This window comes from Anas acuta, chromosome Z (assembly GCF_963932015.1).
Source record: "Anas acuta chromosome Z, bAnaAcu1.1, whole genome shotgun sequence".
In the NCBI taxonomy this organism is placed as follows: domain Eukaryota; kingdom Metazoa; phylum Chordata; class Aves; order Anseriformes; family Anatidae; genus Anas; species Anas acuta.
The window spans coordinates 19310338-19381404 of record NC_089017.1 but is presented as its reverse complement, the minus strand read 5'-3'; the positions used below and the strand labels follow the sequence as shown (position 1 = coordinate 19381404).

General features: G+C 42.6%; 2 protein-coding genes across 7 annotated transcripts; one reads left to right on the top strand and one right to left on the bottom strand.

Annotated features, from left to right (window-relative positions):
• Positions 1 to 15933: 15933 nt before the first annotated feature.
• Positions 15934 to 26153, bottom strand: MTX3 (metaxin 3). Of its 5 annotated transcripts, none has more exons than XM_068666978.1 (9): positions 25883 to 26057; positions 25309 to 25378; positions 23695 to 23771; positions 22046 to 22138; positions 21149 to 21331; positions 20919 to 20995; positions 19875 to 20032; positions 19369 to 19457; positions 15934 to 17891 (listed from the first exon to the last, which is right to left on the bottom strand). In XM_068666978.1, the coding sequence occupies exons 1-9, from the start codon at positions 25961 to 25963 to the stop codon at positions 17817 to 17819; spliced, it is 903 nt and encodes a 300-aa protein (XP_068523079.1). In that variant the 5' UTR covers positions 25964 to 26057; the 3' UTR covers positions 15934 to 17816. The 5 variants fall into 5 exon arrangements, with proteins under 5 accessions (XP_068523079.1, XP_068523078.1, XP_068523082.1 ...); XM_068666977.1 differs by having other exon boundaries at positions 15934 to 17865; positions 25883 to 26055; XM_068666981.1 differs by lacking the exon at positions 25309 to 25378 and having other exon boundaries at positions 15934 to 17865; positions 25883 to 26153.
• Positions 26154 to 31393: 5240 nt separating this feature from the next.
• On the top strand, positions 31394 to 70229 carry THBS4 (thrombospondin 4). Of its 2 annotated transcripts, none has more exons than XM_068667076.1 (22): positions 31394 to 31612; positions 36065 to 36268; positions 40505 to 40752; positions 41758 to 41863; positions 46834 to 46916; positions 47359 to 47410; positions 48784 to 48956; positions 51958 to 52095; positions 52713 to 52790; positions 55554 to 55706; positions 57116 to 57220; positions 57426 to 57533; positions 59055 to 59214; positions 59936 to 60054; positions 60838 to 60890; positions 63085 to 63278; positions 63574 to 63752; positions 64663 to 64711; positions 64813 to 65009; positions 65503 to 65675; positions 67769 to 67908; positions 68029 to 69367. In XM_068667076.1, the coding sequence occupies exons 1-22, from the start codon at positions 31525 to 31527 to the stop codon at positions 68046 to 68048; spliced, it is 2820 nt and encodes a 939-aa protein (XP_068523177.1). In that variant the 5' UTR covers positions 31394 to 31524; the 3' UTR covers positions 68049 to 69367. The 2 variants fall into 2 exon arrangements, with proteins under 2 accessions (XP_068523177.1, XP_068523176.1); XM_068667075.1 differs by lacking the exon at positions 68029 to 69367 and adding an exon at positions 70007 to 70229 and having other exon boundaries at positions 31395 to 31612.
• The last annotated feature ends 838 nt before the right edge of the window (positions 70230 to 71067 follow it).

Genomic DNA, 71067 nt, shown 5'->3' with positions numbered 1-71067 from the left:
GTATATGTTTGTCTTCTTATTATAGCGATTGCCAAACTGTGGGGTCATGGAGCAGCTGTTTAACTCAAGAGGTGATAATCATTAAATGCTGAGGTAGATGGAAATGATTGTCATATAGCCATGTTGATTAAGGAGGCTCTTTGTGCCTTGTAAGATCTAAAACCTCTTGTTTCTCACCATCTCTTCTAATTTAGTTTTCTATGCAGGGTTTTAACAATGTGAGAAGTAATTAGAAGTAAATATGGAGGTTTTCTCCATCTGCTCATATTTTAAATCCACACTCGGTCAAACCAAGCATGCTGAATTTGCAATAGGTTTTACTCTCTGCTAGGCACAGTACAATTCAGCTAGAGCCCTTGGAAAAAGGTTTGCAGGAGGAGGCAGTGAGATTGGAATAGCACTGTTCCCCAAACCCCAGCACTCCCTGCAGAGTGATGAATGCCAGGGCAAATGCTGCCATTTTCAGTGTGTTTTCTGGCAATGGAAACTGCATCTCTGCTGTAGGAGGGGATGGGGAGCTGGGGATGAGTACATGCATGGGGTGCAGCAAGAGGATTACTGTGGATCTCTGCAGCTGCAGTCCCGGCAGGACATTGTCAGGAGATCTGCCACCCCACCTTCCTCTAGTGCTGGAGGACTTGGCTGCCTCCACACTTTATAAACTCTCTGCAATGGAGTTTAAAGCAATCCATACCTGAAGAAGAGTATTTCCCTTTCCTGAGTTCAGTACTCCATTATATTAACTAGACTGAAAAGACAAGCTTGTCCTAATGAATAATGACCTGCATTTCTGTCAGAGAAATGATAAGGGCTTATAATGTGAAGACATATAGTTATGTTAACCTCATGAAAACACTTTGGTTGCCTTTCCAGTTACTGTTAACTTTCCAAAATTTTGAAAATTGCTTATGTTTGAGAAGCATAATGTTCTTGCCCGCAGCAGGGACACAGCTGAATAGTTTTATTTAGGCAGAGGCAAAGGGTGTTTTTGTCAGAAAATGCTGAGTGTTTATACAACAATCAGCCCTGCTCAGATGGCACATCTGCTTTTTCAGAGACTGGCAGAAATGCTGTCATAACAGCAAAATTTTGTCCCCAGAACCTCTTAAAAAAAAAAAAAAAAAAAAAAAAAAAAAAAAAGACCAGCTCCAAAACTGGTCACTGTCCCCATCTGGAGGGAAATGGCTGCCCATCATATCCACTCTGGTCCAGGACTGCCCACTGCAAACACAAGAGACTCTGGAGCATGAAGAAGTGACTAGGCAGATAACACAACATTGAAAATGTTGGCCAGGAGCACCTGGAGAGCCAGAGACTGTCAGATTCAGATGTGATGTCAGTTGTGCCTTTTTCTTAACCAGATAACATGAGTGTCAGCAAGGCAAATGTAAGTTCTAATTGCTCTGAAAGATCTCTGGTTTCCAAAGGATTTTGGCAGGAATAAATCTTACATGTTCCCCAATCAGATGTCTTTCTACTTGATGATAAATTAACTATTTCTTTATTTCTTTCCTTAACCATTCTTTGATTCTTTTTTTTTTTCTCTCTTTTTAAATCTACATGCTGGCATATCAGTAGCATTTGTCATTTCCCATCAAGGCACAGCTGCCCTCAAGGGAGTTTGAGCCTAGGATCCAATCCTGCAAGCATGTGCCAAGAATGTGATTTTTTTGCTGGTGTTGTGGACCAGAAGTGCCTTCAAAAACAGCATCACAAGGTCTACAAATTAGTGTTAAACGCTTATTTTCCAACCAGGTGTTTCTTAGTTCATTTCAAAAAAGGTGGCTGGGGATCCCATTTTGTATCCTTTCAGAGGCCTGGTCTGGGGAGGATGGAGATCCTGCTCAGTCAGTCAGAACAGCAACTGCTGAAGAGAGTCAAGGGAAGCAAAACTCCTGAACTCCCAATCTAACAACCCATGAAATGCATCCTCCTATAATTCACTGTGTTATTCAAAACACTCTGACACCACAGGGACATCCAAATGATGGAGCAGAGCCCTGTAGTGAGCAGTGCGTGCTCTGGACACAAATCAGCCAAGCTCATTAGGCAGCTAGGTCAGTCCATGGGTGAACTGGGGCTTTTCTAGAAACGGCTCAGAAAAAGATCCATCCCTTAATCTAATTTCCAACTGGGGTGACACACTGTCCCCAAGGAGAACATGTTGCAGCACTTCATGGGCTCTCAGAGGCCCTCACCAGGGTTCCTCATCACAGCTGCACAGAAGGCCGCACTACAGAGCGGAGCATGAACCTTGCTATTTTTTGCCCCTGTGCAAAGGAGAAGGATCTAAGAGGTCATCTCTCTTTTCCATTTGCCTGGAGTGAACATTTTCAGAGGCTGGGAGGCAAACTGGTAAGCTGGTGGATTGGAGCAGGGACAAGTGTCAGAGCTGCTACATTTATTCCCTAGAAGGAATTCTACAGAGCTGTGTAAAAGTGAGTGAAGCCAGCAGATTTTAGCCACCTCCTTGTGAGAGCTTGTCATTCATGCTGTTTTGAAATGCTGTGAGGCAAGGCAGGCTGGCCACATCTCTGGGGGATCAACTGTGCAAACAGGAGGCTTGGTCTTACAGACATACACTGGCATGCAGTGGCTGGGTGGCCTGAACTCCCGCAGGAGGACTCCAATGTCTCACGGCCTGGGATGCAGCCATGTGCACAGCACCAGCCTATAATTAAGCAGCAGTGAGCTTTGGCCTTGCTCTCCCTGCAAGCCATCTGCAGAGCTCACCCATATCTCAGCTCCCCCATGCTGGTGGTGTGTGTCTTGTGGCTTTCAACCACACAGAGAGTATGGGGTTCCCAAGGCTGTGCATGCTGGTTGTGATTGCTGTCATGGGTATCATTGAGGTTTATCCACTGCTAGTTGGGGAATAAAATTAGAATAGAGATTAGATACAGCTGAGACAATATCTGAGAGGCAAAGCAAGAGCTTCTAAAACCCCGTACTGCCAAAGATTTTAGCTGTGCACTCAGTACCTCCCCACATAGTTGACAGGCTGGATGTGGACATGCTGGCCCAGAAGTTTCATGGTGTGGGAGTCCCACTGCTGTCAGTGCTTCAGTGTGAGGAAAGCCCTGGTTTGTCCCAGTCCTTGTGGTTTCCAGGGGGTAATGTGATCACCGGGGTGTAATGTAAGTAGCCCCATGGAAAGAGATCTGGGGGTTCTGGCCAACAGCAAGTTGAACATGAGTCCACAGTGTGCCCTGGCAGCCAAAAGGGCCAACCATATCCCATGGTACGTCTAGCATGGCTTTGCTAGCCCATCAAGGGAAGTGATTGCTGCGCTGGTGCAGCTTCACCTTGAGCACTGTATGCAGTCTTGGGCACCACAATATAAGAAGGACATAAAACTATTAGAGAGTGTCCAAAGGAGGGCTACAAAGGCGTTGAAGGGTCTAGAGGGAAAGATGTCTGAGGAGCAGCTGAGGTCCCTTGGTTTGCTCAGCCCCGAGCAGAGCAGGCTGAGGGGAGGCCTCATGGCGGCCTGCAGCTCCCTCACGAGGGGAGCGGAGGGGCAGGCGCTGAGCTCTGCTCTCTGGGGACAGCGACAGGACCCGAGGGAATGGCATGGAGCTGGGACAGGGGAGGGTCAGGCTGGGGGTTAGGGAAAGGGTCTGCACCCAGAGGGTGCTCGGGCACTGGGACAGGCTGCCCAGGGCAGTGATCATGGCACTGAGCCTGCTGGAATTCAGGAAATGTTTGAACAACATCCTCAAACGTATTCTTTAACTTTTAGGTAGTACTGTGTAGAGCTAGGAATTGGACTCAATGATCATTGTGGGTCCCTTCCAACGCAGTATATTCTGTGATTTTATGATTCACCATTATGTGAAAGGATGCCCAAGGTGGCCTGCTGAGCCTTCAGGAGGCTTCACAATTTGAAATGGTTCTATGACAGGTTCACGCCGATGCCACAGAGCAAAAGGAGAGGCTCAGTGTTAGTAAACAGCCAAGCATGGCTGCCTGAGGAGCTTTGTGTTGGCTTTTGGCCAATGTGTTGCATACCAGCACAACCATATCTGAATTAGAGAATGGTTGAGGCTGGAAGAAACTGCTGGAGGTCATCTGGTTCATGTGCACTGTTCAAGCAAGAACACCTACAGCACATTGCCCAGGTTGCCTGCCACACACACATTTCCTCAGGCAGTACTGTTGCAGGGGTAGCACCTCCTCCTAGCCTCCATCCAGACAGGGATCTGTAAGAGATTCAAACAATTTCAGCTGCTTTGTATCTATGCAAAATAGTAATATTTACTTATATCAACAACATCCACACCCCAGTGCTTGTCTTCTCCTGCATAAGAAGCAGGATAGTATTTGGATGAGGCCTCTGAGGGTTACTTGCATGCTGCAGGTTGTGGTGGCACTACCTGGCAAAGCAAAGGCAGCTTTGAAGGAGCACAATGAGAGTATGCTGCAAGTGATGCAGTCTTTGACACAAAGTGTGAAAGAGAAGCCCTCACTGCTTATAGCTGTTCCTCTTTCAGCGGTGCCTTTCTCTCTATGGGAGTGAAAATCTAGTAAAGGTTTTGCATTAGGGTGTTAGCTTGGATTTACTGGGTAGATTTCAGCTCAGGCGGTTACCATCTACCTCTGCAGATTTTCCATGCTGCTTCAATTGGCTACAGAATGATTTTTCATTTCATGTTCAGAACTGATTAAAATAGTTACTTCATACACTTGAACAATTCCTTTATTTAAAACCCAGTGGTGAGTGAAAGAAAGTTATGTAGCATATACTTGGATCAACTTCAGTGGAAACTATTACCATCACAACTGGGGTTGCAACACTGAACAAATCCATGCTGAGGGGAACAAGACAGAAAAAAATGGAAAATGCTTCATTTATAAAATGCAGTGTAGAGCTTACTGTGTCCTACTCAATATACCACCAAACCATGACAGAAATCTGTAACAACACTTTATTAATAGTAAATGTTTAGTTATTGAAAAAGTTACTTGTGCTTATGCTAACTGTAAGAAATTAGGTATCTCTTTGCTGAAAATAAGCCAATGAAACACACCACTTGGTCTCTATAACAGTGGCCAGAACCCATTCTAGATGTCCCCTTTTTTTTGTGATACCCCAAGTGGAGAGACTCCTCAGCTACTCAAGTTCCCTCATTTCACCGAGTAAACTTTTTCCTTCTCTTATACTCCAGTTGTTGAAATTCATTCACCACCCTCTGCTCGAAACTATTTATCCTTTTCCTCCCACTTTTCAGAACTGTCATGGTTATCAGCTCAGCAATGTGTAATACAGATTCTTGAGATCTGATGTCATCTTGCTTGGCATATGTTACACCCTCAAATAAGCTGTTGTGCTGAATAATGTACCATATGTATATTTCTAAGGTCCTCCCAGAATTGTAAAGCCGTATCAGTGCTCTGATGGTGTGCTGCTTGAACCAGGATTTTCGTCCTTGTTGTGTAGAGCTTCCAAATCTGGTGCTACCAACTGAAATATAATCCTCAGTTTGAGGGTGAACTCTCTTCTATGCAGCATACTGCTCTGCCTATCAAGCCCTGAAAATAGGTACTGGGAAAAGCCTACTGTGATGATCTGTTGAAGAAATAAATTGCACTTGCTTGCACAAGCACACTTGTCCTGTAATGCTTGAGGTGCTTCTTTGGCTGGGGTTTTTGTTTACATGTGGTCCATGGGGGTGTAGGACAGGTTGGGAAGTGGAGTGGAAAGACAATAGAGCAGTGAATTTCATCCTTCCACGGGAAACTCATCACGGAGAGATTAAAACCCCAAATGGTCTTCCTGTAGGGTTTCAAAAGGCACTCTAGGAAAACCTCCTCTTTCAGATTACAGTGTAGAATCAGGTCACATCACCAGAAAAGATGTGGAGCCACTTCCTTTGAGATGTTTTGAGATTCGGCTGGACACAACCCTGTCTGACCTCACCTGCTGTCAGCAAAAGGCCTGTTTAGAGTGAAGAGACAGATGTGAGACTTTCAGTAGCCACTTCTAACCAAAACCATGATGATGCTACATGCTCGAGGAGTCTGATCCCCTGGCCTACAAGGCTTCAGCCCATGGCCTCAAGTCAGGGAGGAGAGAAGGAAAGAGAGTGGCCAGGGCATGCAGGGTGCTCCTGCTCCAGCTTTAATCAATGATCTCTTTAGAACATCCCATTCTCAAAGAAACTTCCATAACGTCTTTTCTTGAAGGAACACAATAATGATGGCAAGTTGAGCAGCAAGCTCAGGTTGTTGCTCATGAACAGAAGGATCAGCTTTAATGAACCTGCTTAACTTCTCAGCCCTAATGCTTTTTGCATGAATTTTACTGGCATCATGTGTTTAACTGATTCAAATGTAAAGACTTCAAAGCCATTAAAATAAGCAGAAGTCTGATTACCATTGTGGTTTCTGGTTTAGAGTTAGCAAAACATTTTTTTTCCTTTTTTTTTTTTTTTTTTTTTTCTGGATTCCATTTGCACCCTGTGAAAACACTAGAAACAGATGGTTTACTATCCAAGTTTTACAAGCAGTTCAAACAGGAGCAGGCACCCTGCATGCTGCAAATGTTTATAGAGGTTAAGCGTAATTAGCCCCTGCAAGTCCCTGCCAGCTGCATTAAGTTAGTGGTGAATATGGGGAAAGAGCCTAAGGAAATACAGCTTTATGAACATATTACTTTATTCTATGCAGTATTTAAGATTAAAGCTAAAAGAGCTGACTTAGATGAAAAAGTCCCATGTCTAGAATAGAGACTTTAATTTTCAAGTTAGGTTATTTTCTGTTACTTCTGACCATCGAAATAAATCTTTAGTTTCATTTCACTCTGCAGAAGGGAAAGGCTCTCACAACAGTTGCTGGTGAGAGGTACTCTAGTTTGGAGTACTTTCGGTTAATTCTGATCTATTACTGCAAGGAGAAACAATGGGAAGATTTTATTTGCATAGCAGTTCTTTGGGGCAACTGAAAAAGTATCTTTAGTGTTCTTGCATCAGTTAACCTTTACGTATTTAAACTTTCCTTGAGCAAGACTGAGAGAGGTACTGTTCGAGACTTATAAAGCACAAAGCTTTATGCTGATAAGGAAACTTAGGACCACAGCTTTAATTATACAGGGGGTGAAAGGCAACAAGCAGGTCTTTCTTTGTTAGTTGATTACTAGATGTATTTGACTTCCTGGTATATTTTTCAAGCTCAGCAAGAGCTGTATATCAGTAGAAACCATCAGTCAGTAGAACGTGCAGCCTGTTAGTTTTCTTTCTTGTTTGTCTAAATGAAAGATCTAATGAGTAGCATGCTCTCCCTTGCAGAGGAAATATTTCCATCACTTTCTCTCAATATCTGAAAATGTGAAAGAGCTTCATTCTCAATCTGTTAAAACCAGTATAATGACTCATTTAATAGCCCAAACAGATCTGCTCAGAAATCATTACTACTCTTGAACATTTAAGGTATATGCTCTATTTCATTAGTGTGTAGGAAAATTGACCTGCAGGAAAAGCTTTCATATTAAATAAATGCCAGTAACTAAGAGCACCCATGATACAAATGGAGTTATAAATTGGTATAATGGGCTCTAGGTTGCAAACAGGCTTTGTCACACAACCTTTGCATTGCATTTTTTAAACTAAGCTATGTGTGTTAGTGCCTATAATATGTCCTATGGACAGTATACTGGTTATTTATAGAGTTAGTGATTCAAGAGGAAAGAATTTTTTAATTTTTTTTCTGAGACAGAACTGAAACAATGTGACACTCTGGTCTACTTTTAGGACACAAAACCTAGGGGCTGATCAGCTGGCCTCACTTATATACAATGGATCTTTGTTTAATATGTATTGAATTTTAATATGACTGAGAACTTGACTTCTGGAATCTGAACAGAAGTGAAGTGCAATAATTGCTTGTATTATGACAGCCAGCATTTTGTTTCCTGGGAAAATCTGCAGCCGCTGTACTCAAGGCTTGCTGAGAACTCAGAGTTGTTGTTATGACAAGGCATCATCAGGTTTGGCACTTCCACAGCAACCGAAGTTCTGCTCTTCTTTCCAAAGCCTTAAATACTTTTAAATATCTTCTAGAAATAAAAAAAAAAAAAAAAAAAAAGGAAAAAAAAAAACCTTCACAGCTCTGCCTCATATGCTTGACTCCTCAGGAAGGCAGAATATTAGAAGTCACAACCATGTTCAGTTTTGAATGAAAGAAGAGGTTTGGAAAGGAAGGAGAATAAAATGCACTTATGCTCCAGCAAAACTAATGTTATCTGAAGAAATTCAAAGCACAAGTATTAACTCATTATGAAGTAACAAGATAAATGCTTCTATCAAGCCATAGTCGACTTGTTTCTCTGAATCATTTTGCCAAAAGCCATGGCTAATTCTTACCATAATATGTTCTGGGGCATAGAATTACCGTATTAGTTCAACAAACAGTGAACAAATGCTTTAGAATATATACCTGATAGCTCTTTTGAGGAATCAACCAAAATTTCAACTCTCCTTTCTAATACTCCAAGTAACTTTGTCTTGTGCTGAGGTGTTTGAAAAAGGATACAGCTATTACAAGGTTCCTGGAATATCTCAGAAAAGGCAGGCAGTGGCATTAAAATCTATTCTGACTCTAAGTGATGAATAGTTCTTTGTGCAGGATCCTTTTCTCGTGTTTACAGACATACTGCTGGCTGATTGAATGCTTCCAGTGTGACCATGCTTCCAATACAGTAGCCTTCTCCAGCTCTTGCTTGGTAACTTCTGTGGAGCAATACTGTGCTCTTTAAAACAGCTTACTGGCTTTCATCATTGCTGGGTACAGTTCAGAGAGGAGTAAAGTGATCCCATCAGCAGCTAGGCCCTCCAAGGGCATCGTGGCAGTCAGTCTCCAGAGGTGCACATCAGGCTGGTTGATAGAGAAGCCAACCTTTGGAAAACCTTGTCACAGTACCCAGCTGATAGCTTCTGTGGCTCAGATAGACAAAATTAAGGCTTACAAACATAAGACTATTCTTTGTCTTCTTTCAGTGTACAAGAGAATTAGTGAGGAAGTGTTGAAACACAATGAGGAGTAATGTAGAAAGTCCTAAATGCGTATTGTTTTGTAAGGGTGATACTATAAGCTGCAGCTGCCAGCAATAATATTGTCCCTTTCAAAAAAAAGCTTTCCTCAAGGCTTTTGCCTGATGTCAGAACTCACATTTTATTCTGAGAGTTAAACAAATGTAGTGCATCCATTTCTTTGCAAAAACAGTATTTAGCTCACCATAGCCTCATTTGTGTGAAAAAGGAGAGCCTAGGAACACTCCTGATTCTCTTCTGAAAGGCAGTGACCTCCCAAAAGTGCGGCTACTTTCCCATGATGTACCCCAAGTCACCAGTAAGTTGCAGAATTCACCTACTGACAAACTGGGAAGGTCCCAACAAAGGAAGCAGAGCAGAGGAGCAAACACACTGCAACTGCTTATCTCATGTCAAGCTATCCTGTTTATTTGAAGTCTGATGCTTTGACCTGTGACAGCACTGGAGGGTTCTTCAAAGTGCATGAGGAAAAAAAAACACCTAGTTTTGTAAAAACATGGGAGGGGAGAAACTGGGGACAAGTTAATATATGTGGTCAGCTGTGATTGGAAAAAGCAAGCAGCCAAATCTTTTAAATGAATGTACATCAATTCTTTAAAGGCTATACCACCTTCATATGCTGAATTACCTTAATTTTTGTGGGAATTATCTCAAACCAAGCCCAAGGGAGACATCTGGTAAACCTACAACTGAAGTAAGTGTTACTAAAGCTGAAAATACAAGGAAGTTATTAAAATCACAGACTACAGTGATCTGACTGAAACAGAATTCAAAGGATATTGATATTGCTAAGGACTAGCTGCTGCTTGATCAATGAAAATCAGGTGGTTTGTATCCTGTAGGTAACCTCCAGGAGTGTAGCCTCTTTTATTTCATTCCAATGGTCTTTGGAAGAAATGTGGTCTGCTTTTATTCTGTACCCTTCCCCTTGTGGCAATACGCAATTTCAATAATACTTTAACAGAGCAGCAGATGCAGTGAAACAATGTAGGCTCTAAGGCTGTCAAAAACCTTTTATATAGCTTGACAATTCAGAGAGCAGATGTCATTCTGGCATGTATTGTTTCTTTCTCCAAGTGTACATTTTGTGATACAGGAAATAAGACGCTTCCCTTTGTGTCAGTGGACAATTTTCTTACTCAAGTGGTGAACAAAGCACCTTTCAATATTGATTTTTCACTTATGTCTGCCTTTGCCAGGCATGAGAAACCAACAGGCATGCAAGAATTTGGGGTGCCAGAACTGTGAGTTAGAAATCTGAGTGTGGAAAACACAGTCGTACGCAGACGTGGGCAGGACTTTACTGCAAATGCATGCCCTTACTGTGAAGGAGGTAAGGAAATCTTCCTCTACTCTGCCAGATAAAACACCATACTCATATTCTGCAAAGGTATTCCAGGCTACAAATTGCTTTAGAAACTCAGTGTGTGCTTTAACACAGCCCTGGAAACTAGCCCCTCTCATTTCTCAGGAACACCCACCTCTTCTGCAATCAAATGAGTCACCTGGCCTTCAGCAGCCTCCTTCCAGGAATCTGGCCCACTCAGAAACCCAGCCACACAAAGCACTGACAAGAACCAGAGCTGAAGGCTGTCACCATCTTGGTAAAAGGGAAAACACACTGGGCAAATATTATTTACAACATCTACACTGACCATTAAACAAAAGTTCCTGAAATTGCTGTGGATTCTTCTCAAATAGTTTCCTTTATGAACCACGCAGGTTGTAGGTTGCACTCTCACTTTTCTGTCACTGACATCCCAGCTTCTCTCTTGTAAGCTCTGCATCAGGCTTGATTTAGAGATGGTGCCTGTCATAGCTATGCGTGAATTCCTGATGCCCAGAGAAAAGGAAAGGACATCTGTATTTGCCTTCTGCCCTACTGCCAGCTGGCCATTAAATTCTGGGGCAAAAGCTGTAAAAGCAGTCATGGGAACATCTGCTTTACATGCATTACATCTTCCCAAGCCAGCAACCAGTCACATGGACAGCCTGCAATCCTGCGTTGTCTTTCTCAGCCTGGTGAGACCTCAGGAGAGCAAAAAGGGGCTAAATGCCAGCATCAGGACACGTCACTCTAAGTCAAGGAGCTTCTACATCAAACTGGCTTGAGTTTACTTAAGCATGATCTAAGGCTGATCAGAGAGAAAGCTGAGCAGGTAGCATCAGGAGAAATGGTGGTCATGACCTACTCTTCCCACTGTCTTTCACTAGGGGACTGTAAATCCAGTGACCCTCGTTCTCCCTGGGGTCTTTGGTGGCATTTGACATCTATTGCACAGAGCTGCAAACACCACAGAACCCCTGGAGACTGTACGCGAGGCCTGCCCATCACTGGAGGTGGTATCTAGCAGGCACCATGCTGCCTACAAGATATTCTTCAGGGAAAAAAGTGATTATCCTGACTGCTTCAGTCCTTTTGAGCATGTCATGCTGTTGCTATGTTCTCTCTATGGGGTGCCACACCACTTTAACACAGTCTTTCTTCCGTGAAGACAGCTACCTGTCTCAGCTAAAATAAGCAGACCAGATAAATAGAATAACCCTTGTGAGCCACTAGGGAAGCAGACAGAACATGTAAGAAACTGGTTTGTTTTGTTTTGTTTTTTACCCTACAAATGTCTGGGATATTTCTGAGTTTTCATATGCTGCACTGAAGTAACAGGACCTTTCGAGAATTTTTGAGAAAAATAAGGTATCACTGTCCACTGCCAAAAAGCTACTAATCCACGGGCTTGGTATGCTTGCTTAGAGCTGTGGAGTAGCCTGGATGAGTTCTCACTTTCCTTAGTTCAGGGCAGAGTCGGAATCCCTCTCCCACGTAATCACAGCGCAGCAGCTATTCCAGGCAAATTTGAACCTGTCCCTTATCCATCAATTCCCTTCCCCTTCTCCAAGTTCCTATCTGGGTACAAGCAATCTTTCCTGCCTGAAACAATGCATTTTTTTCTGAAGAGTATAGAAGGTCCAAACATTTGCTTTTCCTAGAAACAGTTTCAGCAGAACAAGAGTTGCTGGCCTTGGGGTTGCTGCAGCCCTTGCCCTCCCCAGGGCTGCTGCTGAGTGGAGGAACATGCTGCTGGAGGAGTTTCTGAGGATGCCTCTCGCTGCGACCACAAGTAAATGCAAAACTTGCTGGGAAATGCTGACCTGAACATGTGCAGCCCAGTTTTACCAAATACTGATTTTGTTTTTTAACAGTGAGAAGAAAAACTTTTTTTTCTTTTTTTTTTTTTTTTGTGACACTAAGACACCCCACAGCTGGATCCCACATGAAAACATGAAGTCTTACCCTCTAGTATCAGACTCTTTATTGCTATGGCATTTAAAGGTAAATATAAGCAGAAATGACTGACTGCATGAGTGGAAAAAGTTTGGGGAAGAAGCCTTACTTGGGATTTAAAATAAAAACAACTAAAGGGCATAGGAAAATCAGCCATGTTTGTTTGAAATAATTACTTATTGCAGGAATTTGCAAGTGCCAAAAACCCTGCAAGAACATGGGTAGGCAACAGCAGCTATGTGGAAGTCGATACAGAGTGATGCATCAAAGGTAAGAGGGCAGGCAGGGGGATGCTGTTGGCAGCACAGCACAGAAAACAGCCTGTTCCTCACATAGCAAAGGGCAGTTCCCAGCATGACTATTATTATTACTTGCACAACTTTCACTGTTCCAACAGCTAAATCAGCTGGCAGTGACTGACAAATGATCACCCATCGTGGCAAAAATACAAGGGAAGCTGGACTTCCATTTCCCTCACTCGAAGGTTGCCTTGTGTGAGTCGTAGCTCCGCAGACTTGTGCACACACTCCCTCCCTCCCTCCCTCCCTCCTTCCCTCGCTCACCTCTACACTCCTGGAAACAAAACCCATGAGGTGTTTGTGTGGATTGGCAGGCTGCCTTATCAAAACGGCTTGGCAGAGCTGAGCTGAACACCGGATGCCTACAAAGGGGCTGTAGGCACTTAATGAGCCCATACCCAATGCATGCAATTTCTCTGCACTCTTGCTTTAAGTGAAGGAACAGAACATTCTGTATTTTGATAACTGATTACATTACCAACAGACCCATATACAGCACTTTGGCACTGTAAAAATTCTGAACATTGACATTCATGATGCAAAAAAAGCATGTGGTTTTAGTGAGAGGGAATGAGGAAAAGGGAGCTTAGAGCTGCAGATCAGCCTCATGCCATAAGCATATTTACTGCTAGATCTTGTTTGCTGTGGACTTAAAGTTGTTCCATCATCAATGCATGCTCTCAGCTCAGCTTTTAAAGAAATTCACAGTAAACCTAGCTCATTCAGTCTTGCACTGGGCCAGACCAGCGTACCACATTATAAGTAATTTCTCTGTGTATCCTTCAAAACATAAAGAAAGACCTGGGACTTCCCTGGCCACTTCGGCCACTAGTGGCTATTGAGGCTGACCTTTATGGTCACAATGTCATCTTATGCTCAGCCACTTCTCGCAGTCCCCAACAGGCCAAGTTGTACAGAGGTGCTCCCTCACCTGCTTCAGGGGAGAAATGCTCAGTGAGATGCAGCTGCTTAAAGCTGCTACTCAGCAGGCACGCTCCCAGCAGCTCCTAACAACAGGGACTGGTGCATTCATGACAGCCAAAACACCTGCAGCAAGCAGAGTGGAAGTGTTTCCACTGGCACAGTGAGGGCTGGACAAGAACAGTGCCCCGATGCTGAGTGGAAAGCTCTGGGCTGTGTGCTCTGGTATTTGACCAGTCCAGCCGTCTGGGGGAACTCTTCAGTACCACCTGTGGTGCTGAACAGCCTGACCCTGCAGTGGTATCGGTGCAAGTGCATTGAAATTCATTACCTCGTAGGCACTGGTTAGCACCAAGAGAGATTAGGGGATATTTTCCTCAATCAGGATAATCACTAACAACAGACTAAAATGATTTCTGAAACTGCAGGCTAAAACAAGCACTTTTTTTTTAATTCAATATCTTGTTAATCAGCATGGTCTTTACGTGAAGGACTGGACAACTTGCTGCCAACAGCACAGACCAGACAGATTTCAGCTACCATAGTTTGTCACACTGGTGTAAAAAGATGGTTTATATTTCTGTACTTAAAAGAAAAAAGAAGAAAAAAAAGGCACTATGAATGATTCCTACTGCAATGCCAAGAATAATCTCAAGCAAGAGAGGAAACCTACTCAAGCAAGTCCAGAAACAGTTTTAGCCAGGAATTAAATACAATTGGGTGTTTTTCTTAATGCAGTGCTATGTTATATTAGCAAGAGTGATATGACTTTACCAGTATTTAAGTGTATGAAGTAGATTAATGTACCCCAACGATATTCTGAGAGGAGGAAAAAAAAAAAGACTTTTAGAGCTATCTTGGAAACAATAAAAAGATCTTATTTGTAGCAATTCATTCATAGCATTTTTTATCTTACTTCTTCAGGCATAGCATATTCCTGCAACCAGCTCACAGAATAGCCCTGACAACATCTACACATAAGCTTTCAGTACAAAATTGCCTGCGAGTAGGGGGTGTTAAATTTGCAACCTGCCAGAGCGGTTCATCCCACTTAAAATTGGCAGCCTCCTCCATGAGAGAAAGTGCAGCAGGCTGGATGAGTTGCTCTAGAGGTAATAACCTGTTGCCAGCCTGCACCTTCAAGGAGGGTGGAAGAAGCCTACCAGCTGCTGTGACAGCAGCAATACAGCAGAAACACGGAGGTATTTCCTGCATTTACATGTTGTGATACATGCACAAAAACATCCCCACATTATTCGGAGAGTGCAGAGCTGCAGTACGTACCAGCAGCTGTTCTGCACACGAAGCAGATCACTATGAGGTTTTGTGACCCCACTGCTGCAGCACGGCCAGAAGGGCTGGCTGCTTATGCTTGCAGACCATCTGCAGCCTCAAGCAGTAGAAGAAAAGCCAATCAATCACTGCAGCCAGTTTCCACCCAGTTTTGTAGCAATCTGCCTCTGAAGTTGGAAGCTAAGGCTTCCTTTACATGCAGTAGAGATGCACACTTTCAGGACTGAATTAACTTAGCTATTTTAAGTAGCTACTGTAAGGAGATGAATCACACCTAAACTCCACCTTTCTCCACTAGCCAGAGAAGGAGCTTTAGCTTGCTTTGGATGCAGATAGCTACCTTTACTCAAACTGATCCCACTCTGGACTTGTAACTGCCCAGGTTCAAAAACTCAGGCACACAAATACAGCAGTAAACTACTGTGCAAAATAGAGTTGTCAGGCTAGAAATGACACTTTCCGCATAAAGGAGTTTGATTTTGAATTGAACTCAGATGAAAATTAAAAAAGGAAGGAAGCACGTGGCTGTGCAATCACATGGGTTGTCTGGAGTTGTGTATACCACTGCAAGCAATGCTTGCTCTAGCCCCGTTGTCCTATCCCATCCAATGACTGAAGCTGCCAAGCAGATCTTGCTGTCACACCAGCAAAGGGTCACGTTCAGTAAGATTAGAAAACCTGTGCTTCACCATACTGCCACAAAAGCAATTGTGTTGGAAAAGAAAGGGGTGGTATTGAAGAGTTGTAACTAAAATTTAAATCGGACATTTTGGATACACTAAAATGTTTGCCCAAGGAAGTGGTGGCATCGCTGTCACTGGGGGGCTTCAAGGAAAGGCTGGATGTGGTGCTTAGGGGCATGGTTTAGTGGGTGAAAATGGCAGTAGGGTCACAGTTGGACTTGATCTTGGAGGTCTTTTCCAACTTCAATGATTCTATGCTCCAACTTCTTGTTTTAACAGTCAGCACTTTGTTGTTGTTGTTTTGGCTTAGTTTTTTATGGACAAGATAAAACTTTACACAAGGAAAAAAAATATTAAAAAAAACTCATACCTGAGAATCTGCATAAAAGTCACTACCAAAACTCCAATAAAAGTCTAAAATTTTAATCTTGGAACAATGACCTTTTTACAAAGAGATTTCAAAGACTGAGTGTACATATTCACAAAAGCAACAAACTAAGGAATGTTATCCATAGCTGTGTTCATAAATAAAAGATTCTAAAAGCAGTGTGATTGATCTCATTTAAACCTTGTCAAGATACAGGCAGTACAAATTTTAAACATTTGACTTACCTTTACACTTACTAGATAGTCAGTTTATTCAATTATAATGAGTCTGAAATAGATTCATTTCAAAATCAAAAACAAGTATTCTAGTAAGAGCAAAAGCTTGAACTTTAAAGTGCTTATTAGACACCCAACATTTTAGGTGTAATTAGGAAATGCTAATGATAAGATTATTACATTCCTTAAATAGTCTGAAAGTACAGTATGTACACGATCTACAGTCTTGTCTGTATAAACAGTAAATAATTTACCTTTGTATCTGAAATGTGTCTAGTAATGAAGTGATGCTGAAAGACTACCTTGATTTTGCTAGGAAAAAAAAAAAAAAAAAACCACAACGGAGAAGTCATCCTACACATACAATCATCAGAATTCTGTGCCCTAAGTGCTGCCATTGTGGTAAATCCCCTTGAGTAATTCTGTTTACACCACTCATGGAGCACCTACCAGTACATTACCATCAAGAATTACAGCAGATCTCTTGTGATGGAATTGCTTAGGTCCCTAGAACAGGCAAGGCTTCTACCAAGAGGAATTGTAATGAGACATAAGTCCCTCAATTAAACAGAAGAAATATGTGCTGCAGTGTATTACATTTTGTAGCAACAAAAGAACTTTGAACTAGACTGCCAAAACATAAAAATTTAGATGTCATATATTTTAGCTTTTCAGTGAACTGTAGTGCTTATAAAAAGTAAGACAAAATTGATTAGAGGCATCTGTAACAAATTAAAAAGCCTACATCAACTTTTTTACAAACTCATGATTAGTTAATTTCAGTGCAGAACCACACTGTATTTCCCAGTCAAGTCTCTCACCCAAATCAAACTTTTCCATCTCACTACCAGCCCACTGCAACTTTGACTTAAGGTTTTGTAGCCTGTGGTATTATCATGCACACAGGTTAAGCCTGTTTCACACAGGACTAATACCAGGCATCTGTGAAACGTTCATATTGTGCCTTACTGTAATCCCCATGGCACACACACTTCTCAACATTTCCCCTCTAAGCACAACTTGACAAGCTTTCAAAAATGCAAACACCCTTAAAACACAAGAAACAAGAGCGTTCATGAAAATACAATAAAAAAATATTTAACTTCCTCTTGTTGTTTTTCATTTCTCATCTGCTGAGAACAGCAACACATCCTTCTCTTGCAGTCTTTCCACCAATTTTACAACCGGACTTTGTAATTTTTAGGAAGACACAAAACTACATTCACTCATACACAGTAACATGATTACAATAATATCAAAAGCCATACACTAAAACAAAAGTGAACAATCCATAAACATATTGGAATTCCATAAAAAGAGGATTTTAACTTTTGGTTAGCATTTCTGCTAGGCTAAAGGCAAAAATCTGCTGTATAAAATGACTTTAACATGTGCAGGAATAAGCCCCGTGTTTAATACTTTAGTTTAACCTCATCTTAGTGTGTGGTCAGCCTGAACTACTAATTTTCTTAAAATAACAGGTAGACAGTACACTGCAAAGCTGTATTTCTTCCCTACTTGTACCCATGAGCAGATTCCTCCCGTGCAAAACCACATTCATGTGAAAAAATTACTGTGAAGTTCAGAAGAGTTGAAGGCAAACACATGTGCATGGGCACCAAGAGCTGTCAAGGTGACAAACGATTCAATGGACTTTCTTCTCCACCTGCAGCAAGCTTCAGTGTTGTTAGCTTTCGAGGGGGGTGCTGTGGACTCTTACGAAGGTTGTCATCCATCTGCAGAGAAATAAGGAGAGCCGGATCTGGCAAACAGTAGAATACAAATTATACGATTAGTCTATTTGTCAGGACTCCTATTAAGAAGTACACTGGTTTGTTGGCTTGTTGGGGTTTTTTTCTTTGGTTGGTTGGTTTGGTTTGTTGGTTTTTCACCTTGTTATTTCAGCCCTAGCCAAAACAGATGTCTTGGTTCCTTTCTACTCCCAAATATCTGCTTTTGTTTTGTTTGCTATTCATGCCATTAGCATATGGCACAATAAACCCAGGTCAAATGGGAATGCTTCTGTTTGAATCATTTCATCAAGATTACCACAGAAAACAACATTGTTACCTTCTTCTAAGAGGTCAAAGTTTCAATTTTGTTCAATACCCAAACCCTGCTAGAAAGCAGATCAGAAGTCAAATTGCTAACATCAATGGATACTTTTGCATGATCAGCACCTTACAGGAACAAATCTTTTTTTCAAATTAGAAATGCTCTGTAGGTGTTGAACGAGTTTAGATTAGCTAAGGATTTCAAAAAGCATTTACGAAAGAGACTGTGATAAGACCTTTCCAAAGACAGGTTAAATTTTGTCTCTGAATATGAAGACTTTACATTTTTACAGGATATCACTCTAATGCCCTATGTGTACTGATGTATCAAAAGAAAAATGGCATGTAGCTACTACAGAATAAACAAAATCACAGAAGACAGCATAGGGGAGATCTTCAAAGACAGTCTAGTCCATTGCACTTCCTCATGGTACAATCAGCTTTATCTAAATCATGTCTGATAGATGTCTACTTTACTCGTTCTTTAAAACTTCCACAGCCACACTTCAATACCACATGGAGATACAATCAATACCTAATGCTACAGAAGCCATACATAATTACTGATCTATCTGATACTCCCATCTTTTTCAGAAAGAAGTGCCTTCTATCCTAGTAAGAGCTTTATATAGAATTAGTTTACTGATGGAGACTGAAGTATTTTTAACCTGAGTTGCACAGCTGTTGACAGGTGCTGAGTAACAGATTTGGAAACAAAGTAAAGAGAAATAAAAGCCAGACACAGAACAAGCAGAAGGAAGGACTGTGTATCAGTCACTACAGCATTCAGCTGAGATTAAGCTGTGAAGAGTGTAGGTCTTAGCAAGACCAGTTTCTGAGTTTTGCTCAGAAGTTTTCTTGCTGAGGTCTTGCAAGACCATTTCTGACTGTTGATAATAGATTTGCTTTCCCCCTTGCATGGTATGTGCACTCATGGGTAGACACACTCCTACCGTTTTTATGCACACTTGCAAGACAATATTGATTGTAATAAACACACCTTTTATGTACAAGTCTTCATTAATTATTCCTTTAAAATTATGTTATTTTCTTTCTACATCTCTACACAAAGTAACTCATTAGAAAAGAAAATTAAACTAAAATGTCCCTTGTATAGTTGCAAGTGTATCTGTAAGCAAGCACCCGCAAAGAAGCAGGAAGGTTAGAGACTGAAGTAAAAGTAACCTTTTCAATCAAGTTGGATTCCTTATTTACAAGCTGTGTGAGTTTCTGCAGATTAGCATCTGCGGTATCCTGTCCAGATGGAGAATGGCCTGGAGGGTGAAGGTAGAAAGATGAAGAGTGAAAAGACATTAACAAAAGCTTTTACAGCCTTAAACAGAAACAAACATTGGAGAGAAAGTTCATTCAGTGTTTTTATCCTTTCTAAGAAGAATTTAAGTGGAAAAGCCGTTTTGTTTCAGAGAAACCAAAGCACTAAGCATTAGCCATAGCAGAGATACAAGTGCATTTTACCAAGGCTTGACAGGCTCTAAAACTGATTATTAAAACTCGCTTTTGATTTTCAATCTTTTCTGCACAACTGTGGAAGTTATTCTACCTCATTTCTTCACAGAAGCTTCAGCACAAATTATATAAAATCTAATTCTGCTTTAGTTACATGCAGAAACCACCATTTCTAATTCAAACAGACCATACACAACAAAAAGCAGAAAAGAAACATATCTTACCTGAGACAGTTAACCTAAAGTAGCAAGTTAAAATATCATCACAGAACCGACACAGGTTGGGAAGCTGTTTCAAATGTTCTTGTAATTGTACTCTGGGGAAGCACACTTTATAAACTGGTGCAAGAAAACCAAATACAAAGGCATCCAGGGTCGTAGGCCTGAAAAGAGTGACAAAACAAAACAACACAAAACCAACGTGACGGAGGTGAGACATTAAGAACTCTAGTACATAACCATTTTCTGCATATATCAAACAACTCAGGATAGAATTTGGTCAACTTCTCTGGCATTCCATCATTTCGTGTCTGATAAATGCTTTGTACAAATTATCTACTGATTTCAGAACTAGTGAGGTGCTGGCAAGCTGAAACAGTAGCTTCTGTATTAAAATCCAGTCATGCACTGAAAAACAAGCCACTCTTAAACACATTTCTGACATAAAAAAAAACACCACCACAAACAAGCAAGTAAGATGGATGCCACTGGAACAGGATCCTCTCTCATGGAGTGGTCCAACTTCAGTAGCTAAGGGAACAGATCGCTCCTCTTACAGTCTCTTGGTGCTATGCTATTGGCAGTATCTTCTTCCTGTTCCATGCACATATGAAGAACAGCTTTCCGAGACCTACACCCTCTTCCCAAGGAGGTAGTAGTGGTAACACATCAGGCTTCAAGTATTTTTTCTACGTAAAGGCACAGGAGGTGACATTTAGTGGCTAGAAAAGAATTCTCTAGTGCTACACTAACTCATCAAGCACCCCACATGAGCAGCTGTAGGCAGCATCTGCTGCTCCGTGGAAAGATGCAGATAAGGGAGCCACTGGACTAACTGAGTCCAAAGACCTCATTTGTGCCCTGTTTACTCATTCACACTTATCTGAAAAAGTAGAGTGTCAAACACGAAACTACTGTGCAGCACCTTTCAACATTGTCAGGTTAAAAAAAAAAAGTCTAAGTGTACAAAGGATCGTGTGGTACCTGTTTCATTAGCCATTAAAAAACAGAAGAAAAAAAAAAGAAAAAAAGAAAAGAAAGCATACTCACGTATTTCCAAAGAAAAACTGAGATGTTCCCAACCTCTTAGACAGGAGATTTAGGCATTCCTTGGCATCCCTGTATATCTGATGAGACACAAAACCATCCAAGAGCCCTAGCTGTAGTACAGGCAAGTACATACAGCATCACACACCATTTGGCAGTGTGCTAGACTATTTATTTCACTTCTAGTCTTTTTACAGCACCAAGTTATGAATTCTATACCACACAACACATACCTGTGCTTCCACTTCAGAGAGACTGTACAGTGGAGGTCCCCCCTTGGTCAGCAAGATCCTGTTAAGAGCTTCCCTGGACATCTTTCCAGGCAGATACAAACTCAGTGGGAAGGGAATCCTCGAGGCAAACCATGGCTTTGTTACGCTGCAGTAATTTTCAGCCTCAACCCAAAATGTGTGCAGCTACATCAACACAAGAAAGAATATCACTGGAATTTAAGCAAGGACACTAGACTTCTCTTATATACATCTTAAAATAAAAGATAATATATTATGACGAATTTGAAAGCCTTGAAGGATAGCTGAAGAAGCTAGCCTATGGTATTACCTGGTCAGAATATTTTTGTCTATACAAATTCAAGTCCAAGTCATTCAACAGACCCAAAGTTTGAGGATTTTTATAGCTCCAATGTACTTACCCTAAATTGGTGAGGGCATGTGGCCATGTGTTATTTACTGAACTGAAAAATGAACTACTGGTGGGTATTTAAATTTCTTAAAAGTTCCCACTGAACAGTTCAAAAAGCCTTCACAGTTGTGCACTCCACATCAGACATACCACATCTTACTCAAAACTTTCTCAAAAGGATCAAGTAAAACAAAAAATGGCCAGAACAGGCTGCTTTCAGGATACTGTTTCCCAAAAAATATCTAAGAAAAAAACACATCAGAGGTGCCATTTTAAAATGTCTTTCATAAATTCATTATTATTACTTCACACCTCCCACACACTTTTTTCCTTTTCCAAAGTTGCTAGGCAGTCTTTTCAAAACTGTACTAATAATGCAAATACATTCAAGCCAGGACTATGGCTGACAGACTTCTCTCAACTGGACGCCTGTTATAATATTCACTTTTAAACATTCTGGCAATTATGAAATATTTCCTAGTATTTACCAGAGCAGGAAGCAGTTTCTCTTCAAGTAGTGCAATATAAGCCAGTGTGTCAGCTCCTTGTTTTGCAGACAATTCATAATCAGCATTGTATTTCTATGAATTTAAAAACAAACAAACAAAAAAACACATTACAAGTAGTATTACACAGAACTTTCCAGAAAGATAATCTACACAACCCAAAACTTCTTCAAACTTAACAGCTAGCAAGTTAGTAAATACCACAATATTTTTCTGGACAAAAAACATGCAGGTAGGCATTTTTTTTCCTTTACTTCTTCAGGCTAGCTACATCAAACATAGCTATGTACCCTCACAACTTCCATTTTAACTGTCCCATTCATTGATTTTTGGGCCCTCCCATTGCCAAAATAACTCTTGTGCCTACTTCCACTGCCTTCCAAGCATTTGCCCAGTAACACAGAGGCAATTTTTCAGTACTCAGGGCTGTAAAAAACAGGTGGCAAATCCCCATCTATATGTTTGAGGAAGCACCTGGCCCTTAACTTGTTAAATACAAAAAAAACAAAAGCATTCCTATCTTTTAATTACCATTCCATAAAGTCAAAAATTGGATGCTAATAATTGAAGACACCTAGTGCACAGCTAAATTAAAGCAGTTACAGCTACCTGAGCTCTTGATTCCGACACAGAATCCTTTTAATGTGTATTAAAAGGGTTGGTAGCTTTTTCGGGAACTTCATTAATTTAGAAACAGTAAAAGGTCAGTGCTGATCTACCTTATTTTTAGATATCTGAAAAGCATTCCCATTACTATTATACTTTGAGTTAAAGAGGGTATTTTTTTCCCCAACATGAAGGAATCTTTGGTATTCAAATGGCTATGAAACTTCTGAATTTTAAAACGACTGTCTGAAAACCCAGCTCAAATGCTCAGTTTTCAGATTCTATTTTTCTCCCCAAAAAGCTTTAAAGTTTCACTAACATGCCATTCATCAGATAATCTTCTTGACTAGGCAGGAACTGAATTTCTGATGTAAAGGCAGAATAGTGGGCTGGAAGACCATCTTAGAAATAAAATGATGATACCACGCTTTATAAGACTTTTTTATACTTTGTGAAAAGATGATGTTGTATAGCTTTATTCTTTGTGAATAAAACATTAGGAGATCTGCAAAAGGCAGGCAAAAGTTGACTACACAATAACATGATGTGCATCAAGAAGTGCTTGCAGACATTTTTATGCAACAAGCTACAGAAAAACTACGTAAATTAAAAACAACACTTATGTATTATCCCTCAAAAAAAAACAAACCAAAACTGTGCAGTGGGAGATGCTTACTCATTTGAACAGTTAAAACCATACTTCCCTATGTGTGATCTCCTAGGTCTGCAAAGCTGTAACAATGTTAATGTATTATAATTAAGAGCATGATGAATCTCAGCGAGAAACTGCTCAGTTGAGGCCAGCTTGTTGTCCTTTTCAACAAAGGGTTTTCTCAAGCCTATTTTTATATCTCTCACAAAACTAATAATCAAACTTTCAAATAGCAATCTGTGATCCACCATTTCACAATTCTCATGTGTGTATGCAAAACAGGAAAGCACCGGGTCAGAACTGGGTTCCAGGGTTTTGGAATTCTGCATCAGTCTATATGGAGTACATGTAGATTCTTTTGAGAGCAACCTACCTGCTTCCTTAAGAAGTTTAGTATTTTTGCTGGCTGGGAAATAACAATGTCTTCTGATATCAGGACTGGTATATCTCCTAGAAGGCACAAATGATGCAGTCAACTGAATTTATATGTAATAATTATAACATAGCTGGGAAGTGACAAGTCACTTCATCTGCTTTCCTTTTCTCCATAGCACGCTCTGATCTTCCAAATATGTATGTATAAACTAGGTTATATGTCACTCAGTTACACAAAGATCACAAACATGTTTAGCATAACGTAGCCTTTGTTAGTAACAACACATAAAAAGGGCCCAGACTGAAGGCAATGTCATCTACTAGCTATTTGACACTTTGAGAACCAGGCTACTGGTATAGATTTCAGATATCCATCTTAAGAAAAATATTCCAACCAGTCCAAATGCCCTCTCAACTCGTTTTTCTCTAGGCCTATCCTTCCTTCTAGTCCTATTTTTCTCCTGCTCTTTGTCTCCAAGCCACTTTTAGCCACCTGTTTTCTCTAGCCTTGCTACAACCACTGCCCAAGCTAATAGTGCACAAATGACCAGAACTAAATAAATCCCTTCTCCCAGAAGCATATTATTCTGCCTTTACTCATTAGATTGAAGAATCAAAGACTATAAAAATCTCTGTAGCAGGAACTACCTTATAGGGCACTCATGAAGTACCTACAACAATGATGAGTCTAAGATGACCTTGATGCAAAATACTATTAAAATTTCATTAATAAAAGACACATATTATTTGGATGTTGTTTTTTTGTTGTTGTTATTTTTGCTTCTTGATATGGATTTTAAGTATCTCGACTATGAAAAAAGCAACAGAACTTTTGAGAAGTATACCCAGCTTGTTCTTTGAATCTCTGCTAGCAGAACATAATAAATCAAATACCAAGAGGCAGAGAGCCAAATTCTACATGGACGTAGTAGTGCCTAAATTGAGGACATATTAAGTTAAAGTGACAGACTACTTTAGCCTTGCAGTGATTTTTACCTCTCTGGAATATACGACAATAACCTAAATGCTGAGCAAACAGATAAGGATTGAGTAGAGGCATGCAACATGCTTCATGTCCTCTGACACCTTCAACCATATCTTCAACCTGTCTGGCAACTAGGTTGTTACTCACCTTTTATGATTCAACCTCTGTAACTCTGCACAGTACTAAACACCCCAGCTAATGTAAGTTACACTTTGGGGCTGATATTCTACTTCCAACTGTACCAGCCTGTTAAATTATGTATAATTAAAGAACGCTACTTCCATATGCAAGCCTAGTTACTATCACATAAACATGCAAACTGCTTTCACTATACCCTCTATTTAAAATGCCTGACATTCCTGCTTTGTTGATTCTCCTTTGCTTCACCCATACACATTTTAATAAAGTGCCCTTTAAGGCATTTTATTTATGTCTTCCATTATTTTACCCCTGAAAAACCATCACACTTGAAAAGCTGTTTATCAACGTATAATGGATACAGGAATAGCATAGGAAGGGGCTGCTCATGGACACAAAACCCAAGGAAACTAAGAAAAGGAAACTTTGAAATTAGAACCCACATTTATAGTGATGAGGATTAGACTAATAGAAATGCAAACAAGGTACCTTTTGGAGTTCTCCAAGAGTTATTTATAGTATTCACTGTCAGAGGAGCACCAGAAAATTTAGCATAAGCCTGCAACAGATTGCAGAAAAGAAACACAAAATGAAGTCGGCATGTGCAAGGAAAGTGTACGACAGCGTTTTAGAAGAGCGGGTCACGGTAACACACGAGCACTGCGACCACTTGGGTTAAACAGGCAACGTCCACCGGCACCACCTGCGCCCGCTGTGGTTTGAACCGGCTGGTTTTTAAGGATTTTTGTTCCCGGAACTTCCAGCCGGGACTGGCACCGAGGGCACGAGTTTTGTTGGTGTCAGCGAGCTGCGGGCCGGGGCACGCCGCCCCCCGCTCCGCCGGGACCCTCGCCCCGCACAGGCCGCGCCCGGCCTCGGGGCGACATCGGGCGGGCGCGCCCCTGGGCGCCTCCACCGCCTCCACCACCTCCACCACCTCCTCCTCCTCCTCCTCCTCCTCGTCCTCCTCCTTCTCCTCCCCGGCAGCCGGCAAGCCCCGCGGCGCCGCGCCTCCCTCCCCGCCGCCCTCCCGTGGTGGCGGGCGGCGTCCCCCCGCCGTTACCATGACGGTCAGAGACTCCGGGTGCAGGGACGGCAGCCCCCAGTCGCCTCCCCAGCAGCTCAGCTCCATGGGAGCCGCCATCTTCTCGGCCGGCAGCGCGCAGCGCCCCGCTGCTGCCCTCGCATGGCCGCGACGCGGGGAGAGGGAAGGGGGCGGAGGCCGTGAGGGGACGGAGGGGCTGCTGCTGGCCCTGGGGGGCTCCCTCCGGTCTTAACCCAAAAGGTTTCCCTGCCTGCTGAGCGCCACCCGTGAACATTGCGGTGGTGAAATTGCCGCCTCGCCAAACCCCAGGTGGTTAGTTGAGGCGAAGTTACGGCTTTCCACGGGAACGCGGACGCTGATTTTTCATCAAATGTTAGGAAAAGTCGTCAGCAATTTGGCTTCACAGATAAGGAACCCTTGACCATATTGTACCAGTCTTGACCAAGTTACAATAACAACCTGCTCACTGTATTTTTTTACTGCAGACATTTAAAAATACCAAGTCTGCATTTCATTTTTGCAGACATGCCACAGCACTATTTACTGTTAAAATACTACACCAAGTAAAACGGTTCCATCCTTCCCACACAAAGAAAAATACCACTGTGCCTTAAAAACAGACTGCACTGACCACCCATACTCAGGTCTACCATTCATAACGAGATGAGGAGACCAAGGGCAAAGCTTCTTCCTCCCTGTCTCCTCAAATCACAGAATCGTCTAGGTTGGAAGAGACCTCAAGATCATCGAGTCCAACCTCTGACCTAACGCTAACAAGTCCTCCACTAAACCATATCACTAAGTTCAACATCTAAACGTCTTTTAAATACCTCCAGGGATGGTGACTCCACCACCTCCCTGGGCAGCCCATTCCAATGCCTCACAACCCTCTCAGTAAAGAAGTTCTTCCTAATATCCAACCTAAAACACCCCTGGCGCAACTTTAGCCCATTCCCCCTCGTCCTGTCACCAGGTACACGGGAGAACAGACCAACCCCCACCTCGCTACTGCCTCCTTTAAGGTACCTGTAGAGAGCAATAAGGTCACCCCTGATCCTCCCCTTCTCCAGGCTAAACAAGCCCAGCTCCCTCAGCCCTCCTCGTAAGACTTGTTCTCAAGGCCCCTCACCAACTTTGTAGCTCTTCTCTGGACCCGCTCAAGCACCTCGATGTCATTCTCGTAGCAAGGGGCCCAACACTGAACACAGTACTCGAGGTGCAGCCTCACCAGAGCCGAGTACAGGGGGACAATCACTTCCCTCTCCCTGCTGGCCATGCTGTTTGTGATACAAGCCAGGATGCTGTTGGCCTTCTTGGCCACCTGAGCACACTGCTGGCTCATATTCAGCCGACTGTCCACCATCACTCCCAGGTCCTTCTCTGCCTGGCAGCTCTCCAACCACTCATCCCCCAGCCTGTAGCTCTGCTTGGGGTTGTTGTGCCCCAGGTGCAGGACCCGGCACTTGGCCTTGTTGAACTTCATGCAGTTGGCCTCAGCCCATCGGTGCAGCCTATCCAGATCCTCCTGCACAGCCTTCCTACCCTCGAGCAGATCAACACACGCACCTAACTTGGTGTCATCAACACACACACCTAACTTACTGAGGGTGCACTGGATCCCCTCATCCAGATCATCGATGAAGATATTAAAGAGGACCGGCCCCAGTACCGAGCCCTAGGGAACGCCACTAGTGACTGGCCTCCAGCTGGATTTGACTCCATTCACGACTCTTTGGGCCCGGCTATCCAGCCAATTTTTAAGCCAACAAAGTGTACACCAGTCCAAGCCATGAGCAGCCAGTTTCTTGAGGAGAATGTTGTGGGAAACAGTATCAAAAGCCTTACTGAAGTCAAGGTAGACCACATCCACAGCCTTTCCCTCATCCACTAAGCACGTCACTGTGTCATAGAAGGAGATCAGGTTTGTCAAGCAGGACCTGCCTTTCATAAATCTGTGGTTTCATAAATCTGTGGTTTCAAATGTCCGTGAAGTTTGTGGCAGAAAGTGCAAGGAAGAAAATCTACCACATGGATCTGAGATCGTTCAACTACAGTTTATGAGGAACATGAGAGAAGAAAAACATACCCATTTTCTTTCCTCAGAAAAATACATAATTGGGAATATTAACAGTAGTGATTGGTTTTCTAATGGCTAATTTACATTTCCCCTTGTAAAGAGGTACTTAAAGTATAGGTTCTAAAAGATACCTTTCTTCACCTCCCTTCAGCAGCAGGTAACTCCCAGTCAGTCCTCCCAGGTACTCTGCTCACCGTGGTGTCATCTCGCTGAGGCGGGCAAGCTATGGAAGCAAGACTGGCTCTTACCAGCCTCAATCCCCAACATCTATTTCTCTATGGAGGCTAAACCAGCTTATGTCTCTCCTTAAGGCAGGTTGCAAGAATGCTTAGAGGTTAACAGGAGAGTAAACTTCCCTTGTGTTGCCTTAGGGCCTAGTTCATCTCTGCACTGTTTTGTAGTCCTGAGCAAAGACAGGAAAAAAAAAAAGGCAATCTGCATCTTCCCTCCCCCATCCTGAAGCTTTCCAGGAGCTTTTTCCTCTTGGTTGCCTGAGTGGAATTCTTATTAGTGTAAATGAAAAGTAAATAGGTATGTGGATGGATGCTTTGACTTGAAAAAGTGGGGTTCCAATTTGTGTTTCTGAAAAAGCAAAACACCCTCTGAAACTTTGAAACGTCATCTTCTACACACCCTTTTAATGAAAATGTGGCAGAATCAAACCCATAAGTGTTGACATAAGTATAGAAGGATGTGGCTTAGAGTTGTACTTTCCTGAAATTGCACTTGCATTAGGATTTCTATATCTTAATTTCCCATGTATCCTGACTTTTAATCATCCATATAATTTCATAAGCAGTGAGTCTCTTGATGGTTATTAGGAGCAAAATATGACATCTGAATTAGGCAGTAGAGATTCCTTCCTACATCCTCTACCTCATTACTTAGAATTCGAACAAGCTATGGACACTTGCAAAGCAAAAAGTATCACATTGGCAGCTTCTCTGTATTCTCTACATTTAGAATTTTATCATTTTACATAAGATAAGCAGGACAAATATTTTAACAGTAGAGGTTTACTTACTTGCAGATCTTATATAAAAAACGACAGTCTTACATTCCTGTAATAAAATTCCTCATAAAAGTTTACCAGTTCTGTGAAAGTTTCTTGAAAATAAAATGCCCAATAACCACTTCCTGTTTTGTGTCCAAAATATTAACATCCAATAAGTTAAGTTGAAGTTTGTTCTTCAGTAGAGTTTGTTCTACAGAAGAGTAAAAAAGTGATAGATAATATTCTATTGTTATTATTGAAAATGATGGTTAGAAGGTCAAATTGTCCCATCCAGACAGCAGATAAATATTATACTCTGTGAAAATCCCTTAAAGAAGGTTGTGCTTGAACACAAAATCTCCTTCAGTCTGTAACATGCTCTACTAATAAAACTGAACGTAGAAATGAAAACTTGAAAAATTGCAGCAACCTTTTTACGTACTGTCTAGGTTCATTTAAACATGGAGTTAAACAAAGATATTGTGAATTTACCCTGCTTTGTTTTATTGTGCAGTATGCTCTGATTGCCACATTTTGCTTCAATGGGTATTCTTGGTGAATAAGCACAACCAGAAAGCAGGCAGAGCAACAACAGAATTTGGCTCTCACTAATGTAATACTAATGAGTATATAATGCTACAAACAAGATCTTCCTCCCATAGGGATGATTTGTATCAGTCCAACAGACCCTACAGTAACTAAATCAGGAGTGGAAAACAAGTTAAAATGATGTATTAAATATTTTTGACAGAGAAGGGAACTGTACAAGAAAATATTTCCTACATTTTGATAAAGAAATTATAGGGTAAATGGTTGTAAATAATTGATAGTCTTCCCTTAGATAGGTGAAAGCAAAACTTTACCATCCTTTTAGCATTTTTTTTTTTGTTTCTGTCAGCTCTTGTCACTGAATACTTCAATATGCAGCTGTGATGATTTTACAGATCTTCAAGACATTTATGTGTCAGGTGTGTAAACCTGTGTTTTCAAAGAACGCTTTTTGGTGACTAAGGGTTTCTCCTTCGTGCTCACAGAATGCAGAGCAACATCCCTGCTGCTCTAGGTCCAGGTATTAGCCTCTCCAAAAATCCTGTGCTGTCTCCATCCTCTTGCTCAGGGACAAGTTCTGGACTGAAACTTCCTTCTAGGAAGCTCATGCCACTGTAAGTCCCCACTTTTTTTGTTTTGTTTTGTTTTGTTCCATGTCTTTACCTCTATCCCTACTCCTTCCTTCCTGCTCTGTAGTGCTCTGCTCCCACTGCTCTGTTTTCTCTTCTCACTCAGCTGTGCTGCTGCCAGCTGAAACCACCACATCATACTCTCACTTCCACCACATGGGCAGGGATGGTGGGAGTGAAACCGAGGCGCTTCTTACTGCGTGGAGACATACACGTAAGAGCAGTGGGGTGAGGACGTGGGAGCACATTGTGCTGGGACACACTGGTTACGTGGGGAGGCACTCTCCAGCCTTGCAACAGGCAGAGAAAGAAAACAGGCAACTGAAGGGGAGGGTCAGCGCTTACACGAACAGGCTAAGGAGCACAGTGTGTTCAACGGCATGGGGTATGTGCCACGTGTGAGGGCCACTAAAGGGGAGGTGGAATATAGGCCAGCTGAAGGTGTTTGAAAATCCCACTGCGTGTGTTGGAGAGGAGCCCACGCCCGTGCCCTGCGCAGCCATGCAGGCAGCCCCTTCCCTGCGCAGCGTGCTGTGTCTTGCCTCGCACACAATGAGCCCCCTGAGGGCTGTGCTCTTCAGAGCTTGTTAGCTGTACGCGCCACCTGATGTGGCTGAACACTAATCAACCCTACTTTGCTCCTTAACATAAAATTTTCCCTCCCATTGTTGCCCTTGTTCTTGTGATGTAGATAGCATCTGACAGCTCCGGCTATTCCCGCTGTGTGCCGGGCAGCAAGCTGGCAGGGGAGCAGCCACGGCCTCACGGCTTTCCTCTGCTGTGGCAGAGGTTTGTCTGCGGGCTGGGGGGGCACACAGGGACACATGGGGTGAGGAGGGGTGCACAAGCAGGTCGGGAAGCTCGCTGCGTGCTGTTAGTTCATTCACTGCGTGCAGAAGCACCTGGCCGTCACCCGGTCCCTCGGGACACCTCCTGCTTTGCTGGCAGAAAGCGCAGAGGGGGTCAGCTTGCCTGCCAGCTGGTTTCATGGGTACGTCGAACAAACCCAAACTCTGGGGCTGAGTCGCCCCCCCAAGGGGGCTGCCTTGCCTGTTCCCTCGCTTCTTGAAGTGTCAGCAGCGCAGAGGCTGGAGTTTCCTGGAGGGGACACAGCGGAGCAATGACACCCTGGGGGGGGTGTCATCGCCCCAACTCGAGGGCTCCTCAGAGACCCCCACCGGCCCCGGGGCCGTACCCAGCCGGCCCCCTGCGGGCGGACCCCGACCCCCTCCGCCCCACAGCGGCCGAGCCCGGCCCCCGCCCGCCCCCTTCGGCCCAGGGCAGCCCGCCGCCGCCCCTCCCCGTTAAACAGCGGTCCCGGCGCGGAGCAGCTCGCCGTCCTGCCCTGCCTTTTACCCTCCTCTCCCTTCCCGTCCCCTTCTTTGCCCGGCCCGGCCCGGCCCTGGCCGCCATGGGGTGGGATGGCGGCGCTGCCCTGCTGCTGCTGCCCCTCGCCCTGCAGCTGTGCCCGGGCCGCGCCGCGCCGCCCGCCCCCCGAGGTAAGCCTCCGTGTCTCTATATCCATGCCTCTAGAGCTCCTTTCTTTATTCATTTGGCCTCCCGTCGCTCACAGGAGGCTCTGGGTTTGAGCCTCCCTGCTGCTGGCTCGGGGAGGGGAGCGCGCAAAGTACCTGCCGAGCTCCCCTGCCTCTGCCCCTCCGCCCCGCCTGGATTCAGGTGTCCCTCGCTGCTCCATCATCCGGCGTCTGCCCCCTCGAAAATCGGCAGAAATGGTGGATCTGGGGGCGCAGGGGTGCGCGGCAGCCGCCTCGAGCACCCGAAGTGTGCTCCGCAGCTGCGAGGTGCCGGCTTTTGAGCGAGGGGTGAAACCGCGAGGCGATGGGAACGCGCCCAGCAGCTCCAGGTGGGAGAGTGCATCTTACACGGGGAAAAAGAGGCTGCCTAAACCCAGCCGTGCCTCGTACAGCTGTGTGGTGTGCGTACGAGGTCAGCACCTGCTCTGCTGTAGAGCGCGCATCAAGCGAGCTGCTGGCATTTTAATGTTATCCCTTGGCTCGGCAGGTGAAGCAGAGCTGCAAGAGAGGTTAATTTGGCTGTGATTTCTGAAAGCCTGCATAAAAATCCGTCGTGATTAGAAATATTTCAGACAATTAGTCATCGTTGTTTAAAAAACAGTTCAACATAATTGATTTTTTCTTTCAACGAAATGACTTTTTTTTCCAACAAAATCAAGAAACCCACTTTGGCAGGGCAGTTGGCAGTGAAAGAGCCGGCTCTCAGCCTGGGAAATCTGTAAGCTTGTCAGCCCGAAATCATTGCAGTGGGGTCGGGCTTTCACTCAAAATGACCAATGGGTCAATAATTATTTTGAAACGTGCTGAGCAGTGGTGGAGCTCTATTTACGTATGTACAGTTATCATGGTTAGTTGTGACTGGAGAAGAATCCTGGAGGGTTTCTGAAAGCTGGAGAAACATGGCAGCAGTATTAAGGGAAATAAGGGTATTTTATTTTGTGCTCTGTGCTCTCTTGTGTCACTAATTTATTTTTATCATGTCCCTTCCTGACATGTATTTTAGCTCCTATTTTGAGAGCTAATCTTGATGTTTTCGGTCACATCTCCAAAGATTGTTTTGCAGCAGTGTCCATGTGTAGCTTACTTCTTGTTACCATTCTCATAGGATGGTGAATTGGTCCCTTCAAACAAACAAACAAACAAAAAAAAGAAAAAAGAAAGGGGGGAGAGCTGGGGGAGAAGATTTTTGGTCTGTGCTGAGTGTTCTGAGTTCAACCTGGTGGGTACACACAGTGGCACTTGTGCTCTCAGGCATGCCCAAGCTGTTGCTCTCACTGCATCAATTGAAACCAGATGCTTGTGCCTTCCAGCTTTGGCAGTCCTATCTTACCAGTTTGTTTTCAAGTCTGCCTTTCCAAGGAGAGAAAAGAAAAGATGAGATTCTTCTTTAAAAATGAAATCTGAAATCCTTGTAGATCTTGTTCCTTCCAAACAAGCAATTCTCTGTAAGGTTTAAGAGCTGTCTGCCTGCCAGCTCTACTTAGGGTGGAGGATGAGCTTTTCTTAACCCCACTGTTCTTCTGCTAGCCACTTCTGCTAGCACATGTGTAACTTAAAGCAAAGGATAGATTCTCACACCTCTGCATGCTATTAATGAAGACACCACAAGAGAGGGTTTAGTAACATGCTGCTGAAGGATCCAGATCAGGCAGCATGCTTTATGGAATGCAGCTATCAAGTAAACTAGTCTGAGCATTCATTTAAATATACAAATTTAAAGAAATCAATCACGTTTTTCTGTAAGGTTAGACAGAAGTTTGCTGGTGTCTAATCATTACTTTTATAATACTTCTGTGCTTTGTATGAAATCGACCAACAGAGCTAGAAGTACTGAACAAAATGTGATAGCACACTTTTTTTCCTGTCAGGCTTAAGTGCTGTATTGCAGTGCTCCATTTGAGGACACAGCTGTGTAGTAATGGTTATTGCCTGCAAAATGGTGTTGTACAGAGTAGTGAGTTGCATGTCAGTCTTTTGTTTGAGGAACTGTTTTGCTTTCTGTGGACCAAATGTGCTGAAATTCCCAGCCTTTCGCCACTGCTGTCTGAATCACTGATTTCAGTGGGAGCTGTGATCGTCCTGGGTGCTGTAAATCTGAACTGAATGAAAGGGGAGAGAATTTGTTCAATTCATCTTAGGTATGTTTCTTAGCTGTTTAACAACAATATACAAGAGCATGCAGGCCATGGGCCTGATCCCTTTTGAGTAGGGTGATTTGGGTGACGAAATTGAGTGTATCCGCAGTAAGTTTGCAGATGAAAACGCGCTGGGGGGAAGTGTCCATCTGTTGGAGGGTAGGAAGACTGTGCAGAGGGACCTGGACAGGTTGGGTCAATGGGCAGAGGCCAATGGGATGAGGTTCAACATAGCTAAGTGCCGGGTCCTGCACTTTGGCCACAACAACCCCATGCAGCGCTACAGGCCTGGGGCAGGGTGGCTGGAAACCTGTGCAGAGGAAAAGGACCTGGGGATGTTGGTTGATGCTCGACTGAACATGAGCCGGCAGTGTGCCCAGGTGGCCAAGAAGGCCAACGGCATCCTGGCTTTTATTAGGAATAGTGTAGCCAGCGGGACCAGGGAGGTGATCGTCCCCCTGTGCTCTGCTCTGGTGAGGCCACACCTTGAGTGCTGTGTTCAGCTTTGGGCCCCTCACTACAAGAAGGACATCGAGGCCCTGGAGAGGGCTATGAAGCCGGTGAAGGGCCTGGAACACAACTCCTATGGGGAGTGGCTGAGGGCATTGGGGGTGTTTAGTCTGGAGAAGAGGAGGCTCAGGGGAGACCTTATTGCTCCATGTAAGGAAGGTGTGGGGAGCTGGGGGTCGGCCTCTTCTCACAGATAACCAGTGATAGGAGTAGAGGGAATGGCCTCAATTTGCACCAGGGGAGGTTCAGGTTGGAAATGAGGATATATTTCTTCTCAGAAAGAGCAGTCAGGCACTGGGACGGGTTGCCCAGGGAGATGGTGGAGTCACCATCCCTGGGGGTGCTCAAGGAGAGGTTGGACGTGGTTCTTAAGGACGTGGTTTAGTGGGTGACGTTGGTGGTAGGGAAATGGTTGGGCCAGATGCTCTTGAAGGTCTTTTCCAAGGATCCTTGGACTCGGTATGGGTGTAGACTTGAGCTATGATCTATATTCTTCTATGAGATGAAGGGAAAAACATCTTCACTTTTTTTTTGGAAATAACATCAGTGTCCAAATGAATGGATGCTTTAGAAAGAGCAACAGAAGCAGCACAAAGATGGGGTCTAATTTAAGGGAATATGGTTTACCATATGGCTGTGGGTGGGACCATGTGCCCGTATGATTGTGCTCTGAGCACTCTTGAGTGGCCTTCAGCTCACAGTGTATGGAAACACTGGTTTAGTAGGATGGTCCCAGCTTCATAGGTTGGTCCATCTCTGAGGGAAAAGGATGGCCCAGCTCTGACAGGCCTGTTGGAGTGGCAGTGGTGTGCATCTACTAAATATACCTGTATATTTAAATAGTGTTTGTGTATAGTCATTTATCAGTCTTCATTGGAAGGGTATAATGTACATACTGCTCTGATGGCAGCAGGCTGGAATAAGAGTTTACTGAGAAGCTTCATGTAATAGTTTGAGCTTGGAGACATCACAGATTTAGGAACACTGAGGAATAACCCAGCTTGTTGTTTCAGTGCCACGAGGGGGATCGCTGGCGTAGTTATGAGTATAATACTTAGACTCTTTGCTGATGTATTGTGCAAAAATTAAAAAGAAAAATTGGAAACAGATTTCACTATGCCTTCAGGGTTATTTTTTTGTCAGGCCTGTCTTTCTTTGTTATCTGTGCCAGAAGGGAAAGATGAGTCTTATTTATATATTATATCTTCTCAGAAGTCAGTGAAGTGAGAAGGAGGCTATGAATATCTTATTACTTACCTGGCTCTTTAGCATTTTAATTGATGCCCTGCAAATGTCATCAAAATATTTCTTAGGATAAGCATACTGGAAATCTGTCTGAAATTTTGATGCTGGATTCTGAATGTAATAAAAATATTCATTTGAATTTATGAAAGCAGAAATAGTTTGAAAAGCTTTCTGTTGAGGTACATTGCCAAAGACGTGAATCTTGGAGACCCACCTGGAAATATTTGAGAACATCAATTTGAAGACTATTTCTGTTTTTCTAAATTATCAATAATTCCTTTAAAAAAAAAGTCACAGAAAGGTAGTTTGTTGCAACAAAATCTCTGTAATATTTTCATATTATTCACTTCTGTTTTCATATTCCTTATTTTAGGAAGGACATTTTGTGTAATTTTAGAGTATCTATATGGAAATAGAGAAGAGTGTGCAATCTTCTACAGGGTGGCGTGGGGATGAACAACTTGCAGGTGGAGTTATTCTCTGCTCATTATTGTATTTAAGCTGCTGTTGAAACTTTATTTTTCAGTTATTGATCTTCTTTCATATTCCAACAAGAGAGTGGTAACAAACTTCCTGCAACAAGCACTTGGCGATCCTACGCTGAATGAAGTGTTCTTGCTCTCAACATTCAAACTGCAGCCAAAGAGCACAGCCACCATATTTGGCCTGTATTCATCAACTGGAAACAGCAAGTATTTTGAGTTTACAGTAGTGGGACGGATGAATAAAGGTGAGTTGTTTGGAGTAAGTAGAGTAAAACTAGTATGGGACCCATGGTTATTGCTGCCTCACAGAGGGACATTGAAAATAGCACGACTAACCTTTGTGCTTGAGTCGTTCCTGCTGAGGGTTGTGTCCACTTAGCCCCCCCCCCTCAGAAGGCAAAAGAGTTGGCAACATCCACTCTCCCCTTCTGCTGCGTCCCTCTTGCTGGATGCTGCTTGCTCCTGGGCAGGGAAGGCTGACCTGACAGCCAGCTGGTATCTCTGCTCTACCATGCAGCTTGCTTTGAGTAATGCTGAGAAAGTGGGGGTGGGGGCAAAGTATTGGAGAAAGGAGTCAATTTTTTTTTTCCTTCTTTTCTTCCCCCTTGGGACAATCACTGGTTCTTATTACTTAGGAATGCGAGGGACACACGCACATGCTGCCTCATGCATATGAAAGGCCAGTTCTTGCTCCATTGACCCTGGAGGTTAGCTGTGACTACGCAAGACAAACATTCCTAGCACTTACAGGATCTTTTGGGTGAATTAAAGTGTATGTTCGTAATTTAATGAAATTGGTTCATTAGGAGGCAGAGTAGAAACTTCAGTAAATTTTTAGAAATGGATAGTTTTCATTACTCTCTAGACCATATCTAGGATATATTGCAATATTAAGGTTCAGTGAAAAATGATCAGATGATGTAAATTATTGTTGCTCCATTGACTTCACCACTGCTATGATAATTTGTTGCTGTCGTTATTATGGTCAGGCAGCTGACTGAGCCTATATATAAGAAACTACTCAAAAATGTCAGTTGAGATACAGCAAAATTATTCTATGTGCTGAAGAAAAGCACAACTTTTATTTGGGAAATGCAGGGAAGTGAGTTGGATAAAACACTGGCAGTTTTATCAAAGTCTTTCCGAGGTCAGAGAATAATAACTTTTCTGCTATGTTTGTACTGAGGGCAGGTAAGAAGTGGTCACTCAGTCATATCAGTAACTGAAGTGCAGTTCCTAAAACTGTTTACTTAATTTCTAAATATGTGATATATCACACATGCTTTCTCTCTATTCCTCTCTCACTTGTGCATGCACAAAATTATGCCTGTAAATGTTATATAGGAATGCATACGTATGTACACATGTGTATGTAAATAAGTGTAAGCTCATCAAGCTTTTCAACTTGCAACAATACGTGCGTGACTGATAGTTACTGATATGCTCTAATTAACAGACTTAGGAAGCTTCATGGTGGAAAGTTGCATGGTTTCTTTTGGTTTTGTCCTCAGTATATTAGAGTTGTATTTGAGAAGTGTCTGTGACAGGATTGTAGTGTACAGATGGACAACGTGTAGAAGCTTCTACTGTCAGTGACTAGTGCCATTTTTACTCTGAGTAGTTGTAGGGCTCTTGTAACCTACCTGTTGTAAAGGACTGGTTGAACATGGGGAGACTTTTCACAGCAAGTCTGTTCTACGGAGGTCTCTTTGCCTCCTTGTTATTTTAGAGCACCTTGTTTAAGACGTATGGCACTGTGTGAATAGTAGGCAGTGTTTCACAGTGTTTTCACGTGTGATTTCTCTGGAAGTGTCAAGTGTCCCATATGGCTACTTCATATAGTAAGTTAAACTGAATCCAGAAGATTATCACGTGAGCTGGAAGTATGGAGCGTGGGGGCTGTTTGTGATCCTCTCAAGGGTGGAGATCATCACTTCAGTGGTGAGCCAATGTTGGCATCTTAGCAAAACGTAAGGTTTAAATATCTGGGCTTTTGGAAGGAGGCATACAGGCATTCCTCTGCATGATATTTCTGCTTATGCACCCAGGTCTGATTTAAGTAGCCCAAAGCCAGCCTCAGTTACCTTTTAAAATGCTACATATAAAAACTGTATTCCCTGTGGTTTGCTGATGCTCTGTTTTTGTTGTGGTAAACATGATAGTAAATATGTTCATAATACCAAAATGCTTTTTAAAACACAAACTTCGTGAGAATTTTTTTCCCTTTGATTTGCTAAGTCCATACTGAGGTCTCGCCAGCCCAGCATTAGCTTACCTACGTGATGTAATAACTTTTGCCATGGTTTCTCTCACCATTTTATAGTCTTATTGGTGCAAGATACATTGAGGTAAGATGTCCTAGGTGTATCTGAATTACTGGGCAACTGCTTAACTTGTTTTGGTTACACCAATGTGCTTCTTAGAGGCAAATTGCAAACGAAGTCCGTGGGTTTCTTATTCTTTTTGAACAATTCCTTTCTGGGGAAAAAAAAAAAACAAACAGTGGTAAATGTATAAAACTAATATAACTTAACAACTCTGTAAGGTGATTCCTACTTACTGTCAGGATTAGTAGTTTCATTGAAAGTTTGTTTCCTAAATAGAGCATGTGAGCCACTGAGCCTCAGGAATATCAGTGTAAGACATCTTAGCAGCAAAAAATTAACACGGGGGCTTGGATGGGTTAAGTCTTATGGAGGCAGTGGTCCAGCAGAAATCTCCCTTCAAAAAGCCTACTCTAGTTTACCAGATGGGTATTTGGCTTTGGCTGAGGAAGGAATACTTGATCATTCACCCAAGCCAGACTGCTGCTTGTCTTGAAACTGTTCTGGCAGGGTCTGTTCAGAGCCCTGCCACCATCTCTCCTCCTCCTTTAACTTACTGCTGCACTTGGTCACTATGAGTGCCGGGCCCAGATCCAAGGACCTTGCTTTTATATGACCCAGTGTGCATAATATTTACATAAGTAAAATGTCTGCAACATTCTCTGTCTTGCCAGATCTTTGAGTTGGCCAATAAGTGCTAACTTTTAGCAAGTTCCTGGTGACCTCATGCACCTTTGCGGAAATCTCAGCGCTGGCAGCATTTTGACATAGACGGCAGTGAAAACATTCCTGATATTGATCACAGCTGCTGAGGCTTTAGCAGTAGTGTAGAATTGAAAGATGGAGACATAGCCAGCCCTGTTTATGCTGGTATAAATCTGAATTATTTTAATCATTAGACCTAGCAATTAAAGATTGTCAGGCATCTTCTGAGTTATTGGGTACATGTCCCCTACTAGCTGAAATAACACTATGTCAGAGGGTACATTAGTAGTTGGAAGTTGAGAAGAAAATTTGTTATGTGAGTAGAAGTGGCATGAATTCAGCAAGTGCTAGACTAATGGCTTCTCTGAAGCTGGTAAGAGCTTTTTCCTTCTATCATATCCACAATTTTTAGTCGTCCTCACTTCAGTGAAGGCATTTCTTGAAGATCAGAGTATGTGTGAGCTCTTGCTTGATGCAATAGTGGCAGTGCTCTGAACTTCAGACAGATGTTGAAAAGAGCCGGCACTTAACTGCTTAGGTGCACAGTGTCTGTGCGGCTTGACTCCTCAGTGCATGGAACTGTTGCCACGAGCAAATAAAGGACACGGAGAGTTGGTGATCGGTGGGATCTTTCAACCAAGATCTATTTAACACTGTAGAATTGTTATATGCTGTCTGGATGCTCTCAGCTCAGTGTTTCTGCAGATAGCTGTGTGCATTCAGAGAGCTAGAGAGAGATTTCTGTGGAGAGAAATAGCTATCTTGTCTAAGAGATTTTTAGCTTGGAGATCCTAGCTTACATATCCAATTTCCTAAGGAAGGAGACATTTTTAAAATACTATGCCATATATAAGAGTTTTTGTTTAGCTGCTCTTGAGGTTTTGATGGTGCATTTTATTTCTATTATCCATTGTGTGAAGTATCAAATACGTAATTCACAGAAGTCTTAAAGTAAGAGTGAGAAGGGAATCAGTCATCTTCAAGGGCGGGATGTGTCTTTTCTCCATTGCATTTTTGTTTTCATATCCGATTTCTTAGAGTAAAATGCAGATTATCTCATTGGAATTGTGCTTTCTTCAGATTTTCTAGTTGTACATTTCTGCTACCAAGTATTTCTAGGACTATCAGATATGTACCTGCCAAAGTGCTGACTGCATGCTGCTAGCTATAACTGCTTCCTTTATCACCGTTTTTTAGCACTGTGTGTCCTTAAGGTGATGTGTTTCATTGTTTAAGCCAGTTAAAAAGGCTTGAGCAAAGCAGTGGAAAACTTCCTACAGGCAGGAATTTTTTACAAACGGGGCGTCACACAAGAGTTCTGGTAATTTGAGGGTCCACATCCCATTTATTCTTACCATGTCCAGAGAGCAATTACAGATTTCCACAGGATCTTTCTTGATCAGACATGGATTATTCTCTACCCTCTGATAGTCATTCTGTGTTTTGTTCCAGTGGTACTTCGCTATCTGAAGAGTGATGGGAGGTTGAACTCAGTGATTTTTAGCAACATCCAGCTGGCTGATGGGAAACCCCATGCTGTCATCTTGTGGCTGAGTGGTCTGCAGCAGGAATCAAGCACAATAGAGTTGTATCTGGACTGTCTGCAAGTAGGTGCCATTCAGGACCTGCCAAAAGCATTTTCAACTCTGCCTGAGAGGTCAGCAGCAGTAGAATTGCACATCTTCCAGAAGAAGCCACAGGTGAGTGGGAAAACTGGGAGCAGGGTGAGCACTTGGAGGGACTATCAGAGATCCTCTGGATCACTGAATCCAGATCTCTGAAATAAATGTAAATAACGTTCCCTATCAAACAGCTGAAACCTTAGCTTCACTGAACCCAGTAGTAGTTTTACAATTCATTGTAAACACAGTTTCTGGCTTTTTTTGTAAGCTCTTAGCCGATACAATAAGGGCAGCTCTTCATGAGCTTCTTACAGCCATTGAGCAAGGGTGAGTAACCTGTGGCTGGTTATGTGGTTCTTCTCTTCGTAAGCCACATGGACTTAGAAGATAAAAGTGGCAACTTGTGTGCTGCCAGCTGAGTGTCAAAACTCCATCTGTTGCACTGCAATGGCTTTTCTGCTTCCATCTCCCAATCAGGGATTGGCATAGCCTCCTGTCAGTTCTATATCAGTAGTCCAAGGTAAAGAGTATCCTCCTCCACAAGCATCTTCTGTCACTGTTAATGCAAAATTTGCTTTAGGAAGTGCAAAGGCATTCTGCCCCCAGGTTGCTCCTAAGCTTTGTTTCATTGCAGACTTGAAAATGGGGAATCACCAAGGCGCTTACATACTTGATATGAATGTAAAGCTGTTTGAGAGGGGGACGAAGGACTGCTTTGGATTCAGTTCAACAACAACAACAAATTGTGTACCACAATATATTTAAAAAAAAAAAAAAAACAACAACAACAACAACAAAAACAACCCTTCCCACTATGTGAGATTATGAATTTTAACAGGTGGGGGGGGAAGCAAGGAAGAGTTTGAAATAAAAGCCATAGGTATTTGAAAATCTGCAAGGCAACAATTTGGGATTTTACTACAGTTGGGATGGTGATGGGCATTTCTTAAGGGAAGGCTTAGGAGCCCTACGTGCTTGGGAAGTACCGATCTTCTCTGAAAAATTAATCTGCTTTCTCTGATATTTTGCATTATTCCCATTCTTGTAACAGAACTGAACTCTCACTTTTTGTTGTGACTGCAGGATACACTGGATGAGCTGAAGCTGGTAACCGGAGGAACGCTTGCCCAAGTGGGGAACCTGCAGGACTGTTTTCTTCAGCAAATTGAACCTGCTTCTCAGTACAATGGTAAGGCCTGCAACCAGGAGTTAAAGTGGTTCATGGGGATACCAGTGCAAAGAAGTCATTCTGGTGAATATTAAAAATGTGGAGAAACTCTATAGACAAATATGCTAATTATTTGACCAATTTACAGCCATGACAATAGTCCAGGAATATTTTAGAAATGGCTCAAATTGGAGAGAAAACAAATACTGTCCAGTGATAAAGAACTGATGATCTAGTGGAGAAGGAGAGTCAGATGATTAGAAGAGGCTTTTTAGTGTAATTTTGTAAGATGATACTTCTGTGAACACAGTCTGTTTGTGTCGTTTTTTGTGGGTCACCTGAACACTCTGGAGACGGGAAGGACAAAGCACAAGAGGTTGCAGGGTGTGTTGGTGCTGCAGTTACACAGCCTGTGCATCTGTGTGGAAAAAGCCATTGCAAGGCAGCTACTAGTCCTGCCATAAGTTAGCTGACGTATTTGTTTACCTGCTGGGCCAGAAATCTGCTGCAAAACCAATTCCTTTTCTTGCTGTGCTATGTATTGTGGAGACCAAGACGGGAGGAGGGAGGAAAGAAAGGAACAGAGTCTGTTGGGATTCCTGCAGGCATGCATTTCTGCTGCATGCAGTCCCATGTGACTGCACTCTCAGGCGAGGATGCTCTCTAACCTCTCAATGCCGCAAATCCAGGCTAGACTACCCCATCTGTACTCCTTCCTAGTCCCTGTCATCTGCCTTACTGCTGTGGGTGTGAGGGAACTGAATGGATTCACACTGTGTGCAATATGTTAATATGTGACAACAATGGGGGAGAGAAAATAAGTGAGCTCGAGACTTGAAATAGAATCCATGTGAAATATCCTCTTTCTCTCACACTTTCCTGTCCTCCAGGACAGGCATTGCTACTTTAGATCAGAGTAGATTTGATGTGACTGCGTAAAAAGATGCAGAATGTTTATGTGAGAGCATTCTGGATGCTAAATAAGAGTATAGGAATCAGTGCTGTGCCTTGCAGCTGTATAAATCCTCTGTTGTACATGCTTCTGTTTTCTTGCTTCTTAACATATATTCAACCAGGCAAAAAAGTAAAATCCAAAATTAAACTATTTTATCATTGAAGGTCTGCTTTTCTTTTTCCATAGATCAACAGGGACTTGCACGTATGCAGGAAGGGCAATTCAGTGTCTCCTCCTGGAAAATCTCACATCTTTGTGAGCAGCATTTCAAAATTGCAGCTTTCTCATTTGTCTTTTTGCTCATTAATCAGTCTGAACTGTAGTAATACAGAGAGATATAGTTTCACTCTCTGGCTGTCTCCACCTGGCTGAGCTATTTGAACTGGCAACTCAAATTCAGTTGTTTATAGCCTTCATGTGGATTTAGTATCATATTAAAACTATTCTAAAAAAGAAGGAAAAAAAAAACCTCAAATGTATTCAAGGTCTTTATAGTCAAATCCACCAAAGGAAAAGGTGCAAATGTTCCAATGGCAATATTAACTCAGCTGCCTTACGCTTTATATATGCTTCACAGTGCCCTTTTACAGGAGCAATATATCAGATAACCACAATTTTGCCTTTAGCCAGAAAAAACAGCAATGCAACTGCTTAGCAGAATAGGGGTATGAGACATATGTATCTTGGTAAAAGCACGATTTTCATGTTAATCAGAAAATCATGAACAGAGCTTTGGACCTGAACTGTACATGAGTTAGGCTGCATGTCTGGTCATTGCTCACTGCTGTGGCAGCAGCATTCCCTCCATGCTCAGCTTGTGAGGCTGAAGCACCTTATCAGTGTAGCTGAGACCTGAGAATATGATGATCAGATAGATATTGAACATGTATTTGGGTCTTCCCACATGTGCAGGAAAATACTCTGCAAGAGACTTTGGTAGATGAGATTAGTGTGCCACATGTAATCAGCATCAGAAAATCACTCAGGTTGGAAGAGACCTTTGGTTCATGAAGAGACCATCTGGTTCATGAAAGGTAACTGAACTTGACATAGTACGTTTTTAAAAACAAACAAGCAAAAAATCCTGTGTCCCATGCGATCAAGGGGTATTTTTGTTGTTGTGTTTGTTATCATTTTTTTTCTCACCTCGCTACTGTGTACCAGTATAGACCTACAGGGAAGAGTCTGAGTGAGAGGAATGATAGTGTTGCATTCCCTGAATTTCCCCAACAGTTCGTGGGAAACAGCTCTGTTACTTTTGGTCTTTTCTCAGGGGTTTCTAGTTTTCTGTTTGGTATTGAGAACTGGCTTTTTTGCAAGTTTGTAGCCTGTTGCATAGATGTTTTGTGAGTCGGTACAAACTCTGCACCCCCCAGTACTCAATAGATGTTTTCTGTGATAAGTCTGTACAGACTTGAACAAATGTCTCCTGGCAAAAAGATCATTACACATCTGCGGAGATATTTCCTTCTGTTTAGTGTTGAACCTGCCTCTTAGTAATTACATGTATAACATCTGCATGAAGCTTCTTTGGAAGTAGGTTACAGACTGACAAGAAACTACTCATCAACTGCTATCTAGCTAACTACTGTTTTCAACTACTGTAATCATGGCTGGATCTCTAACTTTGGCCAAGTAACCACAACCTCTTTAAATGACACTTCAGGACTGGCCTTGCTGAATGGTCTTCAGTGCGGTGCTTAAGCCAGTATCACTCCCAAGAGGACTAGAAGAAGGGCCAGTAGATCTATGAGGCATTTCAGTGGCCCATCACCCTGCATGGGTTGGTTATCTGAGCAAGGCAGCTGGGCACCTGCTACAGGCAAATGCCTGTAGAAGATACAGGGAAGAGAAGGAGCCTGTCATGACCTCAGACCTGAAGAGAATAAGTGGGCCAAGGGGCTTCAGTTCCCTCTTAGAGAGTAATTCTTCAGATCCATCTCTGAATTTAATAATTGTCATGAAAGATATTCTGTCAGGTTGTTACTGACTCAAAATATAGAGGTGGGCATTCACTGTGCTGGGCAGATGCCTAAGCAGGTGGGGGCATGGATGACAGTGACTACATGGTAGAACCAGATAGCCACACGTACATACTGAAGCTATATGCCTAACTCCTGGGAAAAGCCACTCCCAAAATATGCTCTGCAGCATTCTGTGGCCCAGCAGCTCTCTGAAGAGCCTTTCCAAGCTCTGACCATGGACATTCAGTTATTCTGCTAGAGGTAGGGCTTACCACAGGACTTGGCTTTAAATGTAGGAGGAAAAAGAAATGCTATGGTTAGTCATCTGTTTATGCTCCACTACCTAAATTTGTAAACAGGACATGTAGTTCGTGTCAGTATAACCTATTTAATCCACCTTAACATCCAACATTCCTCAAAAGTGTACAAAATTGATTGGTTTTTCATTGAAATGCTAGTGAATAAAGAAGCATCTAATATCTTGAGATTTTTTTTGCAAGTTTCAGTCAACAATGCCTAGACCATTCTTTATTTAATTATTATAACTAATGTATATTTTTTATTAAAAAAAAAAAAAAAGGTAAAACAAGAACAAACTCCTGCATCTGTCCTGACAATCAGTGGGCCAGGGTTTGTGATTGGATTCTGAAATACTCAGAAATTAATTCTTGCTATCTTCCTCCACAAATAAAAATCAGAAAAGGCTGGGACTAGAATAGAGGGAAGTCCTTGAACAGGTTGTTCTTGAGTCTTTAAACTTCTTTAGTGTTCTGATGGAAAAAATCTGAAATGAAGGAAAAGTAATATATGAGGAGTAGAACAACTTGCACCAGAATATTTGGAAACATTTAGAGACACTCTGAAGTACCAAACTTTGAGGTAAACGTTAAGAAAAGCATTTTTCATACAGGCTCTTAGTACTCTGAAAAGCAATATGTGAATAAACTTCCCTGAAGCCACTGGGCATAATATCAAAATATCCTGCTTGCTTAGAATGCAAAACAGCATGTATTTGTGATGGTTGTTTTGACATGCAGACTTTGAGAAGTAAATAATGGGAAGTAAACAAATAGCTGCTTGAGAGAGCAAGAAACTCAGAAGTGAGCTACAAACAAATTACTCTGCTAACCATACTCTTTTATTCTTCCCTGTCATTGGATCAAAATTTATGTTTCATTTAACAAATATGAGTTTTGCGTGAAGATCATGGGTCAGGTTTGCTCTTTCCTTACAGCTCTGTACAGATCTAGCTTTTGGTCTTTTCTATGAGTTCTTTAATTTTCTATTTGGTATTGAGAACTAGTTTTGATGACAGTTGGCAGCCTGTTGAGTGGATATTTTGTCAGTCCATATGAATTCTGCACCCACCAGAAGCAAACACAGCTGTGGAAATGGCTGAGCAACAGAGCAACGGCCTTTTGGAAGAAAAGCCAATGGACAGTTGCAGTTATTAAAACCGCTGTTTTGGCCAGAGCAACTGTTTTTGATGCATAGTCAGAGCTGCATGATGAGTTTGCTCAAAAAGTCGGGTAACTTCATGCTGGAAAGTGTTCAGGGGTTGGTTGTAGTGATGTGGAATACATTCACATAGCCTAAGTTCCTGTTGCATGGGCAGATGCTTCATGCTCCTGCGTTGCCCTGCTATCTCAAATGGGATATCACAAAAATACTCCTTTACAGTCTTAGAGTTTCACTTAGGGCCTCGTAGGATCTTGTAATGCTGGTAGCATTAGTTGCCTGTATTGCTAGATCTTAGCAGAGAGCTTTGATGCTGAATTAATGATGGAAAAATCACAGTCTGCTTTTCTCTCTGTGTGAAAGAAGTTTGTGCTTTCTCTGCCTCTTTCTGTGGCATACGTTGAAGTTCAGTCCAGAAAAGTGTTGATTTCATTCAAATCCCTCTGTAAAAATTGGAGCTAGATACTACATTTCCTCTAAGTATAGCCACAGGACTCAAGCAACTGGCCTCCTTGGCTTTTGAAGGTGCTTCCATCTTGTTTTTCAGAAACGATCGTGACAAATGAAGGAGTTATGTGCATTGTGCACTCTTTTTCATTGCTGTTTCCCTACAGGAGATTTTAATAGGCAGCTGATGAGCCAGATGATGCAGATGAACCAGATACTGGGTGATGTGAAAGACCTTCTGAGACAACAGGTACTGTATAAAGACTTCAGTGTGAAATCTCCTATGCTTGCGACTTCAGTAGGGTCAGTGGAGAATCCAAGTAAGCAGCAAGATTTTGTTCGTTGCCTCAGGTGTTTGACACGGTGGAGGAAAAATAACCAGATAGTTTCTGGTACAGGCCTGTTGCACAGAACTGAACTTAAATTTATTCCAGTTGCTGCTTGGTCTCAGTACTGGATTTGCATGGCTGGTGTTAAACATGGCATTCTTAAAGATCCTATTGATGAAGGATGAAGTGAAGTACAACCATTATCACTGTTCTTAGCTGTATGAAATACAGAGAGCATCTCATTTCAAGATAGAGAACATGTGTTGCACAATCTGAGTGGCATCTTGGGAAAAATCATAACAGTTTTTCTGGCAAACTGGAGCTGCCTGCATCCAAATAATTTTTATTTTCTATATTCTCAAGGTCAAAGAAACGACTTTTTTGAGAAATACCCTAGCTGAGTGCCAGGCATGTGGTGAGTATTCCTGAGCTGCTTGTAGAAGGCAACCAGATGAGATGTATGGTCATTTAAAAGACAATATTGATTGTATCAGTTTTGTTTGGTTTCTAACAAGTATGTTTAGAAAATCTTGTGTTCAGAATTCCAGATATGTTGGTCACAGATTTAGAACAGATTGTCATTAGAGAAAAAGCTTTTAGTTTCCATAGATTCCATATTCCAACTATTCCATAGTTTCCAGTCACTTAATGGGGTATAACAACCCTGTAAATAAAGCAGTGACAACTCACGCTCTACTGTCAGTTCTCACTCTGCCACAAAGGTGTGCCACATGTTCCTGGAGACAGAGACATTGCCAGCCAATTGTCTCATGAACAATCTTAGTAGAAGCTGAGGAATCAGAAATGCTATGTGGAAGCTGGTGTATGTCAGTCTGATGAGGCAGTTTCTGGGTAGTCTACCTGAAACTAATCTGGATCTAAGTATGTTGTTGTTGGTTAACAGCAGTAAGATCCAAAGGAAAGTTTCCATCTTTTCACTAAATGGAAGAAGTAAATTTCCAAATACTACAGCATGGCACTCCTACACAACTGTAGGACATGCATGCACTCAATGCAAAAAGAGAAAATACTTCCTCACTGGGTGGAGAGAAGGGCCTTAAACTCATCAAGTCTCTTAGCTGCTTGCTTCTTGCAGGATAATCAAAATTCCCTAAATGCTGCTGGGCTCCAGCATTTCATGTGCAAATGCCAAAGAAAAAGTCTTAAAATCTTTTACAACTGCAAGATGCAGCCCCTGCATTGGTACCAGGATTCAGCACCAGCCACTCTTGGAAAATCTTGCTTTAGCCCAGTGCTGGTCTCTGTGTGTCTTAGCCTACATGTCTAGCTGTGCATCCGTGGTTTGCCAGCTGCTGCTTCTTTATTCCCTTATTTGTATATTGTTAAATATGTTTTTGCAAAACCATGGCACCATTTTTCTTATAAAGTTGTGGTGTTGTTGATTTAGCTGCAGAAATACTGTATAACTTTAGTCCTTTGGGCATCCTTCTAGCCATATGAAGTCGCTGGCTTTCAATTTCCTACCCTGGCCAGCAGCAGATCTGTACTAGGACTAACCTAGAAGGAGGGCCCCCACGTGTAGCCAGGAACAACACAGGAACATAACAAAACTGCCTTAATTTTCACCATCTGGGGACACAGCAACCTGCTGGGCTGTTGCCAGCATGAAGTCTCTTCAGCCACAGCACAGCTGGTAGCAATGCAGTGCAAAAACACGAAGTTCCTGCTGAGCAGCATCCTGGGGATCTCTTCAGAGTTCTTGCCAGCCAAAAGCCATGATGGATGTTTCTATCAATTACTAAAACTGCTCTTCTTTTTGCTTTAAAGGTTTGGGAACTGTGAATTTTCCAACTCCAATCCCTAGGCGCAGCAAACCCAAATGTGAACCAAGTTCCTGCTTCAGGGGAGTCAGGTGCATGGAGACAGCTGAGGGATTTCAGTGTGGCCCCTGCCCTGAAGGGCTCACAGGGAATGGAGTGACATGTTCAGATATTGATGAGGTAAAATAGTGACTTTCACTGAATTATAAAAATAAAAAGCAACTGTCTCATATATAGCAATGGGTTGCTGATGCTTGCTGTTTGTAGCATTTGCTGACTGCATGCACAGTGTGCATATTAATTCATTCTGATTTGATTCTACCTCCCTATTTTGCTGTTGCTGCAATTTTATGGAGGTTATGCTTGTGAAAACTTGAAATACCCTGGTGGGTTGAAAAATTACTTAAAGGAATTCAATGTTTTTGTTTTTGCTTTAAAAAGGCACTTTTGACATAATTATTTCTATTCCACAAGAAGATTCAGTAACTTCTGTCATATGCAGAGCTGCAGAAGTACTTCTTGTTGATGTGGGCTTTGAATCTTTTAAACTGTAGTGATCCTGAGTTGGCCTAGGAGACAAAAGTCACCCCTAACTGGAGGAGTTTTTTCAGCCTAACCTTAAATATCTATGACAGCAAATAAACACTTATTGTTTTACTTCTTTATGGATGTGATGAAATCTGATAAGGTTGACTTAAATTTATTTTTTTTCCTATGATATGTTAGCAGTTCAGAGCTTGCTTGTATTGAGGACTGAGTTAATAGATTTACAACATCTTAAATGATTAAATAAAAACTGTGTTCAATGAAACGTGTCACTTACTCAGTATACTTAACACAAACAACAAACCATTTACAACTTCACCATGTTTTTTCTGAGTGATGATTTTTGCCATTACCCTTGACTGTTGTTTTTTCTTTTTTTCTTGTGGAAAAATGTCTGGATGTATTAGGCTAGGGAACTAGGTCATTAATTGTGTCTGTACTATGTACCTACCCAATGATGGCAAAGAGCAACAGCAATTCCTTTTTTCTCTCTCCTAGCTAACAAGAGATGTGCTTTGACTGCTTGTTGGGTTTGTTCCTTCCTGTAGGCCAGCAGCAGAGAGGCTGCTTTATGCCCAACTTACGTCTGTGAAAAACACTGGGGAGAAAGTGGGTTGAGTGTGGCAGTTTCCTGAGTTGTAGGCGATGTCTTTTATTTTACCTCACATGGCATGAACTGTGTCTGTTGCAACAGAAGGTGCAAAAAAAAAAAAAAAAAAAAAGGAAATTTGGAAACTGAAATGTGAATGCAAGAGGTGAAGAGCTGAGGCAGCTGTGGCATGGGTTCCATGCCAGGCAACCATCGTGGAAAACTCAGGCCAGCTGAGATAGAGCCCATAAGTATGAAAGGGGTCTACCTACTGATCCATATTCAAACTGAGGCAGAACTCCTCCCTGCTATTTTCAGTGTTAGAGCATTTCTGCCCATAATAGCTGTGGTAGGGAAAAAAAAAAACACAAGACTGATGTGAAGTGTCCCAACCTTGAGATTAGTTTTCCCTGAGTGATTAGGATCTCCCACTGGAGGTTTACTAATGTTAAAGTTCAAGCCACCACCCCACAAGGTAGAGTAGATCTATTATTAGAAAGAGTAAGGAAATTTTTCCAAAATGATGTCATAGAGATACAGTCTTGCATACATGAGGACACTTCTACTAAAATGCCAACCAGTCTAGTGCATTTTGTTCATCAGAACATACCTCCTGTAGCAGGTGGATTTTTGCTTATGTAAGCAGAGGGAGGAAAGAGATAAGTGATAATAGCCTTATTTTGTGTAATAAAGGGTTTGAGTTAGCTGAAACTGTAAGGATAATCATACATTTTTGAAAGTGATTTAGGAATCTCTTCTAGGATAACACCTTTCTCCTGATAGAACTATTTCTGTACTTCCTAAAAAAAAAAAAGGCATTTAAAAAGGAGTTCACATGCAAATCTGAGAAAGTGGGAAGCTTCTAGATTTTTCTAAGAGCTGCCGTCATTCTTCCAGAGGCTGTTAACATCTCTGCAATAAGCGCCCCTCTTACTCATTGCCATCTTGAAGAAATTACTTTCATATGTTGTGTTTTGTGAGCTGCAGCCGTGCTCTGATGTAATTTGAGTGCCCTCTCCTGGCTACAATAAAAAATCCACATTAAATAATTCTCTAATAGGGACAAAATGTCTGTCCTGGGTCTAACATTTTCCTTATGCTAATTGCAGACACACTTCTATCAGTTCTTTCTGTCCAAAATGCTTGGATTTCTTTGGCTTGTATCCCCCTCATATTATAGATGTGTTTTTTTTCTGTTACTGATGGGAGTAGAAAAGGCATATTTTAAAAACTTTTATTTCTTTCTCATGTTTTTATATACTGTTGTATCTAAGCCATAAGCAGCATGATGACATGCTGATGTTTCTAGTACTCTTACAAATAATACCTACTGGCTAGTGATGATACTTGAGAGGCAGCAATACAGGCTGCAGTTCCTGAGCTGGCACCCACAAGGCCACGGAAATGGGGTCACAACCATTCCGTGATACCACATGAGGTAACGAACTGAGTAATGTCTTCAGTCCAAGGGTAATGCTGTGGGTATGTGGTATGTTGGGAGAAGTGCTGAGGGTTGCCAGTGGGCCTCTGGTCTAGAAATGTGTGGGTGCTACTGACACATCCCTGTTCATCTGGCTCACATGTGGTTTATTCCTGACTAAATTACTTCTGAAATTTGCCCGCATACATACAAGGGAAAACACTGCTGCTGCTTCAGTGTGTACAGAACACAACTGCAGGACCTTTTCTGGGTTGCAGCCTTGCTGCTTTCCAGATAATGTGGTCTGGGCCCTTCTAGGGAGATTCTCATCCTCAAAGGGAGCTGAACCTGTCCAACAAAAGGAAGGATGAGGATCAGAACTTAGGGCGTCAACTGCAGGCAAAAATGGAATATTGTAATTTAAATTATGGGGATAGCTGAAGACCTACTGGGGTCAGACATACCTGAAACTTTTCTCTGCAAGCCAGTTGTGAACAGAAGACACTTGCATTTAGCATTGCCTAGGCAGGCTGACTGAGAGGTCTATGCACGTAGTCGGTCTGGATGTTACTGAAGTGCGAACCAGTGCTTGGTTGATTTTTTTTTTTTTTTTTTCCTCTTTGCAGTGCCGTTACAGCCCTTGCTTCCCTGGAGTGCGTTGTGTGAACACTGTTCCAGGTTTCCGGTGTGAGACCTGTCCCCCAGGATATACAGGACAAACTGTGCAAGGCGTGGGACTCAGCTATGCCAAGAGCAATAAGCAGGTGAGTGGCAGCATCTCTGCAGGAACCTCCATTGCAAGGTGCCGGTTTAAACCAGTATCACATTTCATTTACATTTTAGTCATTCCATGGTTACCTTGCATAGTTAGACAGAGCTTGGAGCGTTTCAGTTAGAAGATCTTAGGTTATGTTTGTTTGTCTTTGATGTGAGTATTAACAGTCTGATAATCAGGACTGTTGTGGAGGCATGAAAAAAAGTCATTATTTTTGTAGGTATCTAATCAATTTTAAACAGAAACTCTGTTGAGCTTTGTAAACTTATTCTGAACTAGGAAGAGTGGTGATAGGAAGCCCTGTTTTGCTGTTGTTTTTTTTTGTTTGTTTGTTTGTTTTTAAAATTCCTGTAGTGCCCTACAAGGGGGTCATAGTTCTTATCTAAATTCTTATGGTTGAACCAGAATCCCATCCTAAGGCTGAAGTTTCCTGCATTGTATGGTGTCTCTTCGGGGTTGGTATGTGTCTGGAGATCCATCCAAAAACTGAACCTGTGGGGTATGTCTCTGACATTCTGAGTGTAGATGAATTTTGGTGGCTTATCTTCAGATTTAGATCTCAAGCTGACGTAGTTTTTGCTATATGTTGTTTTGTTTTGTTGCTAGATCTGCTTAGATATTGATGAATGTCAGAATGGCGGGCATGGACTCTGTGTTCCAAATTCCCATTGTATTAACACTTTGGTAAGTAATTTTTCATTTGTGACTACTAAAAAAAGAGATTGTTTTAAAATTCACTGAAGCTAGAATGGGATTCTTGGCTCTGATTCAAGAGCTGAATAATACAATCTATTTGTTGGCTTAATCAAAACTAAAGAATCCCTTCCCATTTCCGTGACTAATAATGAAATAATCAATACTTGATTTGGCATTAATATGTCTACCTGAGTTGTGTCCATATCCTTTTCAATGAGGAATGGCAGTAACTTTTCTTTCCACATCCTCCAATTACGTGTTTATGAATCTGTTATGGCAAGGAAACTCCTTTCAAATACTGAATCTTTGCTTCCCCTCATCTCTTCCCATCTAGCAACTGCTGCAGCAAGCTGTTCCTCTGAATGCTCTTTTTATAGAAAGTCTCCACTTCATTAGGATATTTTTTGTTGTATTTGTTATCCATTTATATAAGCACGGAGAGAAGGAGAGGAGAGCTGCAATTCATATAACACATTTAATACCTATAAGTATTAAATCCAGCAAAGCAAGCATAGCATGAGTAGAAATGGTTTGAAAGATGTTAGGATCCAGCAGAGTGGTTACACAACCAATTTAAGGCTCTGAAGCAATTTGGACACAAATAAGCATTCGTTGAACTTATGGCAGGGTCAAATGTTCTTCTGCTACCGCTGGCTGTATAGAGCAGACTTTGTTCATAATAAGAGAGGGGTTAAAATAACCTACAGGTGTAAGGGTGCTCCTTTTTTTTTTTTCTTTTTTTTTTTTTTTTTTTAGCTGGGTGTTGCAGAGGCTACCAGCAGTGTTCCCAGTGATGTGTTTTCCTTCCAAATAACCTTGTCTTTCTAGGTTCATTGTTCAGTTTTCACTATTCAGTATGTTTCTCTCTGTATATGTATGTATTCGGGTATCTGGAGTGCTTCTCACACAGGTTGTATCTTACTGCATGACTAGCCCTCTTCTGGCGGCTGTCAGGCCTCGTTTGCAGAGGGCGACAAGAGGTCTGCCAGCTGTCAAACAGAGCAGCGTGGGTTTTTTTGCTCCTGTCTTCCTTTAGAAAGAGTTTGGTCTAGAAATGCTGCCTCAAAGTCTGGTTTAGTGCATACCAGAGCTTGATATAGAACAGAATATACTGAGTAAATTTAGCAGGCTCCCGAGGATACTACCCTGGTGTCCATTAGGAGGAAGTGCACATACTGCTGAGTTTTGCAAAGGCCATACCATCTGCATGGTGATCACAGTACTGCTCATTAATCTGTAAGTCTTTCAGTCTGAAAGTTATGAAAATGGCATAAAGTTAAAGATTGCACTGAAGTTAGCTAGGAACACAGGAAAATAAATAAATAATGCCCAGTTGAGTAGTGAAGTTATCTCTCTGTCATGCTGGACTGGGGCAGTGCTGAGAGTTCATGCAGCACGCTGTGTATGGGTGAAGTCATCTGAAGCACCTGTTTCAGAAAGAGGTGGGTAGACAAGTTTGTCAGAGGACTGTTTACTCCTGTTCTTTGACATATCAAAAATAATTATTGATAGAATCATAGAATATTCCAAGTTGGAAGGGGTCCACAAGGATCATCAAGTTCAACTCCTCCACACAGGACCACTCAAAAGTCAAGCCAGATGTCTGAGAGCATTGTCCAAACGCTTCCTGAACTCCGTCAGGCTCGATGCTGTGCCCACTGCCCTGGGGAGCCCGTCCCAGTGCCCCACCACCCTCTGGGTGCAGAGCCTTTCCCTAACCCCCAGCCTGACCCTCCCCTGTCCCAGCTCCATGCCGTTCCCTTGGGTCCTGTCGCTGTCCCCAGAGAGCAGAGCTCAGCGCCTGCCCCTCCGCTCCCCTCGTGAGGGAGCTGCAGGCCGCCATGAGGCCTCCCCTCAGCCTGCTCTGCTCGGGGCTGAGCAAACCAAGGGACCTCAGCTGCTCCTCAGACATCTTTCCCTCTAGACCCTTCAACGCCTTTGTAGCCCTCCTTTGGACACTTTAATAATTTTATGTCCTTCTTATATTGTGGCATGCAAATTCTCTATAAGGAAGAAAGGTTATTTTCAGTTAACTTTTATGTGAGAGACAAAAGCTATATTCAGTGCTTGAAGAAAGTCTCTTCTTATCAGCATTTATCTGTTTATATCTTTTTTAGTGATTGTCCCAACACAAACTGAAATTCCATGCCTTAGCTTTTTTTGCATTTGTTTATATAAGAGAGTTGCACAAATATAACTCAAAAATACATATATGTTTCTAGGTAAATCACTGCAAAAGGTTGCATGTATGTTCTTACTGCAGTGTAAACGGAGATGACTGTCTTAGAGTCATGATTTCCTTTCTAAAAAATAAGATTTAGCTCAGATTGTCTTGAAAACATTCAAGTTTGAAAAAAAAATAATGGAGCAAAAACAAAGACGAACTTCTTGTCACTCTTTGTTGTTCCCAGTTCAGTTTAGATAAGTAGTCAGGTCAGCTTTACACTGAAATAAGAGCATCCAATCTGAATAATCAGATGCTGCTTAGAATTTGACACAAAGTTTTGACTATTTGGAAGTAGCTCAGATGGAACAAAAAAAATGGTCTCAGCAGTTGAGCATGTTTTACAGCAAACATGGATTTTGTGTGGAAAGAAAGCTTGTTCACAGTGGGAAAAGAATCAGGGTATGAAAAACTACACTTGCACAGCATAAGCCATATGACATGAGTCTTGCTCACAAACTTGCTTTTTGAAAAAAAAAAAATAAAGTCCTGTTAAAAGCATGATTAATAACTTTTTGTTCTTACAGGGTTCTTATCACTGTGGCCAGTGCAAATCAGGATACACAGGAGACCAAGTCAGGGGATGCCAGGCTGAGAGAAGCTGCAGAAGTCGAGCCCTCAATCCATGCAGTGTCCATGCCCGGTGCATTGAGGAACGGAGAGGGGAAGTGACATGCATTGTGAGTTCATAAGTTCATGCATTTGTACAGTGCAAAACAGCCTCTTTTAGCCTGGAACTGAGCTAGTCTTTGTGGCCATTTTATCACTATTGTTGGGTTTTCAACCAAACTGCAACACAATGGCCCAGACCAGTTATGAAAATAACTGAACTGAATCTGTGGCAATTTTTTTCTCCTTGCAGCACATCTATAAGGCAGCCATACTTATGTGCCATATTTACTGTGTGGGCTGCTAGTGTTTGCATTATCAGATTTTAGGGGGAATGGCTTTTATAGACTTCCTACAGTCTCCTTCAAAAGGACTATCAAGCGTCACTGTAAAAAGACAACACAAGGGCAAATTCCTCTGCTGGTGCTCTTCTGCATGCAGGCTTTTTAGCTGTGTAGCAGTAATTAGGGATCCTGTCTGCATAAGCACAGTGCCCGTATTTGTCTGCTGACAAAATTTGGCAATTTTCCAAACATGACTACAGATCCTAGGCACAGGTAGGTTGTACTGTGCTTTCCAGCCCTGGGAACAGAAGAACGCTAAATGGCATACGAACTCTTATTGTAGGAGTTTAACTGAAGTATATTATGTATTATATATTATATAAGTATATTACGTATTTTTTTCCATGTTGCAAGGGGAAGCAAGAAACTAGTCCTTTGTCCTAAATTTGGGTACAGTACATGCTTTTGCTGGAACTTGCTTTGGTCTCCTTTTTAAGTACATCTATTTCAAAGATGAAGAAATGAGGATATTTTAGGTTCATGCTGTAATGGAAAGATGTTACTTGTGTTAGGCAAGTCTTTGTTTTAAGGAGAGGCCAGCGTTTAATATGAAATTCTCTGCATGTGTGTTCAGTTACAAATTAGGGATTGTTTTGAAACAATACCAATTTGACTGGCTTGGAGAAACTTGTGTCAAGATGTACTTGCTTTGGCGATGCAAAATGAGTAACTGTCAGAACAGTTTTCTTCTAAAATTTCCTCTAGTTGCAGATTTATTCTTGAGATACTGAATAAAGCACCCACCTAACCATGGGTCCCTTGCTGAGATGCTGTATGCACATTCTGCCTAGGTCCTGCTTTTCTGTCTTTTCTCCATCCACAGATGAAGAATCAGAACTGACTCCTGTCAGGTATCTGAAATAAACCTATGGCTCCAACTGAAATCATTAGGTGTTGCAGGTAGAGTCCATTTAAAATAAAGCCTTAGCTTATTCTGGCTGTTTGTAGATACAGAGAGCTTGAATTAAGGATTTTCTGTTCACATTGAGAGTTGCTGAGGTGTACTTCATTATACTGCAGTGACTGTGCCTTCTGCATGTCAGCATTTTCAAGACTGATGCCAAATTTCCCTCTTAAATATTTCTGACGTGACTCGTTAACCTTTTGGTAGTACTACCATGGTGTTTTATTGATAGTGTGGCATTGGCTGGGCTGGTGATGGTTATATTTGTGGAAAAGATGTTGACATTGATGGCTACCCAAATGAAGAGCTCTCTTGCCCTGCTGAAAGCTGCAGAAAGGTAAGCAATTCTTTCTTAATTCTATAATAATTCCTATAATAATTCAGAGCATAAAGGGGGCTGAGAAACATGACTAGATCCTTTTTCAAGTTTACTGTATTCCTGTGGATAAGTTTAATTAAAACAATAGTAGAAAAGCTGATAATTTTATATTTTTAGTGACTTTAACCCATAGAACACCAGACATATCTCACTTTTTGTCTAGGACAACTGCAAATTTGTCCCGAACTCTGGGCAGGAAGATGCTGATGGTGATGGGGTTGGAGATGCCTGTGATGAAGATGCAGACGGAGATGGCATTCCCAATGACCAGGTGCTGTGCATAGGACAGGGTAAAGGAGTCTGCGCAAACAGAAGAATCTCACACTACTGCAGTAGGCAGTGATTTTGAAATCTGCTTGCTACTATTTACTGAAGATTATCTCATACACAACACTGTCAGCAGCTCTCTAAATCCTACTTTTTTCTTTATATAAAGGTCCCTTTTATTAGACCTAAAAAAGAATATACCAAAAAAACTAGGGCTACCTCACCTATCCTTAAGTCCCACCAATTTATACTATGTTATATTTTAGCATTGAATTTTACATCTTTTTTTTATACAGAACTTGTCTCCTTTCACACTCTCCCATAACATGGCCTTTAGCAACATAGTGTCTTTCATTTTAAAGAGCAGTTTGGCCTGACATAACATTTCATGAGGGATCCAACGCCCCTGTATCTCCCCCCCCACATTTCATGAGGGATCCAACCTCCCTGCCCCCTCCCCCCAATTAATGGGTGTCTTGCCAATAACTTGAAAAAGCTTTGGATCATGTTCTGAAAGAGAAAGAGGTTTCCATGTGGGGATTCTGCTGCAGAATACACCAGAGTGTAAATTCATGTTGTAAAAGCTCTTTTCCATTCACCCCATATTCTCACATGTGTGGTATTCTACACAAAGACCCTTGTATGGTATTTCTTCATGCACTTGCAAGGAAGACAGCAAGGATGCCCTGTCCAGAGTACACATGTCCATGTGGAGCTAGGGCAAACTAGCAATCGTAGAAGGCAATCACAGTCTGTTTTGCCACAGAGAGCAACCCTCAATTCTGGTAGTTTGAGGAACTTCATTTTCTTAATGTTCTGGAATGAAAGATATTAAATCCTCCTTCAACTGTAAATCCCTATGCAGATTCAGCCTTTTCACAATCAGGTAACTTCCATACTGTTGATAAGCTCTGTTTTGCCTCTTGCTCCACATGTGTGAGGTCATGGGTGTGCTAGATGTGAGAGACTGTTTACACTTCTTTGAATTTCAGTTTTCCCTGTATGCCTTCTGAGGGGAAGATAAAGTCAATAGCAGCTTGTATGACAAAAGAGTAAGACTTGTACATTTTTTTTCATCAAAAATCCTATTTTTCCAAGTGTTTTCCTTTTGTTTGAGTCTCTACCAGAAGGGGGCAACCATCTTTCACTGAGAGCATCTACGAGCCCTATCGAGATCTCTGAACAGCAGCTTTTCAGAAGGTCCATGTAAGGAAGACAGGGCATCAAAACAGGTTACTCATGTGAACCCATCCAAAATGAGAATCAGAAGTCAAAGTTATAAATAAAAGCCTTATGGTACTCAGTGTTCATGTTTAGTGTTTCCATGGTGTGGCTCAAAGTAAAACTTTGAGGGGGAGCCAGTGAAATCTAGTCTGGAGCTGATGTTCACATAAAATATCCAACTGCCCACAGTAAACATTTCTCATGAAAATAGAAATAAATGCAAGGGTTATATAAATCCACTAAAGTAGAAATGAAAGATTCAGGGTATGGTTCATTCCTAATTTGGATCTATGTCTTGCAGGATAACTGTGTCTTGACTCCCAATGTTAACCAGAGAAATAGTGACCAAGATATCTTTGGAGATGCTTGTGACAACTGCCGCAATGTCCTGAATAATGACCAGAGGGACACAGATGGTGATGGGAAAGGAGATGCTTGTGATGATGACATGGATGGCGATGGTTGGTAATTCTTCACTTACAGCTTCTCTGATGTTCTTGAAATTGACCCAGAAAATGCTGTGCATTAGAAACTTCCTGCTAACAGCTGCTAAGTGTAATGTAACATGTTGTCTTTCTTCATTAAACCTCTGTTTGGAAGTTGTTTTTTTGTTTGTTTGTTTGTTTTTTGTTTTTTTTGTGTTTTTTTTTTTTTTTTTTAGATTAATTTATATCTTTTAGTCTCCATCTGAAGCACCGAATGCTTTATAACAGATAAATTGAGCTTTGTTTCATGTATAAGTTAAGGTCATTGGTCATTCGGTAACTCCTTAAAGATGTGAACATGTCCCAGAGTATCCAGCTCTGCCTGTCTCAGATGCTCAGGAGCTACAAAATGTATTATTTCCGTTGCTGTAAGAGGCTTCAAAGAATTGGAAAAAGTCAAAGCCCTTCAGATGTAATAACAAAGATAAAATGTTCCATCCTGTAATATGACGTGGGGAACAAGAAGTGTGTGTAACTAATGAAGTATGTGTGATTGGGTTATAAGCTGTTCCTCAGCAAGATGTTTCTAACATCTATTAAATGAGCGGATATACTTCTAAGAAAGATTTGCTGTGCAGATTTATTATTTCATTGCAAGATTAAACAGTTGCTGGAAAGGAATAGTGTTTTTACTATCCTTCATGTTTACCTTGTCCATAAATTGCTTTTAACTAACATCCTATCCACCTTCTGTTAGGTATTAAGAACCTTTTGGATAATTGTCAGAGGATCCCCAACCAAGACCAGGAGGACAAGGATAATGACGGTGTTGGTGATGCCTGTGACAGCTGCCCTACAGTCAGCAACCCAAACCAGGTTAGCAGGCAGAAAAAAAAAAAAAAAAGTCCTTATTTGAGGGAAGGGACTGTTTAGATCCAAAAAGATGCAAGAGAGTGAGGCGGCCAGTGTTTATTTTTTATCAGTAGGTATTCAGGATGTTTTGTGGAGATTGATCTGCTTCTGTCATTGAAAATAGGAGCCACAATGTGTATTCTAATATCCTGGGATGTTGTTAACATCTCTCCCCTACTAATATCTTCAGCTGTCAGACTGTAAAACGTAGGCCTGCTCCAGTCCCATGAAGTGCAATGCCACACACCATACAGTGGCATGATATGGTTACATTCAGTATTTCTTTAATTAGGACCAAATTTAGATGTCATTAATTCGTAAAATTTTCACTGCTTGTGGGTGAGAAGTCAATTAGACTTTTGATTTGTTTTAAATTCTGATTAAACCATTTGAAACTACTAAATGCTGGAAGCTTTAAAGAAACATGGTAGATTTTTGAAGCCACGTTAAGAGATGAACCTCAGTTAGACGTAAGGGGTACTTAATTCCAGTTGTTGAGGAATCTTGTTTGAACTGCTCATCCTGAACTACTCCAGTCTAGTTTAACTCTGCCTATTCATTGTATGTGTTTTTCTTTAATAAAACTGACTTTTTGGTTAAATGAATGATGCAAAGAAGAAAATAGGTTTTACAAAACAAAGATTTTTCTGTGCTTTTATTTTTAATTGTTTATGTTTTGATAATACTGCCTTTTTAATAGATGCTCTCAGCAGCTGATACTGGAATTCCCTCTGTTTTCTTTTGCAGTCTGATATCGACAATGACCTGGTTGGAGATTCGTGTGATACCAATCAGGACAGGTACAGTGTGTTATAGCTTATGACAGCAGCAGGGAAGAGAACAGGCTATTGTGAGCTGAAGCATTCTACTGGTTCTTGGAGAATTGTTATCCCTCGTATTAGGCAGCATTTGATTTTAATACCTCCTCAAGGGGGTCATTTCAAAAACAACGTTGTGATTTATAAGCCTTGTTGGTTCACTTCCCTGTAGCAGTATGGTAATGGAGCCCTTCACTCCAGCCCCATGTTCACACACACTTCCTATGAATTTCTGCGGAAATGACACTAATAGCAGTGTCAGGAATCACACTATGAGCACCTTGCAGAGCGTCGTAGTGAGGGAACATGCTCTCTTTTTTTTTTAATTGTCTTCCTTTTTCATTCCTCTCTTTTTTAGCAGAAACAAGAAACAGTTTAGCATTCCTCTCTCTGCTTTAGCAGAAATTTCACAGTTAAGGGGTATGTGGTTTTCCATAAGAACACAGTGTTTCAGAACTTTATTAGCATGCACAAAACATTTCCAAATATACCACTTTGCTTTAGACACAGCAAGAGTGGCAAGGCTGCTCTATTGCCTTCACATGCCCCGACTGTTCAGGGGAGCATGTCCTACAAGAAACTGCATGACACCTCTCTGGAAGCAGGTTCTGCACAACCACCTTTGAGGGCATCAAGTCCCTCCCCCATGCTCCTCACTTGAAGCGAGGGGAAAGGGAAGTGATAAATCCTGTGCTGACGCAACCAAGCTGCAAGGTCTGACCTTGTGGCTCTTGGTGGCTCCTATGAGTTCAGGAGTCTACTTCCCCACTTCTGCTGGGAGCACTTCTGAGAGTTTTGAACCACTAGCTGATGAGGCCCCCAGTGTTTGGGAGCTGTTTTACTCTTAAGTATGGCCTTGTTTTTTTTCCTGTTTTCAAAAAGGGACATGTATTTTTTTCCTCAAACCTAACTAATCTGCAGGAAGAATCTCCTGGTAGAACATACTGTTGTCCTGCCTGAGGTTAACCTCTCAACAGACAGATGTGCATGGTCCTCACTGTATTTCCACTTAAGGACTTGTAGGCGTTAGTTGCTCTGATCTAAAATTAAAGCACCTTTCTTAAGCAGGGTGGGACAGGTGGGAATATGCATAGCTGTAAACTGCAACGCAGCCTCTTTTGCTCTGCCTATGCTAGACAAAAGGCTGCAGAGGGGAAATATGTCCACCTTGCCAGAAAACATTTTGTTTGTGGTGTGTGTGCAAAACACACCTGACTTCAGGCCATTGCTGTGGCTTTTATCCTAATCTCTGGGCACATGTCTGAAGTGTCCCTGCACCTCCCCTGGGGAATAAAATCTCATCATAAAAGTGTGCCCAGAATCCTAGAAATACAACAGCTGCATTTAGCTCTTGGGCTAAAAAAAAAAAAAAAAAAAAAAAAATCTGTTGGAAACAAGAAGTACAAGCCCCTCAAGCCCTCTTTTTTTCTTTGTCCCAGTGGTTAAGATGTACTTAGCCTTTTAAATGGAAAAACAAGGCAGCCATTCCATAACTTCCCAAACCCTTTCCTATACTTTGTGTCTCTGGTACTGGTGACTCTTCATGTAACCACCTGATGTTTTTTGTTGTGCTTGGGAGCTGCAGACTCCTTACTGCTCAGCTACCCATGGGATAGTAACGTAACAAGATGTGGTATGCAGGAGGTTGAAAGTGGTGCTTTTTTTTTAAAAAAAAAAAAAAAAACGAGTCTGATTTCTGTTGCTCACACAGATTCTTTCACAGATTTCACTCACACTCACGCATTCATGAGCACCGAGACACTTGTGGATGTTATGGGCAGAGATGCCGACTGTTGACCTCTTACTGTGTCTCCTGAGTGCCTTTTGGTTGGTGACACGGCACTTGTTGGGTGTGCTTTAGGTGCTTGTTAGGAGCGCGTGTCATTTGGGATCCTGGCTGTGGAATCTTTTCCCACTCCCTGTAAGGCTTTCTTCTGTTTTCCTCATCTGGGTAGCCTTCTTCCTCTGCCACCTTACTGTATGGCCTGATTGTTCCTTGTCTCTTTGCTGTTCAGCTGCCTAAGTGACACCAGGTCACAACGTCCTCCTTCTCTGTTTGCCAGCTCCAGGGGGGCCCCTGGTGCAGGTCCCCTTCAGATACAGGTGCTGTCCCCCATGCAGAGGCAGGAGCTGATGCCAGTGTGCTGTTTGTTTCTCTTTGTCTCCGTGCTTGCAGCGATGGTGACGGGCACCAGGACAGCACAGACAACTGCCCCACCATCATTAACAGCTCCCAGCTGGACACCGATAAGGACGGGCTGGGTGACGAGTGTGATGAGGATGATGATAACGATGGCATTCCTGACCTCCTGCCCCCTGGCCCTGACAACTGCAGGCTGGTCCCCAACCCAGGGCAGGAAGATGACAATGGTAAGCTGGGCTTTCAGTAGCTGATTTGGTGCTTATAGTACCATGTTTTTCCCCAACACACACACTTAACCTGCCCCAGTCACCACGTGTACATACACTCCCTGCACAGCACTGTGTCCCAGGACTGTGCCTTTGGCCAAGACAGAGCTCCTTGGGTCCCACCCCAGGGATTTTTTTTGGTCATCAGGGCTGAGACTCCATTCACCTGCTCCTTGGACACCCTGGTGCAGTGACTAGGCCAGGTGTGGATTCCTGCTACACCATGAATCTGCTCTCGCTTCTCTGCTGCATACAGGTGATGGAGTTGGGGATATCTGCGAGTCTGATTTTGACCAGGATACAGTAATTGATCGGATCGACGTCTGCCCTGAGAACGCGGAGATCACCTTGACAGACTTTAGAGCCTACCAGACAGTAGTGCTGGACCCGGAGGGAGATGCGCAGATTGATCCCAACTGGGTGGTTCTGAACCAGGTAAAAATACATCTCTCTGGTCTTTGTCACCTGGCTGAGAAAGATCATCTGAAAGGCACAGTAAAACTGTCTCTATAATTGCTGGACCTCTCACAAACAAGTGAGAAATGGAAATTGCTTGTTGGCTGACTGTTTTACAGGTGTTACAGTGAAACAACTTTTCCTTCAGTGCGTGACAGCTTGAAGCTTGATGCTGCTAATGAACTAAAATAACTACAAGCTGGTTGACTTGTGCTGGGTGGATTTCACTGCTGCCAAGATGGCAAACATGAGACTTTTGTGTCATCCTGATGAAATAACGAAGTCTCATGAGTCCTTTCTATTGTTTGAAAGTCTGAGCTGCCATATAGCAGAGCATTTACTCCTAGATAGAGTCCAGTAAATGTTATTTACACTGACACATTTTAGTCTTCAGGAGGTGAATGTGTTCAGAGTCGCAAGGAATGCACATTTGACTCCCACTGCCAAGTGGAGCTGAAATACATAAGCCTTCCTTAGGCCAGTCCTGGCAGTCAGTTTAGTCTTAAAGTCTGTTGTCAAATTCTGTGAGCTAAGCTTTGCAAAAGCCCTCTTCCCTCATTTGTTTTTTTCAGTCCCATCTCCAATTCTGCCCAGGTTTGGTGATTTCAGGAGAATTGGGAGAGGGAGGGAAAGTACCAGAATACCAGTAAATTCAGTCCTGCAGTGGGAAGAGAAAAATCCTTCCTGCCTCTGTGCGCACAAGCAGCTGAAACATTAGGATTTGATTATAGCTCTCATTTTAATTCAGAGCTACAAGTGTTACAGACATGTTATGAGCCAAAGGAGGAGATGGATGGAGGGGGTGCTAGCAGGAGGCCAGAAGGGGCTTGACAGGCTTAGCCAACCCAATTCGTCACGCACACTAACCACCCTGAATTTAATCTTACAGGGCATGGAAATCGTGCAGACCATGAACAGTGATCCTGGCCTTGCTGTTGGTATGTGCCCCTCTTCTGAGATTCAGGCTTTACAGTAGAAAATCTTTTGGCATGCAAACGTGTTGTCTGCAGGCTTGGTTTTAACCTGTGTGTCCTCTTAGGTTACACAGCTTTTAATGGTGTCGACTTCGAGGGCACTTTCCACGTGAACACAGTGACAGATGATGACTACGCTGGTTTTATTTTTGGCTATCAAGACAGCTCTAGCTTTTACGTGGTAATGTGGAAACAGACGGAGCAGACGTACTGGCAGGCGACTCCCTTCAGAGCTGTGGCAGAGCCCGGCATTCAGCTAAAGGTACCGGTCCTGCCTCCTAGCTGGGGACACGGTGGTCACAGCCTGGCAGTGCCACCCTGACAGCCGACAGACCTCGTGCTGCGTGTTGGCAGCTCTGCTGTGGCCAAGCCACTGGGCTGTGTGTCAGCAGTGCTGCCCAACCGCTGTTCTCCCCCTGCTGTGGGCATCAAATCTGCGGTCAGACTGCTGCCACTCAGCCCTGCTAACAGCGCTGTTTTGTAAGGAACTCCATCGCCAGTCCTGCCCCTGCTCATCAGCTGGAGCATTTAGTCTCTGATTATCCTCTGACTGTAACTGGTCAGGTTGCTTGCTTCTCCTTAGTCCCAAGTGCTCACTTATTATCTGTGCAAGCACTAGCTGTAGTTATGAAGGCAGTTATGGGCTTGTGAGTGGGAGGGAGGGTGCTTCTGCAGACCTCCCCACTACAAAAGACTTGGAGCTCCTGGAAACAACATACCTCTGTGGTCAGCACTGGAAAATTATGTTTCTGCAGGCTGTGAAATCAAAGACAGGCCCTGGTGAGCACCTCCGCAACTCCCTCTGGCACACGGGGGACACCAGCGACCAGGTCAGACTGCTGTGGAAGGACCCCCGGAACGTAGGGTGGAAGGACAAAGTCTCCTACCGCTGGTTCTTGCAGCACAGACCCCAGATTGGATATATCAGGTAAGACAGGAAAGGATTGCTAAGGTAACTACAGGTTGTATTTCTGTTTAAACTGTGCTCAACACCTAATGTAAGTGGGAATCTGAGAAGCCACAATGTATCCGTGCTTTGCAGTTACGAAGCATTGAAACAGGTCAGAATTGTGAAATTCTACCTGCAATTCTTTTCCTAGGAAAGACAATTGCAAGCCAACCCTGTTTTGTGACTCTGTTTTGTACCACGTGTAACTGCCTCACACTAATAAGCCATTTAATGGCTTTAATACTTTGTTTTCCAAGGTACTGTTGGCCTCTGACCTGAAAAACAATGCATTACAATGTTTCTTAATTTTGATCTTTCAGTTGGAATTGTACCAGTTTGCTTTTATGTTCTGTGAGAACAGAAATAAAGTTGTCCACTTAATGGCTGTGATCCTATGGTTAGTAATTATCACGATATGAAAGATCTGAGATTGCATAGCATGTACCCAGAAAGTTTGTTGATGCTCTTAAGTGCCTGCTAACCAGACTCATTTTGTTATTTGAAAAAACAAGTTATTTAAAAACAGATCGCTATTCAGAAGGAAGAGCTTGATTATGAAAAAAAATGAAAAAAATAAACTGCTCCATCACCCTGAGCTCAGGTTTTGCAGCCTCATAATAGAATAAACACAGGGAGGTGAGTTGTTCTTCAAGAAATCACCACCTTGCAGCTGAGATGCAGTATCTTGGTGGTGTAATAATTCCACTTTTCTGGTGCAGAGCATCACCTTCAGCAGTAATTGGAGTAAGCGTGTTTGATTTAAGAACATTTGTACTGTCAGTCACTGTGCCCTAGCCACTGGGCAGCAGTGAATTGATTTTGGGTTCCCTTTAGACCAGGCTGTTTGTGAAACTGCTTTACAAGCAGTCATCTGCCTGTGGTTGCAGTCTCTCTAGCCAGCCTAATTAACAGACCCTGTAGCTGAGGAAGGAGGTAATGCCAGTGTCACAAAATCTGTCGAACCAAATGCAGTCAGGCTTAAAGCAAGTCTCTGCCTGCACTCCATCCACAGCTCACTGTGGTCTGTTCAGGCTGGATGCCACGGACCATAATGTGTCTCACAGAGCTTTTCCGACGCTACAAAGAAGCGTAGGAAAAAGGCACTTGAGCCAGCCTCTCCCATGGAAGCTTGGAAGAAAACAAGCTCTGTTCATTGTACAGATAATTCTGAACTGCCTCCGCAAATCAGAAAATAAACTCAGGAACATAACAGGAATTGTTGTTTGTTTTTTTTTTCATATGTTATGGAAAGACATAGGAACTTTCTTTCCCTTCACCACCCACTATTTTCTTGCATTTAAACTGGCTCCTAACGCAATGATGCCCTCATCCAAAATAGGGCCCTCCAGGCTCATCATCCAGTAAGTTGTTTACCCGGCACCCCAGAGGCTGTGGACTTGGTATATCCAGCAGTGATAGCTCAGCTGGCTCCAGTGTGCCCAGTACAGGGCATGTGCTGGAAATCTGGCAGGGAGCAGCTATTCCCAGAGTTATTTGGGAATTTGCTGACAGTTTCTGTAACAAGGAAGTGCCAGATCATCAAAACTGTTCCTGGAATTAATCATTTTCACATTTTTAAAAGAAATCTGACAGTCAGGGAAGCAGCTTTAAGATTCTAAATGGTTTGTTTGAAATTTTGCCTGTTTAAAAAAAAAAAGTTAAACTGCATGAGACAAAGTCCATCTGGCCTTCTTCAGCTGACCTAACCTGATTTCCCCTTTCTGCTATAGTGATCAGCTGTGGACTGACACAGGACTGATGGCAGGGTAAAATGTTCTTTTGACTTTTGCTGGATATGTTAAAAAATAAATAAATAAATAAAAAATCACCAAAACACAAAACCTTCTCCCATCTGAGCTCTTTCTTGAGAGCAGCAGTGTTCCTGCAAAGGAGCACTGCAAGGAGCTTGAACTGCTTTTTCTTCCCTAGGCTAGCTGCTGGCAGGAAGGCATGTCCAAGGCTAGAATCAACATGGATTGTTAATGACAAATGGCACTAATAAATGACACTACTTTTATAAATGCTGCAGCCTTAGAGAAGACCTAACACAAATTCTGTTTGCTTTCACTAAGGGCAAGATTTTACGAAGGCTCTGACCTAGTGGCAGACTCTGGTGTCACTATAGACACCACGATGCGTGGAGGACGGCTTGGAGTTTTCTGCTTCTCTCAGGAAAACATCATCTGGTCCAACCTGAAATACCGCTGTAATGGTAATTTTTCTCCTTTTTTGCTAACAACTAGCAAGTGGCCACAGAGAACTGCTAGTGTGGTTTTCGGATTAAGCCATCTTGCATCTTCTCCTTTGATTTTCATTTACAAGTTTTTCGCAGCTGTGAAACGCCTCCCCTGACACCAGCAACGCACTGCAGCCCAGCCAGACGGGAACTAACACCCCACCACTGCTCCTCCCAGAGCAGTCACTGCTGCAGAGATTGTGCCAACTAAGTAGTACAGCTGTCATCGGAGAATTAAAGTGTTATTTAAAACCAACCAACCGTGAGGGTTGTACATGCACAATATACTGAGGTCATCATATATGGAAGATGCCTTAAGCTCCGAATGCAAGGTGAAGCAAATCTGGAGATTCTCTGGGATCAGTCACCAGACCTCAGCATCGCATGTGTTAGGGGCTGGTTGCTCCTGTCTGGGGGTGGAGAAGATGCTAAGATGGCCTTCCTCCTGGGGGAATCCTCCTCAGGCTCTGGGGAGCGCACTATCTGTCCACTTAGAGAGAGATCCCCCAAGCTGGCATAGTTCCTTTGCTCTCTGTGGATCCCAGAAGCCCAGCCTGGATCTGCGTTGGACACAGCATAGACAGGCCCTAGATCTGCAGCTTGTGCGGGGGATGGACCTTGGTTCTCGAGCACTCCACGCTCCTAGGTTGCTGCATGCAGAAACAGGGGGAAAGTGAAGGAGGAACCTCTAGACAGATTGTGGTTCTTACAACTAAAGATTACTTGATAAGAGTCTCAAGCAGTATGTGGTTTCCCAGAAAGCACATTTCAAAGCTGCCACTGAAGTTGCAGATACTTTTCCTGGCAGTGAGCAAGCAGTGGCTTTGCTGCAGGCGCCACAGTGATTCAATGAAACCACTCAGGGAAGCCTCTGGAGTTCCCAAGCATCGTTGCATTTTTTGGATAAGTTCTTATAGTTGCATAAAAAGATTGGAAAGAATTGAGCCTCAAACAAAGAAGTTACCAAACCAACAGCTGAAAAAAGCAGAGGATTTGTCACTTTTTTCCTAAACATTGTGTTTATTTCCTTTTTTTAAAGTTTAGAGTCCTGCTCTATGTCAGGGTGGAAATAACCATATCAGGTGGCTCAGCTTCACTGCTGTGACTCCTTACTTGGGTACTGCGTTAGCTTTCCCCTTGGTTCTGGGCTCTCCAGGTGAGATGGTCTGATATCTGGCAAAGGGACACTGCAAACACAGCATCAGTCAGAACTGCAGTCACTCTTACAACAGTGACCTACACAGCTCCAGCTTCTTTCACCAATTTTGAAGTTTTTCTAATATTTGCTGCTGGTCCCTGGGTTAATGTTTCTGTCTGCTCCTGTGGCATGGAACACCATCACAGGGAAGCTGGAGTAGGATACACGAGAAATAGAGAAGCTGGTGCCATGAGCATATCTGGGGTGCACAGCACGATGCCTTTTTTTCTTTTTCTGTTATAGAATCATTTAGTTTAGAAAAGACCTCTAAGAACATCTGGTCCTACCTTTAACCTAGCACTGCCAAGTCCACCATTAAACCATGTCCCCAAGCACCATATCCACACATTTTCTGGAGACCTCCAGGGTTGGTTGGTGACTCCACCACCTCCCTGGCCAGCCTGTTCCAATGCTGCACAACTCTTTCAGTGCAGAAATTTCTCCTAATATCCAACCTAAACCTCCTCAGCGCAACTTGAGGCCACTTCCTCTTATCACTTGGTAGTTAGGAGAAGAGCCTGATTCCTCACCTTGCTAGAGCCTCCTTTGAAGTTAGCCTTTTCACCTTTCCAGTCTGCTTTTATTCATACAAATAGAAGAGTGGAAGCCACAAAGTTTTTGGGTGGAAGTAAATACAACCTGAAGATTGATGGTACTCCAGCGTGGGCCGGCATGGTAGCACGCACGCTGCCTTGCTAGTCTGTCTGTGCTTTTCAGTGGCATATGCTAAAACTGAAACTAGTCCCAGTCCATTCTGAGTGTGTAAACAAAAGAGAAGGCGTATTATGTAAAGAAGTAGTTGGATAATCAATTTGTTTAAGTGTTCCTTGATTTCGTTGGAAGATACTAAAGTTTTTCATATTTTCCTCTTTTCAGACACCATTCCAGAGGACTTTCAAGAATTTCAAGCTCAGCAATTTGGAGTTGGGGATATTTAAGAAGTAAAGGCAAACTAACATTGCTATTGCAAACAATAAAACAGTATATTTTAAATCCTTATATGATTGTTGTAAGAGTACACACCGCAGCTTGTTCTCATTGATGTGACTATGTCAGACTTTTTTTTGTATAAAAGTGAAAATAAAAATGAGACAAAATATTCTGGGGTTTCAGTTGTGTTCAGATTTGCCCTAATGTCTAAGGAGTGGTGTGTGATGTTTAACTATACTTAAAACATTCCCAGGAATAGTTTGAATTTGCTGCCATTTGGGGTTCCATGTTAAGCAGGCTGGTGAAAAAAAGGCAATTTTGGCTGCCTGGTCCATGTCAGAAACAAAAGTTTGCATTCAGCCTGGAACTGGATGTTAGAGGAGAGGCGGGTGCTGCTCATCAGTGTCTTTTCCAAGTCAGCTTACACACTGGTTGGAAGATGTGCATTAGAGGAGTTTAACTCCTTTCAGATTTAGTTACCTTTAGGGGACTTGTACTCTGCTCTGGTGAGGCTGCCCCTCAAGTGCTGTGTTCACCTTTGGGCCCCTCAGTGCAAGGACATCGAGGTGCTCGAGTGAGTCCAGAGCAGGGCTATGAAGCTGGTGAAGGGCCTGGAACACAAGTCCCATGGGGAGCGGCTGAGGGCACTGTGGTTGCTCAGTCTGGAGAAGAGCAGGCTCAGGGGTCGGTCTCTTCTCACAGATAACCAGTGATAGGAGTAGAGGGAATGGCCTCAAGTTGTGCCAGGGGAGGTTCAGGTTGGAAATGAGGAGACATTTCTGCTCAGAAAGAGCAGTCAGGCACTGGGACGGGTTGCCCAGGGAGGTGGTGGAGTCATCATCCCTGGGGGTGTTCAAGGCAAGGTTGGACGTGGTGCTTGGGGACATGGTTTAGTGGGTGACAGTGGTGGTGGAGGAGGGTTGGGCCAGATGATCTTGGAGGGCTTTTCCCACCCTAATGATTCTGAGACTTCCTGAAAGACCTGTTAGACCTCCCCACCCCCAGAA

Bases quoted from the DNA above. Each gene is read 5' to 3' on its own strand.
- THBS4 (XM_068667075.1), top strand. From the start codon at position 31,525: ATGGGGTGGGATGGCGGCGCTGCCCTGCTGCTGCTGCCCCTCGCCCTG. The intron at 57,221-57,425 runs GTAAGCAATTCT...CTTTTTGTCTAG, and splicing joins CTGCTGAAAGCTGCAGAAAG to GACAACTGCAAATTTGTCCC. The intron at 63,279-63,573 runs GTAAGCTGGGCT...TGCTGCATACAG, and splicing joins AGGGCAGGAAGATGACAATG to GTGATGGAGTTGGGGATATC.
- MTX3 (XM_068666981.1), bottom strand. From the start codon at position 26,138: ATGTTCACGGGTGGCGCTCAGCAGGCAGGGAAACCTTTTGGGTTAAGA. The intron at 21,332-22,045 runs GTAAATACTAGG...GTGTTGATGTAG, and splicing joins AGAAACTGCTTCCTGCTCTG to CTGCACACATTTTGGGTTGA. The intron at 20,996-21,148 runs GTATGTGTTGTG...GTGTCTCATCAG, and splicing joins TCTCTGAAGTGGAAGCACAG to ATATACAGGGATGCCAAGGA.